Source organism: Petaurus breviceps, unplaced genomic scaffold (genome assembly GCF_028583685.1).
Source record: "Petaurus breviceps papuanus isolate PSGF00001 unplaced genomic scaffold, PetGlider_PUasm1.0 523, whole genome shotgun sequence".
NCBI lineage: Eukaryota > Metazoa > Chordata > Mammalia > Diprotodontia > Petauridae > Petaurus > Petaurus breviceps.
The window spans coordinates 4,497,618-4,559,754 of NW_027186356.1; the positions used below are offsets into that span (position 1 = coordinate 4,497,618).

The 62,137-nt window shown below is 40.5% G+C and overlaps 1 protein-coding gene across 1 annotated transcript; it reads right to left on the reverse strand.

Moving 5' to 3' along the window:
* Positions 1–22,875: 22,875 nt before the first annotated feature.
* On the reverse strand, positions 22,876–60,068 carry LOC138172267 (cytochrome P450 4F3-like). Its single transcript, XM_069101954.1, has 13 exons — positions 59,971–60,068; positions 59,257–59,473; positions 42,182–42,326; positions 39,704–39,757; positions 39,291–39,418; positions 38,577–38,698; positions 27,185–27,455; positions 25,445–25,511; positions 25,033–25,162; positions 23,909–24,042; positions 23,700–23,764; positions 23,386–23,468; positions 22,876–23,178 (listed from the first exon to the last, which is right to left on the reverse strand). The coding sequence occupies exons 1-13, from the start codon at positions 60,066–60,068 to the stop codon at positions 22,965–22,967; spliced, it is 1,728 nt and encodes a 575-aa protein (XP_068958055.1). The 3' UTR covers positions 22,876–22,964.
* Positions 60,069–62,137: the final 2,069 nt, after the last annotated feature.

The following is a 62,137-nucleotide window of genomic DNA, read 5'->3' on the forward strand; positions in this document are numbered from 1 at the left end:
ACAATCCCTGTCCTTAAGGGGCTTACAAGCTAATAGGGGAAGACAACTGAAAAGTGGGAGAGGTTAAGAGAGGGTGTCCAGAGGGTATCCAGAGTTGGGGGTGGGGATGGAAGGGGTATGATATTTGATGGTTCCAGTGCAGATAATAGGAAATGAAGTAATCTGGAAAATTTGGAGCCTTCTGTATAAGGAAGACTTAAGAGGAGCTAATTGTTTTACCTCACAATTCTTCAATAAAAGGAAAGAGGCAACTAAGGGTATTGAGGAAATGTTGAGTATCAAAACTGAATCAATCTCCATGGTAATGAGATTTCAGGTCATGAACTTATCTAGAGCCATGATGTTCATGGAGTGTCAATCAATCAAAACAGCTGATAGGAAATGGAAGTCTCAGGTTTCTCTGGAAAAACACAGATAATTTCTTATGACACAATAATATTTCATCACATTCATATACCATAACTTTTTAATACTTCCTCAGTTGATGGAAATTCCCTTTAAATTCCTGGTTCTTTGTCACCACAAAAGAACTGCTATAAATATCTTTGTACATATGGATTCTTTTCCTCTTTTCTTTATATTTTTGGGAATAGACCTATCTCTGAATCAAAGAGTATGAATCATTCAGTATCTTCTGGGTCATAGTTCCAAATTGCTTTTATTCCTCCATTGTAGTCTGGCTTCTGACTGTACCATTTTGTCATACTTACTCTCTCCAAGTTCACCAAATAGTTTCTTTATCAATAAATCTAATATGACATTTTCTCAATCTTCAAATCTCCTTGATTTCTCTTCAGTTTTGGACACTGGTGACCACTGCTTTGTCCTAGACACTCTTTCCTCCCTAGGCTTCTGTGGCACTGCTTTTTCCTGATTTCTCTCCTACCTGTCTGGCTTATTCTTTATCCATCTCCTTTGCTGGATCATTATTCATATGTCTCCTCTTAGGTGTGGGTATACTCCAAGGCTCTATCCAAGGCACTTTCTTCTCTTCTCCATCTGCATTCCCTCTTTTGGTATCCTTACCAACTCCCAAGGATATAATTATCACCATTCATGTTATCCATCACATTTACATACCTAACCTTTATCTTTCTTCTAAGCTCTAGTCATAAATTTCCAACTGCTTGCTGGACACCTTCCACCTGCACCTTCCATAGGTATCTCAAGCTCAACATGCCCTAATCATAATTAATTTCTTTTGAGTTACTCCCATAATATCCCAGTCATTCTCACTTCTCTTTCTGTCATCCCTGTACCTATTTAGTTGCCAAATCCTATAAATTCTATGTCCACAACTTCTGTCTTATATGGCCCTTCCTCCCCACTCATGCAGCCACCAACCCTAGTTCAAGCTCTCACCATCTCTCTCCTGGACAATTGCAATAGCCTCCTTATTAGTCTCCCTGCCTCTACTACTAAATTGATATTGCTAAAGTTCAGTTCTGATTCTGGTAAGTTCTCTATTGCTTCAGAGATCAATCACAAACTTCTCTGTTATTTATAACTTACTAGCTCTTGTTTGTCTTTCCAGACTGATCTCATGTTACTCCCACTCAAGCACCCTATACTCCAACCAAACTGGTTTGCTTGCTATTCTTCACACACCGTACTCCATCTCCTGTCTCTACTTTCTTGCACTGTCCCCTATGCCTAGAATGCTCTCCCTCCTCAGTCAGGTATATTAGGGGATAGAAACCTGGATGGACTTGGAGTCAGGAATACTAGAGTTCAAACATTGCCCCAGAACCCTCCAAATATCTTTAAATAATGACTCTAGACAAATTCTAGAGTGGCAGAACCCAAACAATTTTCCAGCCCAAGACAACTTAGAAGGTTGTCAGGAAAGGTCTGTTATATCAGGGTAAAAGAGGAGCACAGCACATATCAGGCCCCAGCAAACCAGGACCAGGTTTTAGGGTGAATGAATCAGTGGCAGCAGTGGTGGTTTCCAGATCTCTCATCCCACAGACCAAACAATGGGTCAGAAGGAGATTTACAGGGCACCCTTTGCTGGCACCAAGGGCAGGACTTTGTCGCATTGTCTATACTTGGACCTGGGTCATAGTCCTGGTTCTTAACCCAATGTGAGTAGGAGCACTAGCATAGCAGAGGTTACAACTGCAGTGGAGCAGGAATGCTGTCACAGTTTTAGGGTTGAAAAGAGTACTTGTGGTCACTCAGAAATCAGTGCACAGTACAGGAGAGTAGCAAATACACCTCTACCTAGATCATACCACCTTGGAAGAGTCACAAACTTACAGGTCCCCAGAATTGCCTATGAAATCAGCTTCACAAAAATCCTCAAGCTTGGGACAGTGCCCCCTTGACTTTGGAAGCAGAACCCTACTTTAGCATAAGGTTAAAAGTCAAGAAATAGACTGAAAAATGAGCAAACAATAGAAAAAGTTCTGATAGTAGAAAGTTGCTATGGTGATAATGAAGACCAAAACACACTTGGAAGAAGTTTTCTTCTTGGAAGAAGACAACAAAGTAAAAATTCCTGTATCCAAAGCATCAAAGAAAAATATGAATTGGTCTCAGGTCATGGAAGAACTCAAAAAGGATTTTTAAAATCAAGTAAGAGAGGTAGAGGAAATATTGGGAAGAGAAATGAGGAGGATGCAAGAAAATAATGAAAAAAAGAGTCATCAGCTTGATAAAGGAGACACAAAAAATACTGAAGAAAACAATACCTTAAAAACAGAATAGACCAAATAATAAAAGAGGCACAAAAATCCAATGAAGAGAAGAATGCCTTGAAAAGCAGAATTGTCCAAATGGAAAAAGATATACAAAAATTCACTGAAGAGAACTCCTTAAAAAGTAGAATTGGCCAAATGGAAAAAGGAGGTAGAAAAGTACACTGAAGAAAGTAATTCCTTAAAAATTAGAATCGGGCAAGTGGCAGCTAATGACTTTATGACACATCAAGAAACAATCAAGCAAAATCAAAAGAATTAAAAAATAGAAGAAAATGTGAAACAGTTCAATGGAAAAAGAATTGACCTAGAAAATAGATCCAAGAGATAATTTAAGAATTATTGGACTACCCAAAAGTCATGATTGTAAAAAAAGCCTGGATATCATCTTTCAAGAAATTATCAAGGAAAACTGCCCTGATATTCTAAAACGAGAGGTTATAGAATAGAATAAAACAGAAATTCAAAGAAGTCATTGATCACTTCAGGAAAGAGATTCCCAAAATGAAAATCCCAGACATATATTATAGTCAAATTACATTTGACTCCCAGATCAAGGAGAAAGCACTGCATGCAGCTAAAAAGAAACAGCTCAAATATCATGGAACCATAGTCAGGATAACACAAGATTTAGCAGCTTCTACATTAAAGGACTGGAGTGCTTGGAATAGAATATATTCTGGAAGGCAAAAGAGCTAGGATTACAAGCAAGAATCATCTACTCAGCAACCTCAAGGGAAAAAATGGATGCTCAATTAAACAGGTGACTTTCAAGCATTTCTGTTGAAAAGACCAGAGATGAATAGAAAATTTGACTTTCAAATATAAGATGTAAAACAAGCATAAAAAGGTACACAGGAAACAGAAATCATAAGGGACTTATTAAAGTTGAGCTGTTTACCTTCCTATATGGAAAGATGATATTTGTAACTCCTAAAAACTTTTTCATTAGTAGGGCAGTTGGAGTATACAAAGACAGAAAATAGAAATGTGAGTTGAATGTGATTGTATGATTACATAAAAAATAAAATTAAGTAATGAGAAAATATAATATACTGGGAAAAGGGGAAAGGGAGAGGTAGAATGGTATAAATTATCTGACATAAAAGAGGCCTGAAAGAGATTTTACAGTGGCAGGGAGAATGGGGGCAGTGGGGGAAGGGGGAAGGAAGCACATGAACCTTACTGTCATGGAAACTGGCTTAAAGAAGGATTAATACACACTCAGTAGAGTGTAGAAATCTATTTTACCATGCAGGAAAGTAGGAAGGGAAGGGGATGGGGGGAGCGATAGAAAGGAGGTTAGTTTGGGGGTGGTAGAAATCAAAAGCAAAACACTTTTGAGAATGGACAGGTTGAAAGGAGAGAGTGTAGGATAGATAGGGGGAAAATAGAATGGGGGGAAGTACATAGTTGGTAATTGTTAATGTGAAAAAAATTGTTTTGTATTGTATCTTGTAAAGACTTCATTTCTCAAACATATAGAAAACTGATTCAAATTTACAGAAATAAGAGCCATTCCTCAATTGAGAAATGGTTGAAGGATATGAAGAGGCAGTTTTCAGAAAAAATAATCAAAGCTGTGTATAGACACATAAAAATGCTCTAACTCACTATTGATGAGATAAATGCAAATTAAAACAACTCTGAACTACTACCTGTCAGATTGGCTAATATAACAGAAAAGGGAAATGGCAAATGTTGGAGGAAATGTGTAAAAATTAAAATGCTAACATTCTATTGGACTATGCCCAAAGGGCTATAAAACCACGTGCACCAACCAATACTAATATTAGGTCTGTATACCAAAGAGACAAAAGAAAAAAAAACAAAAAGGAAAAGGACCTATGTGTATAAAAATATTTATACCAGTTCTTTAAGTGATAGCAAAGAATAGGACTTTGAGGGGATGTCCACCAACTGGGGAATGGCTTAACAAGTTGTTGTATATGATTGTGATGAAATACTATTGTGTTTTAAGAAATGATGAACAGGATGCTCTCAGAAAAACCTGGAAAGACTTATATGAACTGATGAAAAGTGAAATGAGCAGAGCCAGAACATTGTGTACAGTAAGAGCAATATTGTATGATGATCTACTATGAATAATTTAACTATTCTCAGCAATACAATGACCCGAGACAATTCTGTAGCACTTATGATGAAATATGCTGTCCATCTCCAGAGAAACAACTGGTAGATCCTGAATGCAAATCAAAAATACCTTTTCTTTCTTTCTTTTTCTTATTTTTTTCCTGTGAGTTTTCTTTCACACAATGAATCACGTGGAAATGTATTTTACATGACTATACATACATAACCTATGTCAAATTGCTTGCCTTAACAATAGGGGGGAGAGGAGGAAGGGAGAGAATTTACAATTCAAAATTTGAAAATAAAAGTATGTTAAAATAATTTTACATGTAATTGGGAAAAAATTAAAAAAATTAAATAAGAAAAATGAAACAAAAAACAACCCTTATGTACATATTATCTCCCCTCCCCCTGGAAAAATGTAAGCTTCTTGAAGAAGGAAATAACATTTTTGTCTGTGTGTCCCCAGCATCTAATATAGTACCTGGAAATACATAGTAAGTGCTTAATCAATGTTTCTTGAAAGGAATGGTCCAACTTCAGGGACATATTTATTTCATAGAATCTTCAGGTTTAGAGGCCTCTAAGTGGTACAATTCTGGAATATAGCTTTCTAACTAGAGCAGGGAAATTTCTTGGGCAACATCTCACCAGTAACACTGAGTTCAATAATTTCCAAGTTCAATTGAATGAGAACAGGTGGGGGGAGGGTACAGAGACAGACAGACTGACACAGAGACAGAAAAAGTGAGAGATAGCAACAGATGTACTTCCTTTTGCATCATGTTGTTTGCAGAAGATCAACCATACGGTTCTTGAATAGCTTCCTACTTGAGGAAAAAAGTCAGTGAGTTCCTTAGACATTTCTGATCTAAACATAAGGGGATTAAAAGTTTATCAGTTGTGTTTTACTTCTCTTAGGAAGTCTCTATGACCACAAGTTACACTTCCTTGTTGAGATGAGAGAGTTTTATGGGCCAAGTGTGAGCACTCATATGTCTTTGAGATGACTAGGCTTTCTGAGATTGAGGATGTTATCATATCCACTTCTTAAGAAAACCTTTAATGTACTTTAATGTTCCTTTCCTCCACAAACAACTGCGTGGACAAGAAAACTTTGAGCTTGGGGGATATGAAAACTGCAGCTGTGGGTTATTTTGGTCTTTCTGTTTTCTGGGTGCTCACTGATTTGAAGATGCTAGTTTGTTAGGCTCCTACCCATGCTAGCATGCCTGTTTCCACATTTTCCAAGTGCTGCTTGGAAAGCTTAAAAAAAATTTTTTTAAAAGCTTTAAAAAAAAACCTCATCCTGATTGTCAAGCCCTGGGAGCAGAGACAGAAATAAGCACTGACAGAGCAGGTGGTTGCCTCTGGGGTGTAATTTGAAGGGCAAAGATTTCTTTACAAGAAACTTTGACTCATTTTAGAGAATAATCTTTGGATTAAGGAATTGTTTTCAGTAAATGTTTTCTAGGAGAAGATAGGAGGTAATGTGGTACTAGGAAAGAGAAAATGAATATTCAGTAACATTGATACAGATTTAGCAGAGATAAAGTGCATAGAAAGCAGTTCTTAGACTTATGAGCTATGAGTTATAAGATCTGGCACACGCTGACTGTCACTTTACCTCTCAATATCCCAAGCAAGTCCCTAAGGCTATAAATTGTGGGATAATTGCTAATCTGAATTAGTAGAAGGTGTTTTTCTTGAGTAATTCCCTATATCCTTGACATCACATATCTAGAAAAAAAAAGACAAATAAGAAGAAATTTCTGCCCAAGAATAGCTTGGAGTGGAGCTAGTTGTGGTGTTGTACCAAAATCACTCAAGCCAGAAGACCCAGGTTTGAAACCTGACTTTTGCAACTTGTTATCCATTTGATCCTAAACAATTTACTCACTCTCTCTGGGCCTTCATTTCTTCATCTATAAAGTGAAGGAGTTGGACAAGGAGTCAGGTTGATGAGACTCAGTCCTTCATTTCTCCCTGGTTTCAATTCCTTATTCTCTAGACTTCATTCTCCATCATTCCCCAGTAGTCTTCCCTTCCTGGAAGATCTTCTTGCCCCTGTCAATGAAAGTAGGTTGCCAGAACTACCAGCCCTCCCCCCCCCCCATCTAATTCCTCTACATCAATTCTTCCTCTTGCATTTCATTTACATAGAATAATTAATATTTTTAGCTGTTACTAAATAGTTTTATTTTTTAAAGTCATATCACATCCAGGTCCACTCCAATCTTTCTTATGAACTACCCAAATTACTAATGACAATCTTAGACATATGTTTTACATTTTACATGTTTAAAAGGTAAATGTTCTGTCCTTATTGAATCCCTTGTGATCAGTCTTTGGTAGGTACCTTATGTTTCTCTTGGCTCTTGTATATCAAATTTTCTATTAATTTGAGGTTTTTTTTTTTTAACAAAGTCCTGAAAGTCTGACAGTTGATCAAATGTCCTTTTTTCCATTCAAGATTATGCTTAGGAGTGGCTAGGTGGTGTAGTGAATAGCCCACTGATCCTGGAGTCAGGAGGACCTGAGTTTAAATCTGGCCTCAGACACAACACAAAAACTAGCCTTGTGCCCTGGGGCTATCTTATCTCTTTTGTTGGGGAAAATCTTGAGAGCTTGGAATTTTCTGATCTACTCCACCATCTTCCCAGAAGCCTCTCTCATCTTACTTTAGAGGAAAACAGGAAGGATTCCAGGAAGAATATTTCAGGGACATATTCAGAGAAATATGCCAGAGACAAGTGGAAGAAAATGCTAAGGCAGTGCTTTATCATGGGTCCTGGTGACCAGTCTTTGACGTAGCCAGCAGCAGCAGCCAGTGGTTTACCACAGGTTCCCAAACTTATTGGTCCTATTGCCCCCTTTTTAAAAAAAACTACCGTGTTTCCCCGATAATAAGACCTATCCCGAAAATAAGCCCTCCCCTTACTGTGTAAGATTCCTCTAAAATAAGCCCTCCCCTGAAAATAAGCCCTATTGAGATTGCTACTGTAGTGAAGGTGATCCCCTGCGCTACACAGAGCTCCGAGCTGCATCCAATCAGAGCTGCAGCAGTGAGCGCATCATCCTGTTCTTCCCCAGTGATTTGCTTATTGAATAAAGGTGCATTTTTTTGTTCACATTTACCTGTTTATTAAAATTGCTGTCAATGTTCATTAAAATAAGCCCTCCCCTGAAAATAAGCCCTCTGGTGTTTTTCTGTCCAAAAAAATAATAAGACAGTGTCTTATTATCGGGGAAACACGGTACTCAGTGCCCCCATGAAAATCCTTCTTTAGTTACTTAACAGTTTGGGGGAAATTTACATCATTTCAAACTATTACTGCCCCCCTCGATCATTCCAGTACTCCCCACCCCCAAACTCCCTTGGGAATGGTATCTCCCACTTTGGGAATCTATGGAAGACAGTAAAAAACCCATGAAGGTGATAAGTGGCAGTTAGTATAGATTCAACCAGATTATGGGAGATGAATGCATTGAGCCAAGACAGAGACAACCTTATAACATACTTTTGAAATCAAAATGGTGGCATGAGTAGCAGGTAGGTGATCCCTGCCAAAGTGATTTTGAGGAGTGTCTAAGAAATCCCAGTCATAGATATATGGAGATGGGAGCATGAAGTAAGAATTGAGATTGCAAGCCTCACTAAAAGTGACTGGGTTACTCCTTCATGGGAGTTTTTTGCATTGTTTATTCCTTTTGCACTCTTATCTACCAGCATTTTCCAACAATATGGGTGAGACTTATGTATCCTTCTTCTCCCTTACTTATTCCTTCCTTCCTGCAAAAGGAAATAGTTTTCTTTAAAAAGAGACAAAGCCCTCACTGGAACTTGATTGGCCCCTGCTTCCTTGATGCAGCCTCTTGGTCACCTAAGGGCATAAAAAAATCTCATACAAATGGAGTCTGAGGGACCACCTCTTGACTTGTGGATTTCTAAAGACAATGCAAATTACCTCACCACACCCTTTGTTGATGGCCAGACCAATTCCATCCGGGAAAGAGGGGGCTGCAGAATAGGGCCTTTCAATGGCAGAAAAGCTAAGTGCTGCTTATTCTTGTTGGATATCTTTTCTGTGTCAGGGTAAGTAAGCCTTCTTTTGTTAGCTGTCTAATCACTTGCTAGTGGCTCATTTCACCAAAGAGAGAGTGCTGGAGTTGGACAACTTCTAAAACAACAATAAACTATCAATTTAATTTACATATGAATGAGTAATTATTTTAAGGCAGGCTAAATTAGAAAGGAGGTTAAAATCTCAGTGGGATAGGGGCAAGAGTCCAGGTGGTTATGAATTATGATTACTTATCTTAAATAAGATCCTGGGATGGGGGGAGGGGCTAGTAAAAGCTAAGTCTGGCAAAAATAACAATAGCCAGCATTTATATAGAGCTTTAAGGTTTGCAAAATCTTATGAAGATTGTCTCATTTTATCTTCATGACAATCCTGAGAGATAGGTGCTATTATTCTCTATTTTACAGATAAAGAAACTGAGACAGAAATTAAGTGTCTTGCTAAGGATCACATAGCTAGGAAGTGTCTGAGACTTGATTTGAACTCAGGTCTTCTTGACTTCAGACCCAGTGTCCTATCCACTGTGTCGTTTAACTGACTTTTGGGATCGGACCAAACCCCCATCCCCTAGTTATCTCTTCTTCTGTGATCCTATAGCACTTAATGTATGTGCCTTTCTTTTAATGTTTTATTGCATTTTTATTTATTTTGTTAAATATTTCCCAGTTATATTTTTGCCATCTTTAAAAATTTTTATTTTTAGCATTCTTTTAACATTTTGAGTTCCAAATTCTTTCCCTACTTCCTCCCTCTCTCTCACATACTGAGAATGCAAGCAAAATCATATTGTGAATGATAACTTACAGTGAAGTTTCCCCATTCTGAAAAATCAAATCTCCAGTGGCTTCAGCATCCACTAGGCCTAAGTTTAGAGGTCACCTGACCTTGCAGGAATCTGGGACTTAGAGCAATGGAGACCCTCCCCAGTGCCATCTCAGCACCAGATATGCCAAATAAGGACAGAAGTGTTTGTACATTGGGTGATCTACTGTTTCCTTGTTCCGGTACTTGAGGTAGATTGCCGCCATTTAGATTGTATACCTAACTTCCAGCCAATGAAATCAAGGGTTGGGGGGTGGGTCAGTGGGGGAAAATTCCTTGTTATGGCTTTATAACTTCTCCATTTTCTTTTGTAAATTGCTTCTTCTCCCTGACCATTTGTCAGGAGGGTGGCCCTTTCTCTAGATGGTAAATAAACCATTCTTTTTTGCTTCCTACCTTGAGAAACCTCTGAGTATTATTTGGGTAAGGATTTCTGTTGCACACAGTTTTTGGGGTGCACACAATATCAACAATTCATGTGAAATCATATAAATATATTTTCATATGTAAAGCAAAAAAATTAAGTGAGAAAAGTATACTTCAATTTGTACTCTGAGTTCATTAGTTCTCCCTCTGGAATTGGACAGCATTTTTTTATCCTGAATTTTTTGGAATTGTCTTGGATCATTTTATTGATCAGAGTAGCCAAGTCGATCATCTTTACAACATTGCTGTTACTGTGCACAATGATCTGGTTCTTCTCACTTCACTTTGTGTTGGTTCATATAGGTCTTTCCATATTTTTTTTTCTTTCTCAAACTACTCTCTTTGTCATATCATATAACACAGTAATAATACTCCATAACAATTATATGCCACAATTTGGTCAGCCATTTCCCAGGTGATAAGAATCCCTTCAATTTCCAATTCTTTGTCACCACAAAAGAGCTGCTATAAATATTTTTGTATCTTTGGTGTCTTTGGGATAGTGTCTGTACCCTCCTTAGGACAACTGAATGCTTCCACTATATGCAAGCTGTGCCTCGTTCCCCACTATCCTGAAAAGAGGTTCTAAGCTAGGTGAACAGGGTGTGTAGAGCCTTTCCTCCAGAGACCTAATCACCAGAGTATATGTTCCTTGCCTTCATGATCTCAGAACTACAAGGTATCTCTCTGGAAATTAGAGGCAATAAAAGCTCATAATGACTATTTTAAGTCATTGTAGGACTCTAGAAAAAAGGTAACTTCCATCAACTGATCATTGATGATCTTGCTATGGGTAAATTTCCAGTTAACACTCTCCTTATCCCTATAATTCAGAGTCAAGAGCTTCTGAAACAAAGATTCTCTCCCCCTCCTCTGTCTCCACATACTTGTGTCCCTATCCATCTCAACCCTACCCTTCTGTAGCTGTTTCCTCCTTTGTCTTCCTGTTTAATTGTAACCTCTGGAACCATTTCTTCATAATTTCCCCCTTACCCTGGCCAGGCATTGTGTAACCTCAGCGACCTCTCCTACTTTGAGGTCTACACCACCCGTATTTATCATCCCATCCAAATTTTTATCAGTCATCGAAAGGTCATTTCTTCTTTTCTCCAGGAGATGGCAGTAGCTACTCCATTCCCTGTCTTCATACTTTGTCATTTCAATATACAAGATGATGTCCTCTGGACCATTCTAAACTTGACATTCATTAAATAATGTCCTCTACTTCTGAATCCGGTGCTTTTCCCAGTATGCCACAGCTCTTGCTTCCTACCACAACAGGACTGTCTGATCTCTACCACTCTCCATTTAGGGTGCATTATCTCCTTATCTTGGAAAAACAAAAACAATGCCTTCCCCCTGAAACTTTAACCCAATCTTCCTTTAAAAGTCTCTGTTGATGGCCCTACCACATTCCTCCTCTGTCCGTATCATTTTAACTGCTAAGTTCTGTTCATTTTACTGCAACAATACCTCATGCATCCATGCCCTTCTCTCCACTAATCTGGCCACCACTCTAGTTTTGACTCTTATTTTTCTCTATTAGATAATGATGATAGCATATCAAAATAGTATAATGTCTTAAATGTTCCATCCAACTTGTAACTGAACTCTCCTATGTATGTTGTCACCTCTTTTTAGAAAGTGAGATCGTTGAGAGCAGGGACTGTCTTACTTTCCTACCTGTATGCCCAGTGTTTATCACAGTGCGTTGCACATAGAAATCCCTTGTTACGTGTGTGTTCTTTTCATGCTTCCTACGTCATTTCCTCTGGCAGAAAGGTGAACGGACTATGGATTGGAGGGGAGACTTAAGACCAATTAAGAGACTTCTAATAATCTAGGTAAGACATGATGAAGGCTTAAACTATGATGGTGGCTATGTGGGTGGAAATAAGATTGTGGTTCAAGCATCATTTCACAAAGGCAGAACCAAAATTGTGGAATAGCAGAAAGAAGTAATGCAATAATACTTTTATTAAATTACAACAATGGAACAACATTCCGAAGTTCTCGAGACACAGCCAAAACAGAACTTACAGGAAAATTAATGTCTCTAAACACTTTCATCAATAAAAGAGAAAAGGTGGAGGCAAGATGGCAGAGTAAAAGCAGGAGCTTGCTTGAGCTCATACCCCAACCACCTCTCATACCTGTGAAAAACGACTCTCAACAAATTTCAGAGCTACAGAACCCACAAAATGACAGAGCGAAATTTATGTCCAGCTGAAGTCAGCCTGGCTGGTCCACAGGAAGGGTCTATTGCACCGGGCTGGGAGCAGAGCGAAGTCTTGCATGGACCACACTGGCTCAGACTAGAGGTACAGGCCAACTGGAGTAGACCTCAGGGAACTGCATCAGTGGCAGCTGCGATGGTTTCCAGACTTCTCAACCCATAAATGCCAAAGAGAAAGTAAAATGTCAGTGGGGAAACTGTTGGACCTGGGTGAGAGAAGAGCATGGACCAGCCCCTGCCCCTAGGGCGGTGGAGGCAGCCAGTTGCTGCAGCAATAGGGCAGCTGCTTCTGGAGCTCCTGGCCCACAGATGGTGGGAGGACCAAGTGGCTGACCAGAGACAGCAATTGCAAGAATCTCTTTGCTGACACTGAGGCAGGATTCTCATGCTTTTCCCTGCTTGGATTTGGGTGGCAATCTTGGGGTGACGAGGAGCACTGGTGTGGCAGAGCTTGTAGTGACAATGGAGAGGGAATCCTCCTCACAGTTCTGAGGCAGGCACCTACAAGTAGCTCTGACAACTGCACAAAACCCCAGAAATTTGGGAAACAGCACTCTCTACTCTGAAAGCAGAGTTCTACTGAGGCAGAGTTCAAAAGTCAAGTGATTGGCTGGCAAAGCAGGCAGAGGAATAGAAATCAGACTACAGAATTGTTCTTTGGTGACAAAGAAGATCAAAACATAGACCCAGAAGAAGACAACAAAGTCAATGATTTTATGTCATATCACATCCTACTATATCATACTATACTATATTATACTAGACTAATTACATTTATTATATTATGTTATTCTTCCTCAAACTCAAAGATAATGATACGTGTGTAAGTGAGGGAACAAGCATTTATACAGAACCTACTATGTGCTAGACACCATACTAAGTACTTTATAAATATATCTCACTTGGTCCTCACAACCCTCTGAGGTAGGTGCTATCGTCATCCCCATTTTACAGTTGAGGAAACTGATGTAGACAGGTGAAATGATTTCCTCAGAGTCATGCAGGTAGTAAGTGACTGAAGTCATATTTGAGCTCTGAGATTTGAGATCTGGTTGGTGTACTGCACCACTGACCTGAAGATGTACAGAAACCTTTCCCCAAAGTGATTACATATGAGAGATCAGGGGTGGGGAACCTGTAGCCTCAAGGCCACATGTGGCCTTTTAAGTCCTTGGGTGCGGCCTTTTGATGGAGTCCCAGTTTTACAAACAAATCCTTTTATTAAGGGGATTTGTTCTGTGAAGTTTGGATTCAGTCAAAGGGATGTACTTGAGGACCTAGAGGGTCACATGTGGCCTTGAGACTGCAGGTTCCCCACCCCTATGCTAGATAATAACCAAGATTATTTCCCCCACTTCACAAATGAAGAAATAAAGGTTCAAAAAAAATCCATTTGTCTAAGTTAGTAAGTAGCTAGTAAGGTAGTAAGCAGCTAGTAAATAGTAAGTATCTAGCAAGTAGCAGAATTGAGACTTGAACCCAGATCTTCTGACTGCAAGTCTTTGGACGTTTTGTTTGGGGCATGGTGTCTGTTCAGGGGTGGTCCACAATAAGAACAATAAAGTGTACATGAGAAGGAGTAGTAGATAAGCTTTAGAGTTAGAAAGACCAATCTTGTCTCTGACAAAAACTGGATGAATCTAGTTGTCCTAGACAACTCTTTCAGAGTATAAGTTATAGATAGGTTTCCACTGTGCATCAGTTAAGGGAGTATTCACATTGGGAGTAGCCCACTCTAAGAAATTTGGGCCAGATCAAACCTGCTTACCCCTGGAAAATCACCTTGAGTGCAAGCATGATTCACAAAACTTACGTGTATACAAGCACCATAGAGACACAAACACGTAGGTGCCAGCGTATGTGTACATCTCAGTTATGTTTAGTGTTCATGCATCTATATGTCACAGTATCCATGCTATCGCCTGTCCTCATTTCTCTGTGGTTAGTTGGCTCTGATCACATGTTTTCTTGTTTGTTGGTTTGTGGTAACATTTGTTGGTCAATGTAGATACTACTTCCACCTTTCAGTTCCCATGTGGTTGAGTTTTCTGGGCAATTTCCTTGGGGTGTGGTAGGGAAAGGCAGCAGGAGGCAGCTGGTCTTGGATTAGAAAATGAATAATAAATTTCCTGCAGATGTCACACTTAGATTTTGTGATTGACCCATGAGCTTAATAATATGAAGAGGACTGCCACGACTCCCAGGTGGAAGCCCATTTATGCTTTAAGAAGCAACTGTTCTCATTATGACCAGATAATCAACAAGCATTAATTAAGTGCTTACTGTGTATCAGGCATTGTGCTAAGCACTGGGAATACAAATATAAACAACAAAACAGACAAAAAGGCAAATATAAGCAACACTGCTTTCAAGGAGCTTATACCCTAATGGGAGAAGATAACACATAAAAGGAATCTCAAAGGGGGAAGGAGAAGGAAATTATCCAGAGTGGGCAGGATGGAGGAGTCTAGATATTACAACCTGGTAAGAAATGAAAAGAGTGGTGGCCAGGTGTAATAAGAATGTAAATTTTAAAGATCTTCCCTGCCCCTAGGCTAATGTGCACCTGAAGCCTGGGGTGGGGGAGGCTTGTTTTTCAGTAGATACTTCTTGATTGGCCAGTGAGTCAATAAGGTTGTTACATTCTCTGAGCCAGGAGAAGGCTATATAAGCCCTGATGTGTAGCTTTGTTTTGGGACTCACTTTGAGAAGTGTTCTGTGATTTGATCTGAATTCTGGGAAGCCGTTGTTGAGAGTCCCCCGGCTTTGAAAAATCCAGAATGTGGAAACCCAGATGTTGACTGGGTATGGATGTAATGGTTGGACAGTTTGGAAATCTGTCTACTTGATATTTCTGTCTTGATAATTATGCCTGTATACTTTGAGGTTCAGGGTGCTGACCTTTTCTCCTGAACAAGGTAAACGATATATGTCTGACTGATTAAAGTAAGCTTGTTAACCCATTTTGAGTTGCTTTCCTTTAACAAAGCAGATCCAAGAACCTGTGGTAGCTGCAAACCCTGAGGACGCTTGGGGTGCTTGCCGCTACACCAGGTGGCTCAGTGAGTAAGAGCACCGGCCCCAGAGTTGGGATGACCTGGGATTGAATCCGGGCTCAAATACTTAGCACCACAACTAGAAATAACTGGCTGTGTAACCGTGGGCAAGTTACTTAACCCAATTGCTTAAAAAAAAAAAAAATAAGAAATGAAAAGAAATCTAGCTTGAGCACTCTCCTTAAATGGAGATTCTGGGAAAAGCCTTCTAATTGAGGGAGAGGACCTTTCTGAGGTGTGAATTTAAGACCTGAGTCTTCTGGGGCATGATGGAGGAATCCAGATTGTTTCCTGGTAAGAAATAGAGAGAAATGAACATTAGACCTAAAGTCCTAATTGTTAATGGATTAAGGGATTAAGGCTGAGCCTTGGGGCCTCAAACCTGGGGAAAGGAGCCAATGTCTCTCCCAATGGAATGTTGTTCTCCATCTCCTCAGGCTTTCTTGTCCATGACCTACCTTCCTCATATGTCAGAGGCTTTTCTCCTCTTAATGAATTCTTTGGTCATGGTAATCCATAAAACAAAGAAAAATACAAAGTGATGCTAGTTCTTTGCATCTCCCATCGGCTTTTTTAGTGATGGCAGCAGACTAGGTGGGAAGGAGGAAAGGAATCAAGAATCACACAGATTTTGAAGCAGCTATTAAGGCAAATCTGATTTTTGTTCCTCTAGTGGGGTTGGGGGCTCTTTGTTTAATGACCTACAAGTTGACCTTCTACTAGAGGAACAGACTTATCTTGATTCTAAATGCAGGCAGATGCCTGAGCAAAATTGTGGCCACATGGAAGGATGGCTTGCTCATGAGTTCTTAGGGAAGTCAATAAGTAGTAGAGTTGGTTTTCTTATATATCCAAAAGCAATAAGAAGCATCACTTTATGAAATATGTGAATATCTTGTGTTGTAGTGCTCATGAAAAATATCTGCAAAATGACCACTATGAAGATCATCATAGCGTAGGCACCAACATAGGTTGAAGAAAACAAAAGGGGAGAGAAACTATAATAATTCAGAGAGATCCTTCAAATTAAGTCAACATGTACTGTGATACTTAATAATTTCAGCATAAAGATGGAAATCTTTGAAAGAGATGAAAACGTGTTGAGAAATTTAATTCAAGGATAAGGAAGGACAGAGGTCAAAGACTTATAGTTGCCATAAAATCCTCACCTATACATCATGAATACTTCTAGAACCAGAAGGTAGTAGACATAGCAGATACAAACAACATTTTAAAATAAGTTGATCATATTTTAATGGAAAGGAAAAACTTATTACTGATGTTGGAGTCTTTTCTGAGTTAGCTCTCTGTGTATAGTCAGAATATTGCCTTGTCAGAACAAAGATAAAAATTAATGCAAAATTTGGAGAAAAAGAATAACAGCTGGCATTTATATAGTGCTTTAAGATTTGTGAAGTGTCGGGCAGCACAGTGGCACAGTGAGTAGAGCACCGGCCCTGGAGTCAGGAGGACCTGGGCACAAAATCGCCATGTGACCTTGGGCAAGTCACTTAATCCCAATTGCCCTCCAAAAAGCAAAAAAAAAGAGAGATTTGCAAAGTGCTTTACAGATAGGTTGATATAGATAAGGAAATTGAGGCAGACAGAGGTGAAGTGAGTTGCACATTGTTATACAGCTAGTAAGAATCTAAAGCAAAACTCAGGTCTTCTTGACTCCAATTCCACCCCAGTTTTTTGTCCATTGCTCCACCTAGCTGCCCCTATCAGTAATTATAGGAAAAAAATGTCAATTGGTTTAATAATATAAATAAAGGGTTTTGCATGAAAAAAAGAAATGCAATGAGGTTAAAAAGGAAAGAAACACAATGAGGAAAAATATTGCCATAAATATTTCTGACAAAAATCTAACATTGAAATAAGAAATTAACTCAAATTTATGAGAATTTGAACCATTCTTCCATATTCAGTTGATAAAGTATATGAACAGAAGTGCAAATGGGCATCCTGGGCCCTAATAAGTTCCCCAGAGATATTAAAGAACCAGGAATTTTCCTTGGATGAGAATTTATGAATGAAAATGGCAGGGTGGAGTAGATTTATAGAGAATAGTTGGAATATCCAAGGGTGGTATCTACATTGACTTTTTGCTTACTTTTTAATCACAGTCCAATGGTCTCCCAGTTCTTCACATACCTGGTGGAGTGAGTGGGTACACCAACCACATGGCAACAGAAAGGAAGAAGCAATAACTACATTATTGACCACTTAACAACAGGAAAGCATGTGAGAGGAAACCAGGAAGCACACAGACAAAAAAAAAAAGACATACTTTCCTGAAGGGCAGGTTGCTGATGCCAAGGACAGCAGACATCTACACAGAACTTTAAAGCTTTTCTTTTTTAAAAAAAATTATTGTCAATTTATTTTTAACAATCATTTTTAAAAAAATGTTGAGTTACAACTTTTCTCCCTCCTTCCAGCCACTCACCCACCCACTGAGAAGGCAAGTAATATGATATCAATTATACGTGAGAAATCATGCAAAATATATTTCCATGTTGGCCATGTTAGAGAAAGTAAGAAAAATAAAGTGAGAAAATTATACTTCAATTTGTACTTGGAGTTAATAATTTCTCTTTCTGGAGGTGGATAACATTTTTCATTATGAGTCTTTTGAAGTTGTCTCAAATCATTGTACTGATCAGAGTAGCTAAATCTTTCACAGTTGATCATCATTACAATATTGCTCTTGTGTATATAATATTCTCTTGGTTCTGCTCCCTTCACTTTGCATAAGTTCATCTAACTCTTCTCAGGATTTTCTGAAACATTTTTCATCATTTCTTGTAGCACAGTATTATTCAGCCTCAATTGTATACCACAGCTTGTATAGCCATTCCCCAACTGATGGGTGCACACTACTTTATAGTCCTTTGGACATAGTTCCAAATTATACCAGAATGGTTGGACCAGTCCATAATTCCATGAACACTGCATGAGGTTACCTATTTTTCCACATCTTCTCTAGCATTTGTCATTTATGATAGGTCAGAGGCGGTACCACAGAATTCTTTTAATTTGCATGTATCTGATTAATAGTGATTTGGAGAATTTTTCTTATGACTATAGTTTTGTTTTCTTCTTCTGAAAACTGCCTATCTATATCCTTTGACCATTTATTGATCTGGGTAATGGCTCTTATTTTTTAAAATTTGGCTCAGTTCACTATATATTTGAGAAATAAGGCCCTTATCAGAGAAACTCACTGAATTTTTTTTAATATTACTTCTTAGTCTATGGTACTTTTCAGCAAAATGTAATTTCCCTGATCATCTTTTTAAATTAGGTCTCTTTTTGTTTTTGCTTTGTCTGAGATCACGATTGCTACCCTGGCCTCTTTTACTTCAGCTGAAACACAATAGATTCTTCTCCAGCACTTATCTTAAACTCTGTGTGTGTGTCTTTTTGTTTCAAGTATATCACTTATAGACAATATATTGTCAGATTCTGGTTTCTTTTCTTTTCTTTTTTGCCTTTTGGAGGGCAATTGGGGTTAAGTAACTTGCCCAAGGTTACATGGCTAGTTTTTTTTGTGTGGGTGTTAAGTGTCTGAGGCCGGAACCAAACTCAGGGGCCGGTGCTTTACTCACTGCGCCACCTAGCCGCCCCCAGATTCTGGTTTCTAAAACATTCTGCTATTTACTTCCATTTTATGAGTGAGTTTATCCCATTCACTCACAGTTATGATTACTGACTGTGCATTTCTCTTCATCCTATTGTTTTCTATTTATCCTTTCCTCTTGCTTTTTAAGCTGTCACTCCTCAAAATATGTTTTGCCTCTGACTACTGCATCCCTTAATCCAACCTACCTTTTATTTCCCAACCCATGTCTTTTATACCCTTTCCCTCTTATTTCCTTATTGGGTGAAATGGATTGCTATACCCAGCTGAGAGAGAGAGAGAGAGAGAGAGAGAGAGAGAGAGAGAGAGAGAGAGAGAGAGAGAGAGAGAGAGAGAGAGAGAGCAGAGAGAGAGAAACAGACAAGAGAGACCTTCTTGTCTCTTATAATTCTTGAGACCTTCCCAGCTTCAGGGCTTGGCAATGTACAGAAGAGAAAATTTATTAATTTATTAATATTTTATAGCTTTCCAAAAGCATAGAAAAAGGGAGAGTATCTGGACCAGGCATAGACAAAGCATTGTATTTGTGTTGGTGGGGAAAGGTTTGTAAGTAAACTGGGAGCCAGTTTCCCTGAGGTGATTACCTCAGGAATTTTCCCTTTCTCATTATTTGTTCACACATAAGACTTGAAAGGAAATCTCATCTTCCAAGGTGTAGAGGGCAAGAGTCAGAAAGAGAAAGGATTTAATTCCCTAGTGCCAGCACCTTGCCCTTTGAATTATTAGATCTGTATAAGTAGAACATGACAAACTTGGATGACTGGAAAGATGGTGGTACTTTCAAAAGAAATAGGGAAGTTGGGAGGAGGGATGAGTTGGGGATGGTGGTGAGATGCAATGTTGGGCCATGTAGCATTTGATACCTATATGATATCAAGGTTGAGATGCATAGCAAGCAGTAAGTGATGTTGAATTGAAACTGAGAAGAAAGTTCAGCAGAAGTGGTTGGTTCATCAAAGTGGAAAGGAATTCAATTAAGAGGAAAACATTGGACACCAGCTCTGAGAAAACACAGATGATGAAGTCCCACACTGTGACTTGGCAAAACCACGGAGGACACACAATTTGATGACTCTCTATGCCTCTCAGGAGCCAAAGTCTTCATTGTCAGGATCTGCAACCTCTAACCAAAATCTTTGTCCTTTGTGTCTATCTGTGTATCCATGGGAACTCGTGGCTCTCTCCAGAATTGGCTCTCCTCACATTCTGGACAGTCCAGATTCTCTGTCAACTTTCTAAGACTCCAATATAGAATAGAAAGAACAGGGAGAGCAAGGAATCCTTGTTATTAATCCTGAATGTGCCACTACCTGTGTCTCCTTGAGCAAGGCCCTTTCCCTCACTGGGTCACAACTTCCTCCTTTATCAGATGAGGAGGTTGGATTAGACTCTAATCCAACAAATCCCCTTAATAAAATTAATTTATTTATTTGTTAATACATTATTAAAATTAACAAATAACTTATAATAAATTAATAAAATTAATCCATTAATTGAAATTAATAAAAACTTGAAGTCAGTCAAAAGGCCATACCCAAGGATCTAGAAAGCCACATGAGACCTCCAGGCCACAAGTTCCCTACCCCTGAATTAAATAATCCCAAAGGTCTTTTCCAGTTCTTTACATAGGATCTTATCTTTCAGGTCCTTTCCTCAGAGGAAACAGTGAGGTAGTACAATGGATAGAGCACTGGGCCTGGACTCAGGAAGAAATGAATTCAAATCTATCTTTAGATACTTACTAGCTGTGTGACATCGGACAAGTCACTAAACCTCTATCTGCTTCAGTTTCTTCAATCACAAAATAAGGATATTAATAGTTTCTGCCTCCCAGGGTTATTGTAAGGATAAAATTCAATAATATTTATAAAACACTTGGCACACTGTAGGTGCTTAATAAATACTTTTTTCCTACCCCTTTCTCTTCAAGATCTGTGTAGTCATGTGACTCTAAACTGACACCACCACCTTCAGCCCCCAAACCACACAAACCAAGGATTTTTCTCTATTGTGCTGTTCTTATTGAATATTTGGCTCCTGGAATCCATTATTTCAACACTAGACAATATTGTGATTCCCAAAATGTCAACGAATGCAAGGCATTTATTAACTCTAGTGCTGATGTGGTAACAGAAGAGGCCAGTCTTCCTGACTCGACATTCCTTGACTGAGAAACAACAGAGGGTTGCCCACAGATAATACTGGACAAGTGGACCCAAGAAATTCCCAACCTAGAAGGAATTGAAAGAAGGAAGTCATACTTACATTGGGTCAACAGTGCCCTAAAAAACAATCTATAAGACTCAATGTAACATGGCCCCAGAAACACCTGGATTCGGGAGTTAACAGGATCTCTCAAGAACATGATCACAGCAGAAACAGACATGTGACCATACTCTCTGTGTATTTGCAGAGTGGGGCTATGTGCTCACTGTAGTCATGTGCCTTTAGTTTCTGTGTTGGAGTTCCTGAATCCTCAAAGGTCTTTGATGTCTGTGTGTCTTTAGTGTTCACAGGCAGTATGAAGGGTAATTATGTCTGTAGAGTGTGAAACTCTCCTGTGATTTCCCTGGGGTAGGGGGCTCCCAGTGAGGAACTTCCTCTGCCAATGTGGGCCATCAGTTTCTCTCCACCTTGTAATCTAGAGAGCTTATTGGGGTCTCTGAGCAGTTAAGTGACTTGCTCATACTGAGACAGTCAGAATGTGTCAGAGACAGAACTCAGATCCAGGTTGTCCTGTCTCTGAGATCAGCTTTCTCTCCCTACATGCAGATACCTCTCTATATACAGGCATCATCAACATCAACATCAACATCAACATCAACATCATCATCATCATCATCATCCTCCTCCTCACTATCATTTTTATTATTAGAGGTAATAAATGGTATGGTAGCTAGAAAGTTGGTCTTGGAGTCAGGAAGACCTGAGTTCAAATTATGCCTCTGACACATACTGGGCAAGTCACAAAATCTCTCAGACAACTCTCTACAGCTGCAGGTTGCAGAACAGTTACTTGCTGAATTGCTTTAGTAGGAATTCTCTATTTCAGAGATGTTAGATACATGGCCTATGGGCCTCATGTGGCTCACAACATTCCCTAGTGTGCCCTGAACCAGATTAAAATATAATTGGGGAATATTTAACAAAATAAACAAAAATACAATAAAAATGAAAATGTTGCATTTTGAACCTGTCAATATGTATCCTTGGAGATTCTTATGTACTCATTAGTGGCCTCCATTTCTATTTGAGTTCAGTACCACTGCCTTATACCAGCAGGTTCAGATGCCTATTGTCATGGGATCCTTAGTTCAAGGAGAATTACCAACATTAAATACACTTTAAACAAAATTAAGCAATATGAAGCAACATTAAACATATTAGCACTTCAAATACTTAGGACATACAGTCATAGGATTACAGATTTAGCCTGGAATGGCCCTTAGAAGCCATTGAGTCTTACCCTCACATCTTACAGCTGAGGAAACTGAGTCCCCAGAGAAGTTAATTGACCTTTCCAGAGTCACACAACTAGTAAGAATATGAGGTAGGATTTGAATTCAGGTTTTGCTGGGTCCAAGCCTAGCACTGTGTCCAACCTAGGCCATGATGTTGCAGAACATCAAATCTCAAGGATCTCATGTTGGAGTCAGAGTATACTTAGGATTGAAAATGGGACAGTTGTTCCCCCAGAGCCTGGGGCTAAAGACACAGAATCCTGGTTTCTCTCTCCTGGCCCTAGTCCTCCAGTTCTCTAGGCATAGAGACACAAAGTGAAAATCAATATATGCTATGTTGAAGTGTTTTTATTTAGAGTAGCTACAATCAAGGTAAGGGTGACTGGATGGGCAGGTAGAAAGCAGGCTTCCAGGCTCAAAAGCAGAAGGATATATCCAGTCATCTTTCCCAAGTGGCTTCTGACAGATGTGACTCAAGACTGGAAGGACCCATCAGTGGCTCCATCTTCAGGCACAGACCACTTTCTGCTCTGAGAATAATTTCTGACTTTCTTCGAACTGGGTGTTTATCAGGGAGTACTCGGAACCTCAGTAGGGTAAGGGCCAGCACAACCTTCATCTCAGACATGGCAAAGTTCTGCCCAATGCAGTTCCTGCTCAAGCAAGGAGGGGCTAGCAATTCCCAGACCTTGACCCCAGGCTGTTTCTAGGGTCCTCCCATGCTGAGATTGGGCCTCCAACTCCCTTATTAGGACATGGGAACAGGGCCCTTGTTGTACATAGTTTCCCACAATGATCTATAGGGGGTAAAACACTACCTGGGGAGGTCAGGGAAAGAGGTGGGGAAAGAATTGACTTACCTGGGTCCGGCTGAGAAGGGTATAAAAGCCAGGGGTGAAATCTTTTGGGTGTTGTTGATGTCGAAGCGATATGGGTCATAAACCTAGAGTGTTGACAGGGTCCTCACCCTAGGCATGCACTCTCCCTCTTGCTCAGGATACTCCTTATCAACACAGCTAGACATCTCCAGGGGGTAATCAAAGGTGCCCTCTCCTGCCTTCAGGTCTTCCATGGCTTGACTTAGAGTGGAGCCCCACCCCCACCCCCATGAATGTCCCAGTTCTCCAGCTCTGATTAGCTCAGGGGTGTTTCTTTGGAGGATTGACAGAGATACCTCAGGGTTGGGCCACACTGCAGGGTTGTAATGAGTTCCTAAAATGCTGATCAGGCAGATGTTTCCTGTTGACCAGAAAAGGAGGGAACCTAATGTAGTTTGTAAACTCTACCAACGGATGTGTTGTACCAACCTCCCAAACAGGCCCTAACTGTGAGACTTCTTTAACGCCTCCCCCTTGTCTTGTTATGAGCCCCTGGCAAGTGAACCTTTAGGAATGATTTTCCCATCAGGCAGCTGGATGTCCTTGGTGCAGCAGCGAGAGACCATGGGAACTGGTGGGTACATCCGGAGGCTCTCTTTGATGCACATGGTCAGGAAGGGCATCTGGGCCAGATCATCCCTGGAGACAGGAACCCTGTCAGCTCCAGCAAAGCGGAGATGGAGACAATGTCCTCCATTCCCCTTAAGGCCAGAGGGGACAATGTTAACATCTAAACCCTGATAATGAGAGGTTGAAGGCCAGGAAAAGTCTATGGGACCCTGATAGTCAGTGACCATGAAGCCCTAGATGTCAAAACTTGTGTGAAGGGGGGTGTTATAAAGGATTGAACATGGAGGTCAGAGGGCTCTTACATTCCAAGCTTTGGGGGATACTGATGGGGGATCCATGGCTAAAGAAGAGAAAATTGGAGGAGAGGAAGACAGGAGTAAGGAGTGTGTCTTGGATGTAGAAATCTCCCAGAATTTGAGCTCTGAGTGGTAGCTGAGGAAAGCTACCCAGAAACCCAGCAGGAGCCTGGGGAATGTACATGTTTGGGGGAGAACACTGGCCTGTAGCCAGATGGAGCGACAGATTGGTCTCTGTGTCTCTGTCCCTAGGGGGTCCCTCCTGGGACTGAGTGAGGGAAACATGAGGTTATGGAAGGAAAGCACTTTGCAAACCCTAAAATGCTATATAAATGGTGAGTATTTTGTGTTTTTTTTAATGTGCCTGCAGTCATGGAGATGGCTTCAGTCCCTGAGCCGTCTACTGTAGTCTTGTTGAACTCAAGCAATGTTTACAGAACAATACAGGGATGTGCTGGTAAATATTTAACAACCAGACTGGGAGGGGAGGGAAATGTATGTGCACTTTTAATTCATTTAATTAATTAATGTGCACTTTTATTCTACATCAGGAACATTTCCTCCCTTACCTTCTTATGTCTAGACAGTTTGCACAACAATAAATCTAGCCCTGATTTGTAGGGATTGCTGATTTCTGACACTGAAAATTTACCAATTAACTCTTACAAAACAATAAGAGCTGGTTCCAGTACACTTATGGTTCTCCACGCACCCACTCCCATACACACCGTAGGTTCCATTCGTAGCATCAGCTCACACTAACCATTCAATCTCCTCTGGTTGACGACCTCTCAGGAGCTCTTGTACCTCCTGGCGGCAGTGGTCCTGATGCTCCTGATGCTGGGCCAGGTTGTAGAGGACCCAGGAAATGCCACTTGCAGTGGTGTCATGGCCTAGGGGGTGGAAAAGAGGAGGAAGAAAATCCCAGAGAAGCCACAGGAGTCAAGAGCAGAGGTCATCATGATCCAGGGGGAAGAACATTCCCATCTCCCCAGCATCGGTCTGTGCTCTAGGTCTTGGAGCTATGGCATGGAATTGGTGAAACACTCTCCAGGTTAATCTTAGCTCAAGCAAGGGTCAGTGGGGCTGATGGCAGGGATGAGATGCAAATGAAAAATCCCAACTCTTCCCCAAGCTTCTTCAGTTCTGTCCCCTCTGTCTCATTTGAAGCTCACCTCCAAACATGAAAGTGTCAGCTTCTGCCTGGATGTCCTTGTCTGACAAAGCCTTTCCATCTTCATCCTAGAACAGGCCCCTGTCTATTAGTTCTTGGTCCTTTCCCTTCCAATGAGTAAGCCTACTTAGATGTTCTAAGGCAGAACTCTCCAACCCTTTTTACCAAGACCTACTCCCCATAGGTGGCAAAGTGGAAAAGCATAGAACTTGGAAACCAAGAACACCTGAACTCAGATATGGCCTTAGACCATAGACCTATGGCTGGGCAAATCACTTACCCTCTCTATCTACATAATTTTCCTCCTCTTTAAAATGGTGATAATAACTAACCAGTTCATTGTGAATATCAAATAAGTTAAATATAAAGTGTATATCACCACAAAAAAACTTTGATAAACATAAAACTACTTTATATAATTCCTATACTACCTAAAACCAAACCTATCTCCCATGAAGGCCTCCTGATGTATCTAGAATCTCAGAACCCTCCCAGATGAAAATAGATAAAACCACTGGCACACAATCATAGAATCCTAGAATTAGAAGAGACTTTTTACTCAAAGTATAAATATTCTCTATTTTTAGAGACCCTCCAAAACTTTTGGGGCTTCTGGCATATTTAATACCCCTTGGTAAATCTAGAAACAATCATAGATACTCCAGGGTATACCTAGAATCTGAGATACTTCCCTAATATACCTAGAAAAAGCCTCTGGGAAACACACACACACACATCCCTTCTCTCTTTCCTTCCCTCTTCTCTCTCATTTCTCCTGTGTCTTTCTTATCATACTTATTTGTCTTCATCCTTCTATGTCTATCAATCATATTATTCTATCTACCTACATATTTCACCAGAAACTCCTTTGATATATGGCAAACCATAAAGGGAGGTGCCTTTAGATAAATCTAGACTACAAAATATTCTGTCTCACCTGTCTCAATTTTGCATATATTTAGAATGCAAGTGAGTTCTCTTATATACCTTGTTGTTCCTGTTGTTTAGTGGTTTCAGTTGTGTCTGACTCTTTATGACCCCATTTGTGGCATTCTTGGTAAAGATACTGAAGCAGTTTGCCATTTCCTTCTACAGCTCATTTTACAGATAAGAAAACTGAGGCAAATAGGGTTAAGTGACTTACCCAGAGTCACAGAAATCTGAGGTCAGATTGGAACTCTGGAAAATTAGTCTTCCTGCCTTCAGGTCCAGAACGCTATCCACTGTGTCACCTATCTGCCCTCTCACATATCTAGATACAACTAGAACCAGCCTCAGTAATACTTCTAGCTTCCTCTAGAATTGGGAAAATTCCCTTTAGACACGTAGAACCAAGGAAATTTCTTCATTGTTACTAGAATCAGTCATAGAAATGCATCTAGATAATATGTAAAACCTCAGACACTCTACTAATATACAAAAAAAACCAGTGAGGGGGTAGTTAATCCACTCTAGCATCCAGAGGGCTAATATATCCTCTCCCTACACACTCAATGTTCTATATGATTTCACAAAAGTTTGGTTCCCTAGGGAAAGACAGCTTTTGAAGAAGATGTCGAGAGTCAGGTGGGTTTCTCTTATTGCTCAAGAGTGTATCTGTTCTGTGCTGCATTCTAACTCTGATATCTAAGCCAATGTCTCTCCCCTCTGCCTAAGTCCTTCATGTCTCTCCCTATCTTCTTTAGGATGCCCACAATGCTGTCATCTCCTCCCATTCCTCCTCTCCAAACTCAGTACTCACTTTGGCCAGTAGGAGAACATCTATGAAGTCAATGGTCTTGCTTTTGCCCTTGTTCCTGAGAAAAGCCTCAGTCCCCTGTTGGGCAAGGATACGACGTCGGTCCTGGATGACAGCATTTGAGAAATCTTTCACTAGACGACAGGCACGGGAGAAATGTCTTCCTTCACTGGTGAGATAGTATATGGTATCGCAGTATAGAAGCAGATGATTGTAACGCTTCACCACAAGGGAAGTCAACTCCAGGATAGCTGAAATGTAGGCACTGGGCTTCCTGATGAAACATGGATCCCAGGGTCAGGGGTCAGGTTCATCAGGGAGAGAATCCTGATCCCTCAGACTCTGCATAGCCCACAACAATTTCTATAATTCACTTCTAAACAATGTCACAACTCCCCTTTCTCCCCCACACCAATTGATTGGTAGAGAATGAAAAACGACTTCACCAAGTTCTGGTTTATTTTGGTGCCTCAAGAGAAAAGAGTGGAATCTGGTTTCAAGGGTTAAGAGCCAAGAGGCGGGGCTGACTACTTCAGTTAACACAACAGTATGAAAGTACAACTGAATAATCTTGAGGATCACAACTGGGCTGCATCCAACACCTAAAAGCTCGAAGAAGCAGCTGTTGGGGGCTGAAAGCTAGCAAAATAACCCTGCCTGTGCAGAGCCAGAAAATGCTGGAGAGACCAGGAGACAAGTGGGAGTTCAGCTAGGTGGGCCATCACAACTGTGGAGAATAATTATCCCTTTGTGGGTGTGTTCTTCCAAGAGGGGCAACAGGGTACTTGACCATGCTGACAACCTGCCTGAGGTCTCAGCCATGTCCTCAAAAGGATTCTACATTCTGCTTCGCAAATCAGCTTCTGAGTACATTCCTCTCTCCTAGAATATCTCTATGTCAGATGTTAGGGGACCTTTCCAACTGTAAGTCATAGAATCAGAAGACTCCATTTTAAGTACCACTTCTGACATTTCTTGACTATGTGACCTTGGAGAAATCACTTACAAGTTTGCAGTTTTATGTACAATAATCTCCTCCCCCTATTCTACTACGTTATGGAAATGTTTTTTTTAATTAAATTATTTATTTTTAGTTTTCAATGATTACTTCTATAAGTTTTAAATTTTCTCTCTCTCCTTTCTCCCTCCCTCCCAAGATGGCTTGCAATCTGATATTGGCTCTACACATGCATTCCTATTAAACAAATATTCACATTAGTCATGTTGCATAGAAGAATTATAACGAATGGGAAAAACCTTGAGAAAGAAAAACAAAACAAAACAAAATAATAGTCTGCTTCTTTCTGCATTCTGACTCCATAGTTCTTTCTCTGGGTGTGACTGGCATTTTCCATCACGTGTCCTTTGGAATTGTTTTAGGTCCTTGAATTGATGAGAAGGGCTAAGTCTATCAAAATCAGTCCTTTCACAGTGTGGCTATTACTGTATACAATGTTCTCCTGGTTCTGCTCCCCTGACTCAGCATCAGTTCATATCAGTCTTTCCAGGTTTCTCTGAAGTCCACCTGTTCACCATTTCTTATGGCACAATAGTATTCCATTACATTCATATACCACAACTTGTTTAGCCATTCCCCAATTGATGGGCATCACCTTGATTTTCAGTTCTTGGCCACCACAAAAAGAGCTGCTATAAATATTTTTGTACATGTGTGTCCTTTTCCTATTTTTATGATCTCTTTGGGATACAGCCCTAGAAGTGGTATTGTTGGGTCAAAGGGCATGTACATTTTTAAACCCCTTTGGGCATAGTTCCAAATTGCTCTCCAGAATGCTTGGATCAGCTCACAGCTCCACCAACAATGAGTTAGTGTTCCATCATTCCCACATCCTCTGCAACACTGATCATTTTTCTGTTTTGCCATGATAGTCAATCTGATAGGTGTGATGTGGTACCTCAGAGTTGTTTTGATTTGCATCTCTCTAATCAATAGTGACTTAGAGCATTTTTTTTTCATATGACTGTAGATAGCATTAATTTATTCCTCTGAAAACTGCCTGTTCATATCCTTTAACCATTTATCAACTGGGGAATGACTTGCATTCTTGTAAATTTGACTCAGTTCTATATATTTATATATTAGAAATGAAGGCTTTATCAGAGACACTGGTTGTAAAAATTCTTTCCCAGTTTTCTTCTTCCCTCCTATTCTTGGTTGCATTGACTTTGTGCAAAAACTTTTCGATTTAATGTAATCAAAATTATCCATTTTGCATTTCATAATGTTCTCTTATCTCCTGTTTGGTCATAAATTCCTTCATTCTCCATAAATCTGCCAGATAAACTATTCCTTGCTCCCCTAATTTGTTTATAAGATCAGTCTTTATACCTAGATCATGTACCCATTTGGAATTTATTCTAGTATATGGTGTCAGACATTGGTCTATGCTCAGTTTCTGCTATACTATTTTCCAGTTATTCCAGCAATTTTTGTCAAACAGTGAGTTTTTATATGAGAAGCTGGAGTCTTGAGTTTATCAAACAGTAGACTTCTATGATCATTGACTACTGTGTTTTGTGTACCTAACCTATTCCACTTATCTACCCTTCTATTTCTTAGCCAGTGCTAAGTGGTTTTGATGATTGCTGCTTTATAATACAATTTAAGATCTGATATGGCTAGTCCACCTTCCTTAGCATTTCTTTTCATTAATTCCTTTTATATTCTGGACCTTTTGTTCTTCCAGATGAATTTTGATATTATTTTTTCAAGCTTTAAAAATAATTATTTGGTTGTTTGCTTGGTATGGCATTGAATAAGTAAAATAATTTAGGTAGAATTGCAATTTTGTTATATTAGCTTGGCCTACCCACGAGCAACTTGTATTTTTCCAATTATTTAGGTCTGACTTTATTTGTCTGAAGCATTTTGTAATTGTATTCATATAGTCCCTGGGTTTGTTTTGGCAGGTAGGCTTTCAAATATTTTATAATATCTATAGTAACTTTAAATGGAATTTCTCTTTCTATCTCTTGCTGTTGGGATTTGTTAGCAATATATAGAAATGGAAATGTTTTATGTGGATTTATTTTATATCCTACAACTTTGCTAAAGTTGTTTATTATTTCAGGTAGTTTTTTTACTTGATTTTCTAGCATTTTCTAAGTATATCATCATATCGTCTACAGAGAGTGATAACTTAGTTTCTTCTTTGCCCATTCTAGTTCCTTCAATTTCTTTTTTTCTCTTATTGCTAAAGCTAACATTTCTAGTACCATATTGAATAACAGTGGTGATAATGGACACCCTTGATCCACACTCCCCCCCCCATCTTATTGGAAATTCATTTAGCTCACACCCATTACATATAATGCTTGATGATGGTTTTAGGTAAATGTTACTTATCATTTTAAGGAAGGCTCCATTTATTCCTATGTTTTCCAAAGTTTTCAATAGAAATGGGTCTTGTATTTTGTCAAAAGCTTTTTCTGCATCTATTGAGATAATACATATGGTTTATGTGAGTTTTGTTATTGATATGATCAATTATGCTGATAGTTTTCTTAATATCGAAACAGAGCTGCATTCCTGGTATAAATCCTACCTGATCAAAGTGTATCATTCTCGTGATAAGTTGCTGTAATCTTTTTGCTAATATACTTTAAAATTTTTTTGCATCAATATTCACTAGGGAAATTAGTCTATAATCTTTCTCTGATTTGGCTCTTCCCAGTTTAGGTATCAATACCATATTTGTATCATAAATAGAATTTGGCAGGACACCACCCATTTTCCCAAATAGTCTATATAGTACTAGAATTAATTGTTCTTCAAATGTTTGATAGAATTCACTTGTAAATCCATCTGGTCTTGGAGACATTTTCCTAGGGAGAATGATGGCTTATTCAATTTCTTATTCTGAGATGGGGTTATTTCACTATTTTACTTCTTCTTCTGTTAATCTTGGTAATTTATATCTTTGTAAATATTCATTCATTTGCCCAAGATTGTTAAATTTATGGGCATACAATTGGGCAACATAATTCCTAAACATTGCCTACCTTCATTGGAGGTGAATTCACCCTTTTCATTTTTGATACTGGTAATTTGGTTTTCTTCTTTCTTTTTTTAAATCAAATTGACCAGAGGATCATCAATTTTATTGTTTTTTTCATAAAGCCAACTCTTCATTTTATTTGTAGTTCAATAGTTTTCTTAATTTCAATTCTATAAATCTCTCCTCTGGTTTTCAGTATTTCAAATTTGGGATTTAATTGGGGATTTTCAATTTGTTCTCTTTCTAGCTTTTTCAGCTGCATGCCCAATTCATTGATCTCTTCTTTCTCTATTTTATTAGTATAAGCATTCAGAGATATAAAACTTCTCCTAAGAAACACTTTTGTTGTATCCCATGAATTTTGGTGTATTGTCTCATTATCATCCTTCTCTTGAAAAAAGTTATTGTTTCTGTGATTTGCTCTTTGACTTATTCATTCTTTATGATTAGATTATTTGGTTTCCAATTAATTTTTAGTCATAGCCCTTTTTTACATATAATTTTTTGCATCATTATCTGAAAAGGATGCATTTCTGCCTTTCTGCACTGAACTGTGAGGTTCTTATGCCCTAGTACATGGTCAATTTTTGTGTATGTGCCATGTGCTGATGAGAAAAAGGTATATTCCTTTCTATCCCCATTCAGTTTTCTCCAGAGGTCTATTATATCTAACTATTCTAAAATCCTTTTCACCTCCTTCTTTCTTGTTTATTCTGAGGTTAGATTTGTCAAGTTCAGAGAGGGGGAGGTTGAGGTTCCCCACTAATTTAATTCTGCTATTTATTTCTTCCTGTAGCTCTCTTAGCTTCACCTCTAAGAATTTGGTTGCTATACCCCTTGGTGCGTATATGTTTTGTGATGATATTACTTACTTTTCTATGGTACCTTTTAGCAGGGTATAGTTTCCTTCCTTATCTCTTTTGATTAGATATATTTTTGCTTTTGCTTTGCCTGAGATTAGGATTGCTACTCCTGCTTTATTTTACTTAAGCTGAAGCATAATATATTCTACTCAAGTCTTTTACCTTTACCCTGTGTGTATCCCCCTGTTTGAAATGTGTTACTTGTAAACAACATATTGTTGGATTATGGTTTTTAATTCATTCTGCTATCTGCCTCCATTTTATGGGAAAGTTCATCCTATTCACATTCACAGTTATGATCATTATCTGAGTCTTTTTCTCTATTCTATTTCCCCTACCCATTTATGCTTTTCTTTTCCCATCTCCTTTTCCCTCCTCAAAAAAGTCTTGCTTTTGACCATCACCTTTCTCAATCTTCCCTCCCTTCTATCATCCCCTCTCCCCTTTCTTTCCCTTCCTACTGCTTGTAGGACAAGTTGGATTCCTATACTGAACTGAGTATATTATTCCCTCCTTGAACAAAAACTGATGAGAGTAAAGCTCAAACAATGCTCATCTCTCTACCTTCTTTCCATCTACTATAATAAGTTTTTGTGCCTCTTCATGTGATTTAATTTACCCTTTTCTGTTTCTTCCTTTCCTCTTCTCTCATTACAGTCCCTTTGCATCCATTAATTAGGGTTTTTATAATCACATCAGTTAATTTATACCCACACCTTCTATCTATGCATATCCATTTTAAATGTCATAATAAATATACAATTCTTAAGAATAACAAGTATTGTCCTCCCATTGAGGGATGTAAATGGTTTGCTCTTATTGAATAAGAAGTTTGTCTCCCCCCCCCCCCATTTACCTTTTTATGTCTCCCTTAAGTCTTTTATTCGAAGATACAATTTTCAATTGAGCTCTAGACTTTTCATCAGGAAGGTCTGGAAGTTCCTTTTGATGACTATTTTACACTCAGGTTCTCAGACCTTGGGGCAGTTTTCCTTGATGATTTCTTGGAAGATATCATCCAGGCTCTTTTATTCATCATGGCTTTCCAACGGACAAATAATTCTTAGATTGTCTCTTGAATCTATTTTACAGGTCAATTGTTTTTGCCAATGAGATATTTTACATTTTCCTCTATATTTTCATATTTTAGATTTTATTTGACTGATTCTTGATGCTTCATATAATCATTAGCTTCAACTTTCCCAATTCTGATTTTTAATGAATTGTTTTCTTTACTTAGTTTTTGTACTTCTTTTTCCATTTGGATGATTTTTCCTTTTAAGGATTTATTTTCTCCTGTTAGGTTTTGTACCTCCTTATACATTTAATATTTTTTAAGGAGTTGTTTTCTTCAGTGAAATATTTTTCCATTTTTCCAATTGTATTTTCAAACTAATTGGTCAATTTTTCTTCTACCTCTCTAATTTGGCTTTTAAAATCCATCTTGATCTCTTCCAAGAACGTTTTAGGGTCTTGAGACCAGTTCATATTCCCTTCTGAGCTTTCAGATGTGAGTATGGTGTTAATGCAGTCCTCTTCAGAAAGTGTATTTTGACTTTTCCTGTCTCCATCATTTTGCCCATTGTGATCACCTATTTTCTGACTTTTATTTATTTGTTTGTTTTTTGCCTTTTTTTTTGAGAGTGGAAGGCAGGGGAATTGGAGGTAAGTGGCTTGCCCAAGGTCACACGGCTAGTAAGAGTTAAGTGTCCACGGCCGAATTTGAACTCAGGTCCTCCTGATGCCAGGACTGGTGCTCTGTATACTATGCCACCTAGCTGCCCCTATTTACTGACTTTTGAAGTGGATCTCAACTTCTGGGACACAGAAGGCTTTAACTCACTTTTCTTGTGCTGGGAGCTATGGGCTTGGTTATTGACTTTGTGTGCTGTGGTCTCTAGTTCTATCAGTTAGAAGTTATATAGTGCTGCAGCTCACCTGGTGCTGAGCTGGAGCTGGCTGGTGCATGCTGAGGCCAAGGCTGAGGCCAGGTCTTTCCGTGTTTCGCTGGGATTACACTAAAGCTCCCAGCATGAGGTGTGGTGTAGGAGTGGTTCGGCTGCTTCAGGTCTCCACCTCCCCAACCCTGGTTTAGAGCTCAGGCAGGTTCAACTGCTACTGGACGCTCATCCATGCTGGTGTCTGCCGATTCCCCTGGCTGTGCAAAGGCACACCTGGGGTTCTCATGTTGGTGCTTCTTGGTTCCACCCCGAAAGGGCTCAGGATTTCCTACTGGTTCACTGAGGTGGAGCTTGCTGGGGCCCCTCCTGTCTTGCACTGGTCCCCTTCAGCCACAGCAAGAGGTACCTTTCCCGTTGATCTCCCTAGTCTCTCAAGCTAAAAGATGGGTGTACCGCTTCCACTGGTTCCTCTATTCCAGGATTTTTCCTGGGGCAATATTCTCTGGGTTTTTCAAGGTCAACAAGGGGGAATGAGATCACTTTCACTTTACTCTGCCACCTTGGCTCCTGGAAATTCATTTAGGTGACTTTCAAATATCTAGTTTGTGGGCTGAGAGCCTTGGAAGTAGCTACTGCTGCTGCCACAGGCCCTGCACTTGTCTCTCACTCAGTTCTGACAGACCTCTGACCTGCACTGAAAAGTTTGGGAATCACCACTGCTTCAGGTGATTCAGTTTTTCAGGGCCCACTCCTGCTCCATTATGGTTGGGTCTGTGCCTGTGCAGCCCACACACACTCTGTGTTCTTGCACTCTCTCTGTCCAGTGCAACAAATCCTTCCCATTGACTTTTTTTTGTTTGTTTTTTGCATTTTGGAGGGGGGAAGGCAGGGCAATTGGGGTTAAGTGACTTGCCCAAGGTCACATGGCTAGTAAGTGTTAAGTGTCTGAGGTCAGATTTGAGCTCAGGTACTCCTGACTCCAGGGCTGGTGCTCTATTCACTGCACCACCTAGCCATCCCTCCCATTGACTTTCTATGTTGTCCTGGGCTGGAAATCTGCCACAGTATGTCTCCTACTGTATTTTGCCACTCTAAAATTTGTTCAGATTAATTTTTTTAGAGGTATCTGAAAGAATTTATGGGAGAGGTCAGGTGAGTCTCTGCTTTCATTCCTCCTTCTTGCCTCTGCTCACTTGTTTTATTTCTTAAGGTTGGAATGGGAGAGTGTGCTAAACTGTATGACCTCTAAGGTCCCTTCCTGCTCTTCCTTTGATCAGGATCTTACATTCCTTCTTGAAAAATCTACATAAATAATAAATGGGAGTCAAAAGGGAAATGAACAAAGGAATAGATATTGGCATGAACTATCATTATTTTCTACAGAAGACATAATGCAAAATAATCACCACTGTGAGTAAGTTAAAAGACCCAAGAAACTGCTTCAGCCAGTAAAATCCTTGCTAAGTGGAGATGTAGGGCAGCCAGGGGAAAATCCAGTTTAGAATATGTATAGTAAGAGATAAGTAGTATTATTATTTCATGTGGGAAAACATGGAAGAAGAAAAACTGAGTCTACGGTAAGATTGGAAGTAAATCCATTTGAACTAGATTATCTTGAGAAGTACTTTAAAAGGAAACTGGAATGTGACAACAGATTAAAAAATAGAAAATGTCCATCAAGATTTATATAGCACAGTTTTCTCTATCAGTGACAGAATCATTACATCTAGACAACACATTTAAACCTCACAATCCTTGGAAAGTTGAATGAAGGAGTAAAAATGATGGTAAAGAAAACAAAGACAGGAAAGGTCCTTGTACAGAGGAAGTAGCACAATATTTAGGTATTAAAATATTTCAATCTTTTTTTGTCATGTCTAACTCTTGGTGACTGCGTTTTGAGTTTTCTTGGCAGAGATAGTAGAGTGGTTTGCCATTTCTTCTCCAGCTCATTTTACAGGTGAGGAAACTGAGTTCAGAGTACAGGCACACACAACCACTGCTTTCCTACCTTGATTTCCTCCTATGAAGCTTTTTATTAATTTAAAGAAAAATCCATTTACACCAATACTTTCAAATGCTTTTTTTTTTTTTTTTTTTTTTTTAGCAATCGGGGTTAAGTAACTTACTCAAGGTTACATGGCCAGTTATTTCTGGGTGTGGTGCTAAGTATCTGAGCCCAGATTTGATCTCCAGGTCATCCCAACACTGGAGCCGGTGCTCTTACTTGCTGAGCCACCTGGCTGCCCCTATGAGGTTAGTCTGACATGACTTACTCTTTTTTTTAATATAAGCAATTGGGGTTAAGTAACTTGCTCAAGGTTACACGGCCAGGTGTTTCTGGGTGGGTGCTAAGTGTCTGAGCTGTGATTCGATCCCAGATCATCCTGACTCTGGGGCCAGTGCTCTTACTCACTGTGCTACCTGGCCTCCCCCTTTCAAATGTTTTTAATAAAAATGAGTGCTGAATTTTATCAAAAGCTTTTTCAGCATCCATTGATATAATCATATGATTTTTAAAAAAAGCTTTTATTGTTGATATAATCAATAATGTTAATACTTTTCCTTATATTAAACCATCCCTGCATTCTGGTATAAATCCTATTTGATCATAATGTTGAATATTTTTAATATATTGTTGTAATCTTTTAGTTATTTTTACTCTTCCTGGTTTAGTTAGGAATATTATATTTGTTTCATAAAAGCAGCTTGGTAGAATTCATTCTTTACCTATTATTTGAAATAATTTATCTAATATTGGAATTAGTTGGACTTTAAATATTTTATAGAATTCAATTATAAATACATCATGTTCTGGTGTTTTTCTCTTAGGAAACTCATTTATGGTCTTTTCAATTTCTTTTTCCAAAATACATGTATTTAGATATTCTATATCCTCTTCTAATCTAGGCAATTTACATTTTTGTAAATATATTTCCATTCATATAAATTGCTAAATTTATTTGCACACATTTGGCAAAATAACTCCTTTAATTTCAACTTTTTTGGTGATATATTCACCCTTTTGCTTTTTAATATTAGTGATTCCCTTTTAATTTAATTAATTTCCTTTTAATATTAGTGTTTTCTTCTCACTTAAAAAAATCAAATTAAACAATTGTTTATCTATTCTGTTTGTTTTCTCAAAAAGCAACTCCTGATTTTATTTATTAATTCAATTTTTTTCACTATTAATTTTATTAATTTCACCTTTAATTTTTAATTTTTAGGATTTCCAACTTAGTGTTAAATCAGAGTTTTTTAATTTGTTCTCTTTCTAGTTTTTTTAATTGCATACCCAATTCATTATTCTATTCTTTCTCTATGGGGGAAAGGAAGAAAAAGAAGAAATTTACATGAAAATTTTGTTGTATATTTGAAAGGAATAGTAAGTTATGCATGGTAGATTTGCAGTTTCATGTACAATCATTTTTTTAATCATACTATGTTATGGAAATGCTTTTTTTATTCCACATAATAAGAATAAAATTTAAAAAAATAACTTGGAGAATTGGTATTGAAATGACCACAATGACTTACAATGACTGGTCTGAGGAGGTGTTCATGACAAGCTGCCTTCTCCTGACAGAAACTGGAAGAGGCATGTTTGTGGATGACATTGTTAGGAAAAACAGAGTGAAGCAAAGGGTCTCTCTTGGTTTCACTTAAACAAATGACCACTGCTCACCCCAGCCAGAACAACTTAAATGCAACATCTTCCCAGCCAGGAAATGTCTTGAACCTAGATAGATGAACTCCCTTATCTGCAATGGCAGAAAGGCCTATCTGACGCCCCAGGGGCAGTTTACATAAGGTGATCACCATAATCAGGCCTGAAGAAATCTCCATTAGGGTGGTGCCAGTGATGCCAAAAGACTTCCCTACAGGCCTATTATGTTTTGTAAACTCCTCTCCAGGTGTCCCTTCTGCTGTCTTTGGAGAAATGAGCTTATCCTCATTCAAGATATAGATATAGAGAATATAGATATAGATATGGACAATGATGTAGGTACTGATGATATAGACACACACATATATGTCTGTTTATATATATATATATACATATATATATATATATACACACTACACACACACACACACACATTTTTTTCTCTTAACAAGTTGGTTGAAGGATCTCAGGTTCCTCAATGACTTATACCCAGGCCCTTCTCCAAGGAGATTGGCAGCAACCTGAGTTCTCAGAGAGGTATCACAGATACTGGATCATCGGTTTAGAAATAGAAGAGACCTCAGAGGTCATCTAGTCCAGTCCTTATATTATTTAGATGAGAAAACTGAGTCTCAGGGACTTTAAACAGCTCTCCTAAGGTCACACCAGCAGTAAATAAGAGGACTGAGGTTAGAGCCCATGTCACCTGACTCCTGATCTGTTCCACTTCCAACGGCCCTACTCTCCCTCTCATGCCCAGGCAGTCATGTATGTGGCCCCCAGTTTCCACATTAGCTTTAAGTTACTCTTCCTTCCAATTCCTTCTAGATTCTCTCCTAAACACTGTGCATCCCCTTTGTTCCAGAGTCCTCCCTTCCCCTATTCCCTGGGGCTGTCTATAGGTCCTGAGTCCCCAGAGCCAAGGGCTAGGCTATGACTTACTCCTGACAGTGGCTATTGTAACTGAAGATGCATTTCTGCAGGCTATCCAGGGTCATGAGACTGATGTGTTCGAACATGTCAAGGTAATCGCTGCCCTCTGCACACAGGCACCTCCATTTTGCCTGAGAAAGAGAGAAAGAGAGGGAGAGAGATTGAGAGTTTTTGCTGGTCTTCTTCCATGACCTGACCCACTGGGTTTCTGTCACTTCAGGCACCCAGAAAGACCTAGGAAGGAAACTCCGTATGCCACAGGAAGAACACCAGGGTGGTGAGCCACATTAGAATTTACTGTTTGGATGTAAAGATCCATTGCTGGGAGTCAGGAACTAAGAGCTGTTCCCAGTTCTGTCACTGAAACACTGAGTGACCTTGGAAAAGTGAGAATACCTCTCTGGGTCAGATCTTCCTTCCTCACCTGTAAAATGGGGATAATAGGTACTGGACTCCATACCTCCAAAATTATTGGGAGGAGATGAAGTCATGTGGATTGGAAACTGACCTACCAGTTCTTGGAAGAGTCTCCTGGAAGATGGTGGGCTTGGGTTCTGCACCACAGTCCTAAACTCATTACACTCTTGCTAAAAAAAGCAAGGATGGTGCAATGTCCCCCATTATGATTCCTGAAGCCCAGACTTATTTGGAAGGGAATTCACTTTGTGCAGGCTCAGTCTTGGACAGTTTCCCTCCCAACCTGGCCAGCTCCTCCAAGCTCACATGCATGATGTCTGCACTCTGGTTGAAGATCTTCACATAAGGTTTCAGGATGTCAAAGTGAAAAGCTGGGGTCAGCATGCGTCGGTGGCGGCTCCATTTGTCTCCTTTACTCAGCAGCAGCCCATCCCCTGAAGAAAGACCATCGTAGGGATCAATCTCCAAGTCTCAGGTCTCAGTCCAGTCTATTGGCTCCTAGAACTGCCCACCCCACCCCCCAAGCAAGGAGTTCATTCTATTCCTCTATTGCTTCAAACACTCCAGAGCCTAGCTCCTAGACTCCCCAATACTGGCCTCATCTCACGTCTCAATCTCTCATGTCACAAATATCCATTCCTTAGTCCTTCTGACCAGTCTAACCTTCTAACTTCTGGCCAATGCCTTCTCCCCAGGTCCTATACCTACATATCACTCACCCAGCCAGGGTTCCAGGAAGCCATAGAAGAATTTGTCCTTGGGTGCAACAATGACTGTAAGAGAGAGATAGATCCTTCAGGGGCCTGACATGACTATGACTGTGGATAATGGAAAGAACAAGGAGCACATAACAGTCCCGATGAGGTCAAAGGTGGAGGGGTCAGGTAAGTGTTAGGGTCCCAAGCTCTAAGTCAGGGAGGGAAGTGACTAGGGCTTCACTTCCTGTATCATCCCCTCTAGTTTCCCTCTAAGCCTAGTGTAGACAAGTCAAGAAACTGAGGCAGAAAATGGAGTGGGCAAGGAGGTGAGGCTAGGCAGAGGGCAGGAGAAAGAGAGTGGAGATAGTATTTTGGCCAAACACATCTAGCTATGTTATGTAGAAACAACTTAAGAAAGATCATAGAAGTGATGAAAAGCACTCTGGATATGGTGTCCAGACTTGACCCAACATGGTATCAAGTGCCACCTATCCCAAGGCGTGGACCATACACATTCTTGACATGAACCAAGATAAATCACAAATATGATGCTTTGAGAGGAAGATATCCCTCCCCAAAACATGACTCAGAAACTAAGTCAAAGCTTAGACATATCCTAGACATGACTCAATCATTTCTCAAAACATGCCCCAATAGACAGTTCTAGACATATACTTTGGATACAGGCTTAAACATGAACTCAGACACAATGAACATATGGACTTGGACATTACTTGAATACTTTCCTCTCTCCATCTTTGAACTTCTGATTTCCTTGGGAATTTCCATTGTGAAAGCTCTAGACATCATTGTGTATCTTCTACTCATTTGAAACTTACAGTTTCAATTCAATTCAATTACAGAATTTTCTGAGTTTGCCTATGATGATATAGCTACTATACGTGAGAGACAATGTATGAACCCAAGTCTTTCTAGCTTCAATGGCAGTCCTCTATTCATTATTCCAGGCTGGTCTCATGCCCTAGATAGGATCTTAGGGATATGCCACACATAGAACAAATCTCCCTCCACCACCCAGTTCCAGTTGGAGGGCTTTAGAGATGATATCTGTGGATATGTGGTCCAGAATTCTATATAACCCCAGCAGGGCATCAGTGCTTTGTCCCTCCCCAACCAACCTATGGAACATAAGATATGACCTAGACATATCATTAAGAGAAGGGCTAGATGCCCCCATATACACATGATCCAGATATTTCTTTGTCTTGTCTCTGGATGCAATTCTGGAAAAGCATGAGAGATACAAGTTAAAAAAATACCCCATCATCACAATCCAGACATGGCTTTGGACACAACGTATATAAGGTCCCAGGGATATCCTAGATAATGCCACCCAAATCTAGCATCAATATAGCTCACCTATGAGCCCAAAGCATGGCCTCCCAATGTGGTACCACAAAGCCCAGATATAATCTTATTCTGAAATATGACCTCAAATGTAGTATCAACACAGTTCAGACATGACTCTGAATGTCCTGAGACATGGCCCAATCATATAACCAACACATCTCAGATACACCCTGGATGTGACCTACAGAAGCCTAAAACATGGTACCAACACAACTTAAACATGGCTTGGGACAGTCTGAAGCACCATCCCAACATGGCACTGTATAAGGCAATATTCACAGCACTGATGGTGACTATGAACATGTTGGCATAGTTTTGAATCACAAAATATAACAGACTCTTCATATAGAAGACAGAAGGAAAACATTTATTCAGATATCAGAAAGGCAAATACCAAAAATCCATCATAGCAACAAAGAAATCTATACACAATAACATTGCATAGAGCAACACCATTCCAAAATGTTCCTACAAACAAACATTCACAAACCTAGCTGTCTGCTTGCCTGCATCCTCTCTCCTCCCTCTGTTCTAACTGCTCTAACTTCCTCTGGGCTCTGCTCCACTTTTCTTGCTCTACCCATTCTGTGGACTCCTCCCATCACAGGGTCCATGTGATTACGTTCCGCCTATTAAGAAGCAGGGGAGATCTTCAAATTCCCATTACCATTACAGGCACCAACACATCTTAGATATGGTCTAGGACAGTGTGAAACATGATCCAAACATGGCACCAACACAATTTAGATATGGCTTAGGACAGTCTGAAACATGGCCCTATATATATCTCCAACATAGCTCAGATATAATCCAGATGTGGCCCTATCCAGAATCCTGGACCCAGAGAAGTCACAGATGGAGACCAGACAGATCCCAGGGCCTAGAGTGCAGTCCAGTCAAAGCAGCTGGCTAAAGGAGCAAGAGCGGAGAAAGTCCAGATGAAAAGGAGACAAAATTGCCTTAAGCAAGATTTTCTATTCTCCTGCTGTTTCTGGAGCCTGACTTGAAAGACTCCTGTTCATTCCTTCCTTCTTTCCCTTCCAGGGCAAGCAGATAGCACAGAGACCTCAGCAGCTAAGCCTTTCATTGGGAAGGGGACAAGATGGGGCAGGGAGGAAAAAAGTCTACCTGAGGCCAGGAGGACTGGTTTGATGTAACTGGGGTGGAAGATGCGTATCACGGGGCACCAGGGCCCAACCCACCAGCAGCACACATCTCTGAAGCTGCAGACCAGAGACTGAGTGTACAGCATACCCTCTTCAGAATTATGTACCTGGGGGAAGAATGGAGAGAGAGAAGTTCACACCTGAGGAGGCAGGAGGATCAAGGAGGAGAAGAATTAAGTGGATTCTGCATTCATTTTCTTCCCTTTGTCTGACATCTCCCTTCCTCTCCAGCCTGTTTGCTTCCCTAGAAAAGAGTCCCCAGAATATGCCCTCCCATGAAGAAGGGAAACTGAGGGATATTTCCTCCATCTGTGGGATGAGGGATTATAAAGACCTTGAAAGAATTTAATACAACATTGGGGAGGAATTGCTGGGTAGCTGGATCCTTCTTTCTGTCTGAAAGCTTATCTTTGCTTTACCCATGACCCAAACAAATCCATAGGGTCATGGGACCATAGAGATGGAAGGGACTTCAGAATTATCTAGTCATTTTTCAGTCACGTTTGACTTTTTTGACCCTTTTAGTGTTTTCTTGGTAAAGATACTGGAGTGGTCTGCCACTTCCTTTTTCAATTCATTTTACAGCAGAAGAAACTGAGCCAAACAGGGTTAGGTGGATTGCCCAGTATCACAAAACTAGTAAGTATCTCAGGTTAGATTTTACTCCAGGCCCAGAGCTCTACCCACTGCACCACCTAGCCACCCACTTCAGAATTAGAAACCCATAATTTTCCAAATGAGGAAACTGCGGCTCAGAGAGGTTATCCAACTTGCCCAAGGTCACTTAGGGAAAAGGTTTTGAGGCCAGGTCCCCTTACTTCAGCATCAGTAGTCTTTCCACTATAATTGACTGACTCCCCTAGTGCCAGGTTAACAGTCACAGGAGAAAGGGCCATGCCTAAGAGTCCCTAAATTTGCAAGTTAATAATCTGACAGGAAACTTGTATCCATAAACCTTCTTATCTATGCTGAGCTTCGGATACAGGCTAGATTTGTGATTTCATGAGTGTAGGGAGCTACTTTTGGCAAAACTTCCTCTATTCATGCAGTTTGGCACCTTCTAGACTTACAGGATTAATTACCTAGCTATTCAGTTAAGTGACAGACAACTAGAATGAAGCTGAAGTGGGGCTTGAATTCAAGACTTCTGAATTCCTGTCCACTCTCCTACACTGTATCTCTCACACCCAGGGGATCAGTGTCAAGCAATTTGTTTACATATATGTACTGTCCTTGTCTTCTCTGTCTGTGATCCTTCTCCCACAACTGGTCACCATGGTCTCCTGACCCTGACTCATCACTGAAGGAACCGAGGATGCATCCCACAGAATACACAATACTGTGAAGGAAGCACTATGATCATGCCCATTTTATAGATGATGAAACTTTCATTTTGGGAGAGCTCTCATTGTCAGAAGTTTTTTTCCTGACATGGAGCCTAAATTTATATGTTTGTAGCTTCCTCCCATTGTCTTCTGGGCTTAAGAAGGAAAGTCTGATTCCCCCTTCCATGTGACAGCCCTTCCTATACACAAAGAAAACAATTCTAAGTTTTCTTCTTCTCATCTCTTCCCTAGCTCCTTTGACCAATCATATCATCACAGGAACTCCAGGCCCTTTGCCATTTTGGTTGCCCTCTACCTCGTCAATGATCTTCCTCAAGTATGGTACCCCGACCTGAATGTACTGTTCAAATGTGGTACAACAAAGGCAGAGTCCTTGGTCAGCAGAGTCCAACTAAGCAGAACCATTTTTTTCCCCTAGTCTTGAACCTCATGTGTCTGTCAATGTGTCTCAAATCTCATTAGCTTTCTTAGCTACTATATCACAGGACTGATTTATTTATTGAGATTAGCTTCTATCTAGCCACACCTCTCTATTTTGTACTCTGTAGGCTGAGGGGTCTGGAAATCACCACTAGGGCACTCTGTCTCCTCCTGGTACAACAAACCTTTCTTGCTGACCTTCCAAGTTGTCTTGTGCTGGAAATTTGTTTCACTCTATCTTTTTGTGGCTTCTGCTACTTTAGAATTTATTTAGAGTCATTTTTCTATGCATTTAGAGGGATTTAGGGGAGATCTCAGGCAAGTTCCTGCCTTTACTCCACCATCTTGACTCTGCCTCCCAACCTCCATTTTTCTTAGAGCATTTTTTGTTTCTCTGCCCCTCCTCCATCTCATGTTTCATGCTTACTTATTTAAGTGTGGTATCCCCCCTATCTCCCATTTCCCCTACCACTTATTAGATAAGGAGTTTATTCTCCTTGAAAAGAAGAACACTATTATTTTTACAATATGAGAAGCACAAGCCTGAACCTCATACAACTATAATAATTTTTATTAGATTGAAATGAATCAAATATAAGGTAGAAAGGGCAGGTATGATCTCTCTTTTAAAGATGAGGAAAATGAAGTCCAGAGAAGTAATTGGACTTGTCTAATATTAGACACAGATCAAAGTAGGGGCAGAGACTGGAACAGAACCTGACTCCCAGTGTGTGTTCTTTACCATGGATCCTCACTCTGTCCTTGGGCCCCCTTCCAAACCAAGATCTCCCTTTCCAAATTAGGCCCATAGAAAACCAAGGGCTATAGCTGAGGTCTTAAGCAAGTGGGAGAGGTACTGGAAATAATGGAGTCTGATCACGGGAATGAATGTCCCTATCCACGAGATGTGGACATCACCAAACGGATGGTTCAGCTCCTGAAAATAGTGAATACCCTCTTTAGTAGCTGTGGCCTGGGGACAACAAGCAGAGATTAGAAGCCAAGACATGGTGGAGCTAAGGGCCTTCATGAAGCTACTTCTGCCAGCTACCTCCTGGATGCTCCAGTTCAGAGATGGGGTTTGCGTAAATGGAGTTTTCCTTTGCTCCTTACCTGAAGCTTTCCAACTTCCTCTCTTTCAACATCTGTCTCTAACTCATTGCTTTTCCATTCCCCTTCTTTTTCCTCTCTTCCTCTTCTTTCACCCTCTCTCTTGTTCTCCATGGGCAACTATTGTAGCACAATAGGTACTGGGCCTGGGGTCAGGAAGACTCCTCTTCTTGAGTTCAAATCTGACCTCTGACATTTTTGAGCTATGTGATCCTGGGCAAGTCACTTACCCCTGTTTACCTTAGTTTCCTCATTTGTAGAATAAGCTAGAGAAGGAAATAGCAAACCATTTGAGTATCTTTAGCAAAAACAAAACAAAACAAAAAAACCCCTACAACCAAAAAGCATCACAAAAAGTCGTAGATGATTAGACAACTCTTTATTCTAGAGATCAATGTGGAGATATACAATCAAAATATTGGCTTGAGTCCCAATCTGCTGGGAAAGCACGTCCCCCCCCATCGATGTGCTATACTTCAATGGATCCTAATCACATAAATGGGATATGATGGAGTTTATCACACAACCTTTGTCTTGTCTTTTCATTCTGAAGTTCTTCCATTTTTAAAAGGAATGTGTCATTCTCCCCAATAATCCCGATAACAGAGAAGTGTTCCTCAAGCTACTTTACCTTATTTCTTAAGAAGACCAGCCTATACCTTGAGCATAGACAACAACTATTCTAGGAAGTCCATGCAAATTCACTTAGCTTTCCATACTTTAGGAAAGCAAGCTTCCCCCTTCTTTGTCACTGTGCTAATTTTTCACCAAAGTCTAGTAGGCCTTCCTGGACTAGAGTGTGGGAAACAAAGAGGAAGACTGAGGTCCTCTGTCCAGCAAAAGGGGCCCAACAGAGCCTTATGTTAGCACACTCTTCCACACTTCCTCCTCCAATGTGTAGACTCCTCTACTGGGCTCCATTCCTCCAAACCACAGTAGTATATGGACTGAAAATCACCATTTTATTCTCCTTTCTCTTTTTTTCATGACCCCAGGGATCTGTCTCCAATATTAATGCCACTACCACACCAACTTTTTTCTCAACATGAATCTCTCTACTTCCAAACATTAGAAATCCTTTCTATTACACCATCACTAACTTTTTTTTTTCTTTTTGTAAAATAATAGCCTTTGGGACCAAAGAAGGCACTGCTGCTCTGAATCTCCATCTATCACACACACACACACACACACACACACACACACCTCTGCTGTTGAATAAGGCCAGACATCTGCCTTCTAAGGCCTGCTCCTAAGACAGGGCATCTGTCTAGAAGAATTCTGAAACATATCTTCAGCAGATTAAACTTCACTTTTCTTTAACAGTCCTCCACTTTTGTCTAGCAGGGACTTAGGAGTCAGGGGCCATTCAAAACTGAGGAGAGAGAATGGTAATTGAGAAGAAAGAAGAGGAAAAGGAGGAAAAGGAGATGGATAAAAACAAGAAAAGAAAGAAAATAAGACTAAAAAGCCTTAGCAGGAAAGATAGAATTAGGAAAGCCATAGTGTACAGAATGGGAAAAAAAGAGAGTGTTGTGTGGGTGATACTAGAGAAGAGATTTGAGTTATTATCAGAGACAAGGAGACAGAGATAGGGAAACATGCTGACACAGGCACATTAGGTAATTAATCAATATGTATCTCATTCAGTTGTTGAGACATAGAAAGAAGAGAATAAGGATTGGGGATGAAGCTTAAAATCAGGAAGTCCATATGATTTGACAGGCATGATAGAAGGAGGGATGACAGAGTATTATATGACCAAGAGTTGACCTCTAGGCATATCTTGGAAAGCTGCAGGTTCAGAATTGGTTAGATCGTCCCATAATGACCATAGCTCCTGGGGTGTCTGTACCTGAGGATGAAGTAAGGGGTTTGATGTAATTAAGGCAGCAAAATATAAGCAATAGGTGGAAAGACCCAATCGATATTACAAAGGCCTCCAGATAAGCAACTATTTCCTTTCTCCATTATCTGTAAAGAGTGCAACAGGGGGAGTCACCAGCTCTAGCCAGCTCCTAAGAGATTGTGAATCTCCCCATCATGAGGTATGGCCAAGGAGCCCTAAGGGGAGGGGTGAAAGCAGAAACTTTGCTGGCAGACTCTCCATCTCCACACCACCAGGGGTGGCAGCAATGACATCATAGAAATATCTCTGGACTGGGCATCAGAAGCCTTGGGTTTTAGTTTTGATTGTGTGACCTTGAGCAAGCTCCCTTCCCTCTCTGGGCTTCAGTAAAATTGTTAGCCTAAATGATTCCTAAGTCCATCCCACATCTAACATTATATGATTCTATTGGGTCTCCTTGACCCTTAGAAATGCAGTAGAAATTTTTCCTTCTCTAAGTTTCTTATGTTCCCACCAAGGGACTATGTTTTATCTTCCAAATGTAGTTCTGTGGGAAGGAATACAAGGGAGCAGAACGATTAGAGAAGGTATGATGCAGTGTCAAGGACACTGGATTGGGAGTTCTATGGCTGCAGTTTAAAGCCTGGTTCTGCTACCTAAGGGACCTCAGACACATGAACTCTTGGTCTTAAGTTCCTTATTTATTTCATCGATACTACATGGTTAGGATGTCGAATTACTGAAGCTATCCTGGAGGAAGATTGTATTAGCAAGCACCCTAATATATGCAGGATGGCCTACTAGCACAGGGTCTTTGATCTGCTTTTCTAAAGGAAAGACAGCTTCAAAGGAGGCAACAATTTTAAACATATATAATTCATTCACTAGTTTAGGGGAAAGGTCAGCACCCTAAATGTGGAGAAAATACAAGCAGAGAAACATAGAGAAATTAGCACAGAGATCCAACAGACAGGGCTCCAACTGTCTAAACAAAATAATAGATAACTAATTACCAGACCAGGGTGGTTCTCAAAGCTGGGTGGCTCCTTAACAATGGCTACCCAGAATCTTGTTTGGTCAAATCACAAAACAACATTCTTCCAATGAGTGAGCTCTGAAATAGAATATCAACTTCATAGTATGTGTATGTATATATAGTTTTCAATTAATAGACTCAGAAGGCATCACAACCTATATTAGTCAGTACAGCTGTGAATTACCAGGGTTCAAAAGATATTGATCCTTCAGATGTTTACAATTTAGCATGAGCCTGGGAACTGAACTGAAAGAAAAACAATGAAAATCCCACCTTTCTTGAGCTTGCAAAGGTCTCCAGTGGAGGAACCATAGGGTTCTATTCTTGCCTCATTTCTTTTATATATATATATTTGAATATTTGATTTTAAAACTTTCAATTCCAGATTCATTCCCTTCCCCCCCTGCCACCCACCCCCACTGGGAAGACAAGCAGTTCAGTATAGGTTGTACATATGCGGTTAATGCAAAACAATAACATAGTAGATATATTGTAAAAGACTGACTATATTTCCCTCCCTCCTATCCCACCTCCCACTTGTTCTATTCTCTACTTTGATCTTGTCCCTTTTCAAAAGTGGGTGCTTCCAACTTCCCTCCCCCCCAGCCTGCCCTCCCTTCCATCATCCTCCCCTCATCCCCTTCCCCCACTATTCCCCTGGAGGGTGAGATCCCCTATTTAGTGTGTATTTCACTCCCTCCTCAAGCCAGATTCAATGGGAATAAGGTTGACCCATTCCCTTTTGCCTTCCTATTCTTCCCCTCCATTGGAACCATTTTCCCTTGCCTCTTCTGTATGAGATAGTTTGCCCCAATCTGTCTCTCCCCCTCTCCTCTCATTATATTCCTCTCACCTCTTAATTTCACCTTTTAAGTATCATCCCTTCCTGTTAAATTGGTCCTGTGCCCTCTATCTATGTATACCTGTAAACATATATACACACATTCACATATGTATTCATATGCCCATATACCCTCATATATAGACATATATATATATATATATTTCTAATCCCTTCAACTACTGAGTAAAGTTTCATAAAATACAATTATTTTTTCCATGTAGCAATGTTAATAGTTCAACTTTGATAAGTTCCTTATGATTTCTTTTCCCCGTTTACCTTCTCATGCTTCTCTTGCTTCTTGTATCTGAATGTCAAATTTTCTATTCAACTCTGGTTTTTTCAGCAAGAATGCTTGAAAGTCCTCTACTCCACTGAATGACCAAATTTTCCCCTGAAACATGATACTAAGTTTTGCTGGGTAGGTGACTCTTGGTTTTAGTCCCAGCTCCCTTGACCTCTGGAATATCACATTCCAAGGCCTTCAATCCCTCAGTGTAGAAGCTGCCAGATCCTGGGTTATTCTGATTGTGTTTCCACAATATTCAAATTGTTTCTTCCTGGCTGCTTGTAATATTCTCTCCTTAGTCTGGGAATTCTGGAACCTGGCTATAATATTCCTAGGAGTTTTCTTTTTGGGATCTTTTTCAGGAGGTGATCGGTGGATTCTTTCAACCTCTATTTTGCCCTCTGGTACTAAAACATCGGGTCAGTTTTTTTTTTGAGAACTTCCTGGAGGATGCTTTCTAGGTTCTTACTTTGGTCATGGCTTTCAGGTAGTCCAATACTTTTTAAGTTATCTCTCCTGGATCTGTTTTCCAGGTCAGTGGTTTTTCCCATGAGATATTTCACATTGCCTTCTATTCTTTCATTTGTTTGGATCTGTTTAACAGCATCTTGATTTCTCATAAAGTCATTAGCTTCCATTTGCTCCAATATAATTCTGAAGCAATGATTCTCCTCATTGAGCTTTTGAGAGTCTTTTTCCATCTGGCAAATTCGACTTTTTAAGGCATTCTTCTCCTCATTGCCTTTTTGAGCCTCCTTTGCCATTTGAGTCAGTCTGTTTTTTAAGGTATTATTTTCTTCAGTCAGGCTGTTGACTCTCATTTCATAATTTTCTTGCATTGTTCTCATTTCTCTTCCCAATTTTTCCTCCACTTCTCTTATCTGCTTCTTAAGATCCTTTATGGCCTGTAACCAGCTTGTATTTTCCTTTGAAGCTTTTGGTGTAGGAGTTCTGACTTCACTGTTTTCCTCCTGTTCCATGTCTTGCTCCTTCCTGTCCCCAAAATAGGAGTGTAATGTTGGAATCTTCTGTCTGCTTTGCTTCCTTTGCCTGCTCATTTTGCCACTCAATGATTTGACTTTTGGGCTTTTTGCCACAGTAGGACTCTGCCACCAGACAGGGGAGTTTTCGTCCCAAACGCTGGGGTTTTCTCAGTTGCCAGAAATTAGATGAGTGCCCTCTCTGAGGTCTCTACATGCTCTGGCAAGCTTGACACACACCCCAGGACCTCCACCCTAGACTGCAATCCAGATCCAAGCAGGTTAAAGCAAGAGCGATTACCCCTCAGACTGGTGCTTGGTCCCCCTACATTCTGCAGGCCAGGAGCTGAAGCCGCCACGTGGCGCTGGCTGGCTGGCTGTGCTGGCGTCTCAGCAGTTTCTTGCCCCGGGGGTAGAAGCCATGCACTCCCACTTACTGGGTCCCAAAGTCCAGACTGCACTGGTCTCTCACCTTGTCCTTCGCATCTATGTATTGATAAATCTGGAAACGGCCACAGCTGCCGCTGATCTGGAGTCCCTCTGGCAGGCGGGTGGTCAGGCCCACCCTGAGGCTAAAGCCTTGGCGTGGGGCTGGGCTCGGCTCCCAGAGCCCTGCGCTGGCCAATTCCTGCCGGCCTGCCAGGCTGTCCTCAGCGGGAGGTTAGATTCTCTGTGTCATTTTGTGGGTTCTGCAGCTCCCAAGTTTGTTTAGAGTCCCCTTTTTACATGGATAGGGGAAGGTGGAAGCTGAAGCCGTGGGAAGATCGTGCTTCTACTCCGCCATCTTGGCTCCGTCCCCACAGCTCTCTTGCCTCATTTCTATACAATATTTCTATCAATGACTTGAATGAAGGCTTAGATTGTATGCTTTTTAAAATTTTTAGATGACACAAAGCTAGGAAGGATCATTAACATAATGGCCAATAGAGCAGGATCCCAAAGGCAGAATGAACCAAATTGAACAAAATGAAATTTAATGGAAATATGGAGGCTTAGCTTTGGGTTCAAAAAAATCAATTTCATAATTAGAAGGTGGGGAAGTATGGCTGGATAGAAGGTGATATGAAAAACAGCTGATGGCTTTAGCATCTTGAAGAGCCATAGAGACATGGCAGTTCTGGTTAGACCATATGGGGAGTACTGAACTCATCTCCGAGCAACGTATTTTAGGATATTCCCCTATTTTAAAGGCAATAAAACATGGGGACCTCCCCAGGTTAAGAAAGAAAAGGGTGGGTTTACTGGGAGACTGCAATTGGTATTCACCTTTCAAATATTTGAGTGGAGAGAAAGGTCATAGAATTGATAGTGCTGATTAAATGGGACAAGTGGCCTCTCCCCAGTGCCTGGCGAAATGAAGTGACAGGCCAGAGTCATGCAGCTATTCTAGGGCTGACACCAGAAGGAGGATCTCCTCCAGGGGATGAGGAGAGTAGCCCTTCCTGAGAAGGTAGAGCATTGACTGACTTGGCTACAGAGTTTTACAAGTGGCAGAACATGGGATGGGGCAGCATTTCTATGAAGCTGCAAGTTGAGGCAGCAAGGACTTACTGGAGCATGTGAAACCTCTGAATCCATTCCACCTGGCCTAACCTGGGACAGTTGAGACTCTGGGTTCCTCAAAGGGACTTGGATTCATATCCAAGGGAGGAGACTCTTTGGCCCTGCCCAAGACTCCCCTTTATACCCACCCACATCAAGCTCCTTCTCTTAGGTTGGGCCAAGTGAAACAGTGGGGTAGAGAGGAACTTTCAAAGACTTCCAGTACCAGGGCAATTCTTGAGATAGTGGAAGAAAGCCTCCTATCAATCTATGGCTTTCAGACATGCTTAGAAGTTGACTGGGCTAAAACTTGAGCAACTGCCTTTTAAAAAAACAAATGCACTATTGCTTAAAAAACATTGCAGTTATTTCCCAATAACATCTCTTCCCCCCCCAACACAACAGAACCTTCCCTTGTAGGTAGTTTTATTTTTCCAGAGAAAAGATGTAAAACATTTTAGTAGATTCTTATCACACAGATTTAGTGGTACTGGAAAATTGACCACTTCCCATGAGAGAGGTGTCAATTATAGTTTCACCATACAAGAAATTCAAGAAGGAAGGGAAAGAATGGTGTAACATATTGCTCAATATTCTTTACTAGTTTCTCAAAGTCTACAGTAAAACCCTTTGTGAAGCCAGGAAGCACATTACCAAATATCTTAATAGGCTGTAGAGCTGTGATTGATCTAATTAACCGTAGCACCTGCTTTACTTCTTCCTCCATAAACATCCCAGATACACATTCACTCACATAGTTGACTGTCTCCTATATGAAACTGTACACTCTCCTCATTCCTTGCTTCTTCACACTCATAAATGTATTACTGAGGTGCTGGAACAACCAAGCCACAAGCCCCCAACTAATTCAAATATCTATTAATACTCCAAGTATGTCACATAGGACATAGACAACAAAGAGGAAAGGGGCTCAAAACAAAATGTCTTGGTGCTGCCACTATTGCGGCATACTTCCCAAGCTAAGCTAGTCTCTCTCCCTCCTCACCCTCACCACAATATTGTCTGCCTCTCAACAAATATGCTGTCTCCCCTACCCTCTTTCTGTATTGAGGCATCTCATGGGCAGAGAATGGATAAACTTGCCCTCATCCTCCCTGGCTTCCAGTCCCCACTCAGCTCTCTAGCAGTCCTGTGGACTTGCTTGTGCAGTTGCCCTGCTCTTTCATGAGCTGTTCCCACAGAGAAGGAAGCTACACAGGGATTTTTTGCTGCCAGCTGCTGATGGAAGCTTCCTGCGCTTCTTCATTCCAGATTTCCTAATAGTTTGGCCTTGAGAAGACTCCGGCACGACTGTCCTATTTGCATAGCCTGGACAACAAATTGATTAGCCCCACAAAATCATAAAACATAGAGTGCTTGAGCTGGAAGGGCCCCTAGAGGAACTGGAGAAGAAGACTCTTAAGACTTGCAGAATATAAAATGGTAGAATATAACATGGGGGAGGAGGATCCGTAGAGGATAGAATGTGTGAATTGGAATGCACCTTAGATTAGAGAAATTTCGAGTCAGAAGCATGCCTGGAACATTATAAAAAAATGAAAAGAATCTTAAAATACATGTTGTCAGACACATAAAGATATTTACAATAGGTAATTTCAGGACTGGAGGGAACCTTAGAAATAGAATGTAAGGACTGGGAAGGATCTTAAGAGAGAGAACACCAGAACATTACATCCAAAAAAATGAGGAGAGAGAATTTAGAGGGTAACAAGCAACCTCAGGACATAGAATGTCACAATGTCAGATCTGGGAGAGCATACAAATCATCAAGGTCATATTCCCCACAAGTGGTGTTTCCAGAACTGATGACTGTGGAAATCTCCCTGGTAGCGTGAGCAGTGCCCTCTTTAAAAGAAGGCGTCAAAATCTTGGACGTTTGGGAGCCAAAATGGTGGAGTGAGCAGCAAATTCCCCCAACTCTCCCATATTCACCTCTAAAGAACCGTTAAAAAGCACCCCAAAAGAAATCCCAGAAAAGCAGCACAAGAAAAAAGGCAGAGTGAAGCAATCTTTTAGCCCAAGAGCCTTGGAAAATCACCAATAAAGTGAAAACCAGGCAAAGGGAAACACAGTCCAGGATAGGAAGGGTCTCAGTCAGCCAGGAGCAAGCCCCACCTCAGCAAACCAGTGGGAGATCCTGAGCCCTAGTCTAGTAGGGCAGGCAAACATCAAAACTAGGACCCCACATGTGCCTTAGCATATGCAGGAGAACTGGTAGACTCCTGGCCTGAGAACTTCCATGTTCTTCAGCATAGCCCTGGGAAAACAGTGGCCAGATAGCCATGTGCTTCAGCATAGCCTTTGGGAAAGGCAGAAACCCCCCCACCAGCCTCAGCACACACCAGATACCATCACTAGCACTTTGGCTCAGCAGGAGGTAAACTGCCAGACTCCTATGGCCCCCAGCAGTGCCAGCCACTCTCCACTCCAGCCCTTCAGCACAACACCAGACATGAGGGTCCCCATGGGCTTCAGAGCAACACCAGTGAAGCACCAGGTAAAGAGCCAGGGCCTGAAGCCCCTAGCATAAAAACCTGGGAGCAGAATTCAAATTTAGAAGATAAGAAAAAAGGCCAAAAAAGATAAAAAAAACCAACAAAAAGGAATCTGGCCATAGAAAGCTATTGTGATGACTGGGAAGATCAAGACTCAAACTCAGAAGGAGACAACAATGTCAAAACATCTATGGACAAAACCCCAAAGAAAAGCACAAAGTGGTCTCAAGCCAAGAAAGATCTTATGGAAGAGCTCAAAAGGGAGTTTAAAATCATATAAGCAAGGTAGAAGAAAAACTGGGGAAATTGATGAAAAAAGAGTCAATGCTCAGTAAAAGAAAACAACTGCTTATAAAGTAGAATTGGCCAGAAGGAAAAGGAATTACAAAAGCTAACTGAAGGAAAAACCTCCTGAAAAGTAAGAATAGGGTAAGTGGGAACTAATGACTATATGAAAAATCAAGAATCAATCAAGCAAATTCAAAAGAATGAAAAAATAGAAGAAAATGTACACTACATCATTGGAAAAACAACTGACCTGGAAAATAGATCCAGGAGAATCAGTGACAGAATCATTGCACTACCTGAAAGTCATAATTAAAAAGAGGACCCAGACAGCACTTTTCAAGAAATTATGAAGGAAAACTGCCTTGATATCCTGGAATCAGAGAGTAAAACAGACATTGAAATCCAGTGATTTCAGAATCACCTCAGAAAAGAGATCCCAAAATAATAACTCCAAGGAACAGCACAGCCAAGTCACAGAACTATCAGATCAAGGAAAAAATGCTGTAAGTGGCTAGAAAGAAACAATTCAAATATCAGGGAACCACAATCAGGATTACATTGGATTTAACAGCTGCAACATTAAAGAATCAGAAGTCATGGAACATGATATTTCAGAAGGTAAAGGAGCTAGGACTACAACCAAGAATCACCTACTCAGTGAAATTAAGCATAATTCTTCAAGTGCATAAATGATCATTAAATGAAATAGAGGGATTTCAAACATTCATAAGGGGAAGACCAGAAATGAACAAAAAATTTGACCTCCTATGTTAAGACCCAAGAAAAGCCTAACAAGGGAAAAAGGGAAAATAAAACATAAGGAACTCAATGGAGTTGACCAGTTTACATCCCTACATGGGAAATTAATACTTGTAATTCTAAAAAAATTGTACCACTAATAGTATAACTAGAAGGAATATACATAGAGGGCATGGATATAAGGTAATTTGGAGTAATTGACATAAAAATAACTAAGGGATGAGAAAGAGGAGCACACTGGGTGCAGAAGGAAGAGAGAGGTGAAATGGAGCAAATTGTTTCACATGAAGAAGTACAGAAAACCTATTAGAGTGGAGGGATAGATGGGCTGGTGGGCAATGGGCATGGCTTGAACCAGGGCTGGGAATCTTGAATGGCCTTCTAGGTCTTTGGGTGTACCTTCTGAATGAATCCAAGAACATATACTTTTAATAAGAGATTAGTTCTGTGAAGTTTGGATTCAGTCAAAGGGCCACACTTGAGGACCTAGAGGGTTACATATGGCCTCAAGGCTGCAGGTTCCCCACTCCTGGCTTGAATCTTACTTTCATTAGTAGTAGCTCAAAAAGGGAATGTTATACACAATCAGTTGAATATAGAAATCTATCTAATCTGAGAGGGAAGCAGGAGGCTAGGAAATTGAGTAAAGAGAAGGGTGGAGTACTGACAAAAGGGGGGGCAGCGGGGGAAATGGTAGACAGAAGCAAAACACTGATGAGAAGGGAAAGATAAAAGAAGAGAGGACAAACAGGAAGAAAAGTGGGATGGAGGGAAATACACAGTTAGTAATCATAATATGTGAAAGTAAATGGGATGAACTCTCCCATAAAATGGAAGTGGATAGCAGAGTGGAACTAAATCCAGAATCTTACAATATGTTGTTTACAAGAAACACACTTGAAGCAGAGAGACACATAGAGTATATATAGGTAAGGGGCTATAGCAGAATCTATTATGCTTCAGTTGAAGTAAAACAAACAAGCTAACAAAAGGGTTTGCAATACCAACCTTAAGCAAAGCAAAACCAAAAATTAACCTAATTAAAAGAGTTAAGGAAGGAAACTACATATTGCTAAAAGGTACCACAGACAATGAAGTAATATCAGTACTAAACATATGTGTACCAAGAGTTGTAGCATCACAATTCTTAAAGAAGTTAAGTGAGTTACAGATCCATGGCTAAACAAGAGATAGAGAGAATTATGAAATTCAAAATAGGTAATTTTGATTATATTAAAAGGCATTTTCAAAAACAAAACCAATCCAACCAAGATTAAAAGGAAAGCAGAAAGCTGGGAAACAATCATTACAAATGTCTCTGATAAAGGCCTCATTTCTCAAATATATAGAGAACTGAATTTATAAGAATAATTATATAGAACATACCTATATAAGAATTATATAAGAATATATTTACATAAGAATAATTTATAACTTAAATTTATAAGAATACCAGCCATTCCCCAATTGATAAATGGTCAAAAAATATGACAGGCAGTTTTCAGATGAAGAAACCAAAGTTATCTATAGGCATATGAAGAAGTGCTCTAAATCATTTTTGATTAGAGAAATGCAAATTAGAACAACTCTGAGGTATCACCTCACATCTATCAGATTGGCTAATATGACAGAAAAGAAAAATTGTAAATATTGGAGAGGATGTGGGAAAATAGTAGAAAATAGTAAATAGAAAATAGTACATTAATGTACTGTTGGTAGAGTTATGAACTGTTCCAACCATTCTGAAGAGTAATTTGCAACTATGCCCAAAGGGCAACCACACTGTCTACTCTTTGATCCAGTAATATCACTATTAAGCCTGTATCCCAAAGAGAGCATAAAAAATGGAAAGGACCTACATTTGCAAAATATTTGTAGCTGCTCTTTTTGTGGTGGTCAAATTTTGGAAATTGAGGGGATACCGATCAATTGAGGAATGGCTGAACAAGCTGTGGTATATGAATGTAATGGAATACAATTGTTCAATAAGAAACGAACAGACAGATTTCAGAAAAACCTGGAAAGACTTGTATGAACTGATGCAAAGTGAAACAAGCAGATCCAGAAAAACGTTATATACAATATCAGCAACATTGTGTGATGATCAAATATGAATGACTCATCTGTTCTCAACAACACAAAATGGTACAAGGAAATATAAAGGACTCAAGAGGGAAAATGCTATCTGCATCCATTTGAAGAACTGATGGACTGATTGAAGCATACTTTTTTTTACTTACTTCATTCTTTTTATTGATTTTGTTTTTCCTGTTGTCTGTTTCTTCTTTCACAGCTGTGACTAATATGGAAGAATGCTTTACATGATAACATAGTGTAATCTATATCATACTGACTAACATTTTAGGAAGGGGGAAGGAAGAGAAGGAAGGAGAGAGAGAAATTTGGAACTGAAAATATTGTAAAAAAACTATTAAGTTTCTTGAGATGTAATTGGGGAAAAATAACATCTAAAAATAAATAAATGAAAGAGGGATGTAAGGATTCAACCCAGCATCAAACAAATACAATCCAAAAGACTAGGTCAGGTCAGGAGCTGAGTATTCTCAGAGGGTGGAGGTGGAGGTGGGAAAGCTGAGGCAAGGAGAGCTTTGGTCCATCGACTAGGGCAAGAGGAAGCAACTTTTCAAGGCATTTTAATTGTCCTTATACATATGAAGAACAATTTTGACACAGATGAAGAACAATTCTTATTTACTCATAGAGAGACAGATGGAGACTAGACCTATAATTTCATCTATAGAGGGAAATTCAGGAAGAGGAAACTCCCTTTACCAATGCAGGTCACCACCTCCTCTGCAACATAAAGTCTTGGAGAGATGCCCAGAGCCCCAAGTAGTTTTGACACTCAGTCAGCATCACACAGCCAGCATATATCAGAGGTGTGATTTGAATCGAAATGGCAGAGTAGGAATTCTATAAATGTTTATTGGCTGAGTTTATCACTGAAAATTCCACCAGTGGTGGCTCATTCTGCATCCTGGGGCCAAGCAAAACAAGAAGAATTTTCCAGATCTTGATGACTCTAAGGCCAGACCTCTGTCTACTCTGCCAGCTGCCTATCTCCTCAGAGTTACATAATTAAGTTTCAGAATCAGAGTTTGAACTAGGTCTCCTTTGCTCTCCCTTACCTACATCATACAGGTTCAGTCTTTGCCCTCAATCTCTGTCTAATACAGCGGTTCTGGGCTGGTGACAGGAAAGTTCTGGCTTGGGAAGGTGCCTGGAGGATAGATAAGAGGAAGAACTAAATCAGAAGGGAGAGAATGGCCCAAGGAGGCTTTGATGTTCTTGATCCAGACCCAGCAGGACCCTTGGACCTCCCTATGAAATTCTTGGCATTCAGTCTGGGCTCTAAGCCTTCTTGATGATTCCACCTCACACTGAGAGGGCATCCACCTTCCCTATGTTCCCCTGAGAGAGTTCTAAGGATAGGCAACTCCATTACTACCAGCCAGAGAAACGGAAGAGACAGAATGCTCAGGTTATCCTTCTAAGACAGGCTTTTCTCACACCCTCCATTTTTCAGCAACCCTTTAGCTCAGTCCTTCTGTCACTTTGGTCCACTCCCCCCATCCCCTGCCCCTTAATGTTCCAAGCTTCTCAGGCTTCTGACCACTTGTGTTTCTCTATCTTCTCAGCCCCCTGATCCTTTTTCCTCTGTCCAACACTCCAAGGCCCTTTAGTCTTGCCAAGCCCTTAGTATTGCAGTCCTCATAATCCCTCCCTGAATCCTATCAGTCCCCATTATGGAATCTTAGAGATTCCAAAAATTTCCTCAGTGATCCATGGACCTCATGTCCTACTCTTTCATCTAGTCTAGGAGACCAGGCCTTTCTTTACTTCCACGAATTTGACTATGTTGGTAGTTTGATGCCCATCCTCAGTCCCTTATCCCATTAGTGCCCTCATCCCTTCAGTCTCCCTAACCCTCCCATTTTCATTCTCTAGCCCAAATTTCCCCCCAGTCCATTACTCCCCTTAGTCCCATGTCCTCTGTCTCCACTGAATTCCTCAATCCCCACCCCAGGTTCCCCACTTACCAACCCCAGATGGCCAAAAAGCCAGTTCTTAAGAGGAGGCTGAGGGAAGCATCGAAGCCTCTGGCAGTTGATATAGTATCGTTGGACACAGGTTAGGCCCTTGACCAGGATCCAGGTGCCAAGGGCCAGGAAGGCCAGGAGTAGGATGGAAGAAAGCCCAGACTCTAGGCCTGCCAGGCCCAGCTGATGAAATAGCCACTTGGGGGCAGGCAGCATCCTGCGGAAGAGAGACCATGAGGCAGAGAGGGAGGTATAGGGCAGTCTTAGGATAATGGATGGGGCTGGAGATATGGGCCAAGGGATGAAGAAGCAAAGAGTCATTGAGAGGAGGCCTAAATGTAGGGTGCCATTTCAGAGCAGTTTAAAGAGGGAGAAGGGAGTAACAGGATTAGGAGAGGCAGGAGAGGAAAGAAAGCAGAAGAACATGAGAGGTCTGTGGAAGAAGGAAGACGCCAAGGCTCTGAATGGCACCAGTGCCTTGTCTGCCTAGTCTTAGAGTCTGCTGGAGGCTCATTCATACTGGGGAGTGCATCCCCCAGACTCCTAAAGGAAGCCTAAAAGGAAGCCTAAAAAAGCAGAGCAGGGATGTCCCAGTCATCAAACACAGAGAGGTTATCTTTCTAAGACAGGCCGACCCCCAGTGGGGCTCTTGTTCTTATATATTTTTGGTTTCTTTTCTGGATGCCAGAATTTTCTTGATGTCAGTAACTAAACCTAGGAGCCCATCCCCCATCAGCCTCTTCTAGGCCCCAGGCCCAGGCTGCAGATTTATGGGCACTTTGTGAACCACTGAAGTAACAGAACTGATTCATGCTACTTCCCTCCCTAGAAGTCTCTCCTAAGTCCAAGCTGACACGGCCTGAGTCTGAATTCCAGTTCCAGAACCTCGAGCCCTCAGGGTGGCAGACAGGGCTCTCTTCCCAAGAAGAGGAGTCCTTTGCTCCCTGCAGCCAGTGCCTGGAGTGTGTAGAAGAGGGAGTCTCCAAGGAAAGCACCTAATCCTGCTTCCCCACCAGCTCTTTCAGTTTCCTGCTGACAAATGTTCTATCTGCCAGTGATGGACCCATGGATGTACTTTGCTGCTATTTTCTCTCCCCATTCTTCCCAAATATTGGCTGCTTCAAGAACCCCCTCTTTCCTGAATAAACAAGAGGTTGGGGTTTGGCAGTCAATCCTGAGCTGGTATAGTCATATTCAGTTGCAGGAGGCCTCATCCCATTTCCCAGTGGCTGAAAAGGGAAGGAAATGGGTGAAAATCCTTGAGAAGCAAGTAGGGTGAATCAGAAAGCCTCACCTATTTGCCAAGAGTGTCTAAGGGCACAGATTTGGTTCACCATTTACTCCTGACACAGAAGTCAGGCCAAAATTCTTTAGACCCTCCCCCCTCCTCCTACCTGGTAAGCAGAGGGTCTCAGAGATAGCACCTGGGTCCAAGGTAAAGAACACCAGAATCTCAGGTGATGCTGGGCAGTAAGGGGCTTGGGGCTGGCACATTAGCAGTCCAAGAGTCCCTCTGGCTGTGGACAGCCCCAGTAGGCATAGTTATGAAGAAGTCCCAGAGTGCTCTGCTCTTCCTAGAGGCTGAGGTATGGGGCAGTGGAGGAAGGAGGAAGATAACAGGAAATCCTGAATTGCAGAAAGTTTGACCTGGCATCAGGGAGGTACTTCCTAAAAGCTCCTTCCCTCAACCCCCTACCTTCACTGGGCCCTTTCCCACTTGCAGGTTTGGGTCCTGATTTCCCTGAACAGGTGGGACCACCAGGGAGAAAAGACCATCATGGGTCTTGAAGGAGTAAGGGGGTGGGAGGGCTGGGGGCCTGGGCAGAGTGGAGTCAAAGACTGCTGAGGAATGAATCAACTTTCCAAAATCTGAGCCTTCCTTAGGTTGGAGCAGAAGAGAGTCTCGGACCAAATTATGTAAAAATTTAGACTGGGCATTAGAAACTAGGTGACAGATGAGTAAGGTCCAATTCAGTAGGAAACATAACTCCCAGGGAGTTCAAAGTAGATAGAGTGGCTCCCATCATCATCCTAGAATCCCTTTTAGGCAGAACACTGAGACCAGAAGGGTTACTGAGGGGTGGGATGGTCTTCTTCCTACCAGTCTAAGAGAAAGAAAGACCCCTTCTCCTCTAGGACTAACCGTCCTCCACCTGGTGCCACACATTAGAAAGAGTACAGCCAAGCCAGAGCCAAGGCAGAGGACAGTGACCAGGATAAGAAGAGACAGGAGACTATGCAATGCAAGAGTCATTTGGGCATGCCATGCGTAGTCTTTTCTTACCAACTGCCTGCTGGACATTTCTGTCTGCATGCCAAAGTGAGCATGTCTAAAATGAACTTTCTTCTTAGTACTCACATTTCCAGAGGCTCAAAGATGAAGTATTCTCTCCATTACAGAGAGGCTAGGCCATGGGGCACACGTGTTTTGTAGCAACTGAGGGCATTGGTTTTGCTTCAGTATGTACATTTGTTACAAAAATTTTTCTTTTTCTTTTTTTCCCCCAAAGGGGCAGAGAGTGGGAGGGAAAAGAAATAGATTTCTATTTATTGAAAAAAATAGAGAGGTGGGAAGGTACTAGAAATGTGGAATGATGCATGTCCTTGTCAAAGAGATCATTATACTGTTAGTTTTACCCTCTAAAAGAAAGAGTAATCTGTAAATGTAAATAATGTGAAAACCAAAACACATCAACAAAATGGAAAATGAAAAAATAGGTTTCATCTTTCTTTTCCTTCTTTTTCCTATTTACTTTTTCCTTTTTCTTCTTTCCTTTTTTCTTCCTCTCCTTCCTTTCTTTTTCCTTTCCACTTTTTCCTTCCTTCCTTTCCTCTTCTTTCTTTCTTTCTTTCTTTCTTTCTTTCTTTCTTTCTTTCTTTC

What these genes read in the sequence shown, in the direction of transcription:
- LOC138172267 (XM_069101954.1), bottom strand. Translation starts at nt 60,068, where the DNA reads ATGAATCAGTTCTGTTACTTCAGTGGTTCACAAAGTGCCCATAAATCT. An exon ending in AGAGTGCAGACATCATGCAT is followed by an intron (nt 38,699 to 39,290) that starts GTGAGCTTGGAG and finishes TCTCTTTCTCAG; the next exon opens with GCAAAATGGAGGTGCCTGTG. An exon ending in CAGTGTGGCCCAACCCTGAG is followed by an intron (nt 23,469 to 23,699) that starts GTATCTCTGTCA and finishes TCAACACTCTAG; the next exon opens with GTTTATGACCCATATCGCTT.